This window comes from Myotis nattereri, assembly GCF_964212035.1.
Source record: "Myotis nattereri genome assembly, chromosome: X".
NCBI lineage: Eukaryota > Metazoa > Chordata > Mammalia > Chiroptera > Vespertilionidae > Myotis > Myotis nattereri.
In genome coordinates this window covers 147908335-147979233 of record NC_138078.1, presented here as the reverse complement: position 1 = coordinate 147979233, position 70899 = coordinate 147908335, and the positions used below count along the sequence as shown (strand labels likewise).

General features: G+C 49.1%; 4 protein-coding genes across 5 annotated transcripts; 3 read left to right on the top strand and 1 right to left on the bottom strand.

Moving 5' to 3' along the window:
- Nucleotides 1–23259: 23259 nt before the first annotated feature.
- On the top strand, nt 23260–26382 carry LOC308511248 (histone deacetylase 6-like; the record flags this gene model as incomplete). Its single annotated transcript, XM_081081257.1, has 5 exons — nt 23260–23757; nt 23842–23970; nt 24105–24193; nt 26157–26241; nt 26338–26382. The coding sequence occupies exons 1-5, from the start codon at nt 23665–23667 to the stop codon at nt 26380–26382; spliced, it is 441 nt and encodes a 146-aa protein (XP_080937383.1). The 5' UTR covers nt 23260–23664.
- Nucleotides 26383–34492: 8110 nt separating this feature from the next.
- LOC308511980 (histone deacetylase 6-like) lies at nt 34493–42000 on the top strand (the record flags this gene model as incomplete). The annotated part of the gene is given in 15 exon segments (XM_081081790.1): nt 34493–34524; nt 34614–34681; nt 34928–35120; nt 35426–35460; nt 35463–35641; nt 35932–36065; nt 36537–36605; nt 36717–36909; nt 38357–38506; nt 39875–40049; nt 40161–40636; nt 40724–40831; nt 40983–41129; nt 41226–41354; nt 41567–42000. Coding segments are annotated over 15 exon segments (2157 nt in total). The 3' UTR covers nt 41636–42000.
- Nucleotides 42001–46008: 4008 nt separating this feature from the next.
- Nucleotides 46009–46698, top strand: ERAS (ES cell expressed Ras; the record flags this gene model as incomplete). Its single annotated transcript, XM_081081226.1, has 1 exon — nt 46009–46698. The coding sequence occupies one exon, from the start codon at nt 46009–46011 to the stop codon at nt 46696–46698; it is 690 nt and encodes a 229-aa protein (XP_080937352.1).
- A 977-nt stretch (nt 46699–47675) lies between these two features.
- Nucleotides 47676–52825, bottom strand: PCSK1N (proprotein convertase subtilisin/kexin type 1 inhibitor). Of its 2 annotated transcripts, none has more exons than XM_081080985.1 (3): nt 52620–52825; nt 48463–48935; nt 47676–48197 (listed from the first exon to the last, which is right to left on the bottom strand). In XM_081080985.1, the coding sequence occupies exons 1-3, from the start codon at nt 52725–52727 to the stop codon at nt 48002–48004; spliced, it is 777 nt and encodes a 258-aa protein (XP_080937111.1). In that variant the 5' UTR covers nt 52728–52825; the 3' UTR covers nt 47676–48001. The 2 variants fall into 2 exon arrangements, with proteins under 2 accessions (XP_080937111.1, XP_080937110.1); XM_081080984.1 differs by having other exon boundaries at nt 52614–52824.
- Nucleotides 52826–70899: the final 18074 nt, after the last annotated feature.

Below are 70899 nucleotides of genomic sequence, written 5' to 3'. Positions count from 1 at the left end.
CGTGAGGCCGTGTGAGACAGCACGTGTCACCCTTCATGATAGTGGGTTATGATGTGCAAGTATAAGAGTGTACTAGTATGTGAGACCACGTGTGACAGCAACCAGGGTGTATGATATGGCGTGTACATGCACACATCATGGGCAGAGACTGTGTAGTGGCCGACTGCTCTGTGAGGTGGTGACCATGGGGGTGAGGTTCTGAGAGATGGTGTGCACGACATGAGGCAACTGTGAGAAACGGGGCACCAGTGACTGTATGAGAGGACGTGGGGGTATGTGTGCAACGGGGTGTGCTGAGGCAACATGTGAGGCTATGCTCATGTGATTGTGCACCATGCAGGGTGGTTCTGAGGCGGTGCGACAGCATGTGTACCAGGCACAGCATTTGCTCAATAAACATTTCCAGGATGCTCACCAAGGGCTGTGTAGGACGGAATGTGGAGACCTAGCAGTGTGACCTGAGGTACTGCGTGTCAGGAGGTCTTTGTGGGTCTGGCAAGGGCAGCACTTGTGTGCAAGCACGTGTATGTGAGCGTATCGCACATCCTGTGCCCTGTCACAGTGCCTCCGAGTGGCTGACAGCGTGAGCAGCTCTGTACACTTGTTTGTGGAGGTATCAATATATACAATTTCAGTCTGTAAGTTAGGGACCCACCTCCAGGGGACAGAAGACATGTTCAGGACAGGAACGGGAGGCCAAGATTGGGGCTGGAAAGACAGCCAGCAAGAAGGGCAGAAGGCCAGTCTGGGACCGTGGGGTTGTCCATGGGCCCTCCTGACACTCATCTCTTATCTCTCTCAGCCCAGCTCGGCCTGCAGCCCTGTGGGAAATGGTAGAGAAGGAGGGGGAGATTAGGAGAACAGAATAACCTCTAAGGGGAATATTTAGACCCCGGGGGGGGATCTCCCCACAGTGCCAACTCCCTCCCCAACATACCCCTTCACCTGGGTGAACTGCTCCCCCTAAAGTGGAATCTGTTCTTCCATGGAACAAACCCTCACATCGGAGCATGCGTGGAGTCAGGTGACATCCTAACCCAGACAGGTTAAGCGTCTCTCCCAAGGCCACACAGCTGGTGGCACAGGGCTGAGCCAGGCTCCGTGGTGTAGCCTCCACCCTGCAACCAGCACCGTTTCCTGAGTGCTCACTGTGGTCAACAACAGCTGGAAGGCTCAGGTGCTTTCCTTCATGAACACCTGAAAAAATACTCTAGTCCGGCTGGTGTGGCTCAGTGGTTGAGCATCAACCCATGAACCATGAGGACATGGTTGGATTCTTGATCATGGCACATGCCCCGGTTGCAGGCTCGAACCCCAGTGAGGTGCATGTAGGAGGCAGCCGATCCATGAATCTCTCTCATCACTGATGTTTCTATCTCTCTCTCCCTCTCCTTTCCTCTTTGAAATCAATAAAAATATGTGTGTGTGTTTGTTTTTGTTTTTTTTTAAAGAAAGCCCCATCTTTAAACTCTTTGGGAATCCTGATTAAGTTCAGGAGCCTTGCTTACATTGTTGACAATGGCCCCGGATGTCACTTTGCACAACAATCCCTACCTCATGCCCCACCCCGCAGAGTCCACAGGAACCTGTGATCCAACTCTCAACATGAACCACAGTCTTGAACTTACATGGAAAATCCTTTCCTGAACCTGTGGTGAGGCGCCTGTCCTGACCCCCTGCTTTAAGTCCAGACCTCATCCTATACAGGCATCTACAGCCTCACCTGGCACAGGACCCCCTGCCCAAACACTGTACAGCAAGTATGTCAAACTTGTGGCCCGCAGGCCGCATGCACCCACAACAAATATTGTTGCAGCCCAGCCAATATAACGGTATGTAAGAAACGTTTTAATAAAAATTTCATAACCTACCAATGGCATATTTCACAGACCTAGAACGAACTCTCCAAAAATTCATCTGGAATAAAAAAAGACCCCGTCGCCGAAACCGGTTTGGCTCAGTGGATAGAGCGTCAACCTGCGGACTGAGAGGTCCCGGGTTCGATTCCGGTCAAGGGCATGTACCTGGGTTGGGGGCACATCCCCGGTGGGGGATGTGCAGGAGGCAGCTGATTGATGTTTCTCTCTCATCGATGTTTCTAACTCTCTCTATCTCTCTCCCTTCCTCTCTGTGAAAAATCAATAAAATATATTTTTTAACAACAACAACAAAAAAAGACCCCGAATAGCTGCAGCGATCCTGAGAAAGAACAAAGCAGGTGGGATCTCAATACCTGATATCAAGCTGTATTACAAAGCCACTGTTCTCAAAACTGCCTGGTACTGGCACAAGAACAGACATACAGATCAATGGAATAGAATAGAGAGCCCAGAAATCAACCTGAACCAATGTGCTCAATTAATATTTGACAAACGAGGCGAGAACATACAATGGAGTCAAGACAGTCTCTTCAATAAATGGTGTTGGGACAATTGGACAGATACATGCAAGAAAATGAGACTAGACCACCAACTTACACCATACACAAAAATAAACTCAAAATGGATAAAGGACTTAAATGTAAGACAGGAAACCATAAAAATACTAGAGGAATCCAAAGGCAACAAAATCTCAGACATATGCCAAAGCAATTTCTTCACCGATACAGCGCCTAGGGCACTTGAAACTAAAGAGAAAATGAACAAATGGGACTACATCAAATTAAAAGCTTCTGCACAGCAAAAGAAACCATCAACAAAACAAGAAAGCCCACTGCATGGGAGAACATATTTGCCAATGTTATCACCGATAAGGGTTTAATCTCCAACATTTATAAGGAACTCATACAACTTAACAAAAGGAAGATAAACAATCCAATCAAAAAATGGGCAAAGGACCTAAGTGGACACTTTTCAAAAGAGGACATTCAGAAAGCCAAGAGACATATGAAAACATGCTCAAAGTCACTAATCATCCGAGAGATGCAAATCAAAACAACAGTGAGGTACCATCTCACACCTGTCAGACTGGCAATCATCAACAAATCAACAAACGACAAGTGCTGGAGAGGATGTGGAGAAAAAGGAACCCTCGTGCACTGCTGGTGGGAATGCAGACTGGTGCAGCCACTATGGAAGACAGTATGGAGTTTCCTCAAAAAGGTAAAAATGGAATTCCCATTTGACCCCGTGATCCCACTTCTAGGAGTATATCCCAAGAAACCAGAAACACCAGTCAGAAAGGATATATGCACCCCTATGTTCATAGCAGCACAATTCACCATAGCTAAGATCTGGAAACAGCTTAAGTGCCCACCAGTAGATGAATGGATTAGAAAACAGTGGTACATCTACATGATGGAATACTATGCTGCTCTAAAAAGGAAGGAACTCTTACCATTTGCAACAGCATGGATGGAACTGGAGAGCATTATGCTAAGTGAAATAAGCCAGTCAATGAAGGAAAAATACCACATGATCTCACTCATTTATGGATAATAAAGACCATTATAAACTTATGAACAAAAATAGATACAAAGGCAGAGCAGCCTCGAACAGACTGGCAAACTACAGCGAGAAGGCCGGGGAGGGTTGGGGGGCAGGAGGCAGGGGGGTAAGAGATCAACCGAAGGACTTGTATGCATGCATATAAGCATAACCAATGGACATAAGACACTGGGGGGTAGGGGAGGCCAGGGGATTGTCAAGGGCGGGGGGAAAAAAATGGACACATATGTAATACCCTTTGTAATACTTTAAGCAATAAAACAATTAAGAAAAAAATTTTCATAACTTAATTTTTAGAATATCCTGTTATACATAACTAGAGGCCGGGTGCACAGGATTTGAGCACTGTTGGGGGGGTGTGGCCTGTGGGAATCAGCCTGCTCATCCCAGTCTGCAGAGTGGCTGTGGACCCACCCTCTGAGTGGCTGCTCCCTGGTCTGGCATCTTCCGTGGCGCTGGAGCACTAGCTTCTCCAGGGGACCCGGTCAGGGCCAGGCTCAGGGACAATAGCACTGAGGCGGCCGAGTAGGCCTCAGTCCCACGGTGGCCATGAACCTACCTCCCAGCCTCCAGTCAGCCAAGCAGCACTCCCACTGTGGTAGTGCACGGACTCCCCAGGGGGCAGCTCCTGCGTTGAGCGTCTGCCCCCTGGGGGTCAGTGCATGTCATAGCCACTGGTCGATTGGTCGTTCCACCATTCGGTCTCTGGGCTTTTATTACACAGGATTATGAATACCGAACTACAACATTCACTAATGACTGATTACTATAATTGTGTTGCATTCATTTTCCTTACGTACCTTATGTGCAGGTGCACCATTTCTCTCCACTGATACTAGCAGCACATATTTTAGCGGCCGGGGGCCACATCATTAGTCTTGTACTGACTTGTTTGGTGTGCATAACAGGAAATATTTTGCTTTCAGAGAAGAAGAAAAATAGATTTGCATTACGCTTATAAATTTGTGCAGTTATTCAGTGTCTGGTAAGTTAATGTTCAAGAAAAAACATTACTTTTTCTTAAAATGTTCTATTATTTTATGTTAACAATGACTCATTTATTTCAACCCTTTGTAATCAGCATGTCTCTATCGAAATAATCCTATGTTCCTACGAAAATTGAAGGTTTTGTGTGTTTTTTTTTTGCGGCCCACATAAACTTAAACCTTGTTTATTTGGCCCGTGATAGCCTTTGAGTTTGACATACTTGCTGTACAGGGCTTACTGACCTAATCCTATCCTTACTCCATGGCCTACAGGAAGCCTAGCCTATAACAGTGCTGGAGCCTATAACCGAATTCTGCAGAAACCTTTCCCTGACTTCCAACAGAAATCCGTAACTTGACCCGTTTCAGGAATCTCTGATCTGATCGTTCATAGGAACCCCTAAACTTGCCCTCTGGAAACACCCTCCTGACCCTGTATAGGAAGCCCTGATGTGACTCCCTCTGACAGCCTTGGTCTGGAAGCCTTGCCCTCCCCTTGTACAGGAGCCACTGTCTTGACTGTGGCTAGTGGCCACCACATGAAACAGCGTAGCTCTGGGGAGTCTACAGAATCCTGTAGCAGGCACTGCTATAGGCCTTTCAACCCTGCTCCCCTTTCTTCCTGACTCACTCACTTTCCCAGCCTCCCTTGCAATGACAGGTGGACATGCGACAGTTCTGATCAATCGAGTGAGCAGAGTGGCATATGCAACTTCCAGGCCTGGCCCATAGGATCCTCTAATGGGCCCTCTTATGAGCACTGGCTGGTGTTTTCAGTGGTTAGAGCATGGGCTTGTGCACCGAAGGGTCTCAGGTTTGATTCCCAGACAAGGGCATGCACCTGGGTTTAGGTTGGATCCCCAGCCCCAGTTGGAGCATATGCAGGCAGCGGCTGCACTGGCTATCCTGGCAGGGTTCCATGTTGCTGGGGTTGCCATGGAGACCCATAGCTAGGGTAGAATCTCACAAAGAAGCCATCTTAGAAATGGCCAGAAGCCTTCACGAGGCTATGTGGGTCACGTTCCCTGTGTATGTGCAGACCTGGGAACGTACATCCCCAGACTGCCTCATTGGGAATGAATACGGTAAGGAGGTGAGGGTGACCCTAGTTGAGTGGCCCATGGGGCTCCACAAAGTTATGCTAAAAGCCCATTGGGAAAAGGCTGCTGGTGACTGCAGCTGCCAGAGTGACCAGTGGGGCTCAGACCCAGGAGTCACCCAATGGCCAGCAGCTGCTCTGGCAACCTATGGGAAGGAAGGTGGGAAGGCTGGCCACCATGTGGGGCTGTTGGGAATCACTGCATCTTGAAAGCAGGATGGCTTCAGACCTTCTGTTCCCTTCTTTCTTCCTTCCCATACCCACCCACACCCCAAACAGTCTTCCAGGTTAATGCATGCCTCTGCTGTCTGGAGGGGACCCCAGGAGGCTCAGCATACACCAGCTGGGCCTATGGCAGCACGGGGCTGTACCCTCCCGCAACTGTGAGCCCCACCTGGGAGTACACCGATCCCCAGGCCTTAGAAGATTCCTATGCAAGAGGCACCTTCCTAGAGAACATCAGGACACCGCCACTGCGTCCGGACCTGTTGGCGCTGGGGCCTGCGGTGCCTTCCTCCATCCCTGTCCCCAGCAGTGCCTACGGGCCCCCCGACTTTCCCAGGAGCTTCTTTCCTCCAACCAGAAGCACCCCCAATCCAGCGGTCTATTCCTCCCCCAACCTCCAAGGAACCCTACCCCTGTCCACCTGTGGTGAGGCTCCCCCAAAGGGACAGGGAGGTTGAGGAGGGGGATGGGGTCCAAGGCAAAGTTGGGCTGAGCCTGGTCCCTCTTGCCCCCTGTCCACCTCACCAGAGCCCTGGGATTGTGCGCCATGCAGGGTGGTTCTGAGAAGGTGTGACAGCATGTGTACCAGGCACAGCGAAAGTCCGGCAGAGCGAAAGTCCGGCAGAGCGAAAGCCGCTCCACAGTGCCACCTGTGCAATGCCGGTGGTCAGACGATGACTAGGCAGAACAAGCCCCAAAGGCGCCGGGTAAGAGCCCAGGCCGGCCTCCCCTCACCCAGGTACCCTGTTCTCACTCCGGGCAGGGATCTCTGCCCTCACACTCTATGAGAACCCACATCCCCCCTCCCTGCCCCATCCACTCAGGGACCCAGCTCTGTACTGGAGTGTCTACCCTCAGCCCACCCTCGGGCTGCAAGCAGGCACGCTGTCCACTCCCTGCACAGCAGTTTTCATCCTTGGCTACACACTGGGATCACCGTGGGGCCCTCCCGAGATGGGTTGATTTACTTGGTCTGGGGCGCTGCCTGGGCATCAGGATTGTTTTCGACTCCCCAAGTGAGTCCAATGTCCGCCAACGCTGAGAACCACTGATGAAGCACCCCACGCCATTTGGAAAGCCCCGGGACAGGAGGCCATGTCCTCGCCCCTCAGAGCACCCTCAGTCTATGCCTTGTCCAGGAAGCCCTGCCTGCACCCTGACCCTCACCTCCTGGGTCCTCCACCCACCAGTGCACTGACCCTCATTTTCTTGCTGCCCCCAGAAGGTCAGCAAGCGGGCAGGTGCCCAGTGCACCAACTGCCAGACAACCATCGCGGCAGTGTGGCGGCTGAATGCCAATAGAGACCCCGTGTGCAATGCCTGCGGCCTTTATTACAAGCGACACCAGGTGTGCCCTGCCTCTTGGAGCCTGCCCCCTGCACCCCCATCCCGCTAACCTGGCCTTCCTTCTCCTTTTCCTTTCCTGTATTCTTCCTATCTCCCTTTCTCTCTTCTCCCTGTTATTCTACTCCCTCCTCCTTCCCTATCACCCTTCTCTTCTCTACACCTTCATCTCCTCCCTGCCTGTCTTTTCCCTCCTGCTCCCTTCTCTCTCCTCCATTTCTCATTTCCTTCCCCCTCCCCTCCAGCCATCAGCTAGTCCTATGGCTAGAGGCTCCCTCAGCCTTTCCATTGCTTAGGGCCTCACAAGCTCATGACTCCTTAGGGCATTATCTGGGCCACAGCTGGGGCCTGCTCCCCTAGTCCTTGACCCAGTTCCTGACTCTTAAGGAGTGGGGTGGAAAGGGTGTCCCTGGTGGAGACACAGAGGCAGATGTCTGAGGTCGGGGAACACTCATGGCCTCTCTTTCATCAGGTGAACCAACCACGGACCGTGCAGAAGGGTGGTATAAAGTCTAGAAAACCCAGGCCATCACAGAAAGAAAAGAAGCCAGTGTCAAGCCTGGGAGGCACTGGACCAGGTGATGCTCCGGCTGGTGGCTTCATGGTGGTGGCTGGGGGCAGCGATGGTGGGAATTGTGGGGAAGTGGCCTCAGGCTTGACATTGGGCCCACCTGGTACTGCCCATCTCTACCAAGGCCTGGGCCCCGGGGTGCTGTCAGAACCTGTCAGTCACCTCATGCCTTTCCCCGGGCCCCTGTTGGGTTCACCCACAGGCTCCTTCCCCACAGGCCCCATGCCTCCCACCACCACCAGCGCTGTGGAGGCACCACTCAGCCCATGAGGACACAGAGCATGACTCAGAGCAGAGGAAGGGTCCCTCTCCGCGTGGAGCCAGCAGTCTCTCTACAACCCAACCTCTGGGCCCCCCACAGCTCTTGGTCTGGGCCATCAATGATTTGTAAAATAAATCATCAGAGTCCTGAAGTTGGAGGTGTGAGTCTGAGTGGGACTGAATAAAGAGCCGTGGTAGGAGGGGTGTGCAACGGTGCCTGTGGTTCTCTGGTGATGGCGTGAGGCCGTGTGAGACAGCACGTGTCACCCTTCATGATAGTGGGTTATGATGTGCAAGTATAAGAGTGTACTAGTATGTGAGACCACGTGTGACAGCAACCAGGGTGTATGATATGGCGTGTACATGCACACATCATGGGCAGAGACTGTGTAGTGGCCGACTGCTCTGTGAGGTGGTGACCATGGGGGTGAGGTTCTGAGAGATGGTGTGCACGACATGAGGCAACTGTGAGAAACGGGGCACCAGTGACTGTATGAGAGGACGTGGGGGTATGTGTGCAACGGGGTGTGCTGGGGCAACATGTGAGGCTATGCTCATGTGATTGTGCACCGTGCAGGGTGGTTCTGAGGCGGTGCGACAGCATGTGTACCAGGCACAGCATTTGCTCAATAAACATTTCCGGGATGCTCACCAAGGGCTGTGTAGGACGGAATGTGGAGACCTAGCAGTGTGACCTGAGGTACTGCGTGTCAGGAGGTCTTTGTGGGTCTGGCAAGGGCAGCACTTGTGTGCAAGCACGTGTATGTGAGCGTATCGCACATCCTGTGCCCTGTCACAGTGCCTCCGAGTGGCTGACAGCGTGAGCAGCTCTGTACACTTGTTTGTGGAGGTATCAATATATACAATTTCAGTCTGTAAGTTAGGGACCCACCTCCAGGGGACAGAAGACATGTTCAGGACAGGAACGGGAGGCCAAGATTGGGGCTGGAAAGACAGCCAGCAAGAAGGGCAGAAGGCCAGTCTGGGACCGTGGGGTTGTCCATGGGCCCTCCTGACACTCATCTCTTATCTCTCTCAGCCCAGCTCGGCCTGCAGCCCTGTGGGAAATGGTAGAGAAGGAGGGGGAGATTAGGAGAACAGAATAACCTCTAGGGGGAATATTTAGACCCCGGGGGGGGGATCTCCCCACAGTGCCAACTCCCTCCCCAACACACCCCTTCACCTGGGTGAACTGCTCCCCCTAAAGTGGAATCTGTTCTTCCATGGAACAAACCCTCACATCGGAGCATGCGTGGAGTCAGGTGACATCCTAACCCAGACAGGTTAAGCGTCTCTCCCAAGGCCACACAGCTGGTGGCACAGGGCTGAGCCAGGCTCCGTGGTGTAGCCTCCACCCTGCAACCAGCACCGTTTCCTGAGTGCTCACTGTGGTCAACAACAGCTGGAAGGCTCAGGTGCTTTCCTTCATGAACACCTGAAAAAATACTCTAGTCCGGCTGGTGTGGCTCAGTGGTTGAGCATCAACCCATGAACCATGAGGACATGGTTGGATTCTTGATCATGGCACATGCCCAGGTTGCAGGCTCGAACCCCAGTGAGGTGCATGTAGGAGGCAGCCGATCCATGAATCTCTCTCATCACTGATGTTTCTATCTCTCTCTCCCTCTCCTTTCCTCTTTGAAATCAATAAAAATATGTGTGTGTGTTTGTTTGGTTTTTTTTTTTAAAGAAAGCCCCATCTTTAAACTCTTTGGGAATCCTGATTAAGTTCAGGAGCCTTGCTTACATTGTTGACAATGGCCCCGGATGTCACTTTGCACAGCAATCCCTACCTCACGCCCCACCCCGCAGAGTCCACAGGAACCTGTGATCCAACTCTCAACATGAACCACAGTCTTGAACTTACATGGAAAATCCTTTCCTGAACCTGTGGTGAGGCGCCTGTCCTGACCCCCTGCTTTAAGTCCAGACCTCATCCTATACAGGCATCTACAGCCTCACCTGGCACAGGACCCCCTGCCCAAACACTGTACAGCAAGTATGTCAAACTTGTGGCCCGCAGGCCGCATGCACCCACAACAAATATTGTTGCAGCCCAGCCAATATAACGGTATGTAAGAAACGTTTTAATAAAAATTTCATAACCTACCAATGGCATATTTCACAGACCTAGAACGAACTCTCCAAAAATTCTTCTGGAATAAAAAAAGACCCCGTCGCCGAAACCGGTTTGGCTCAGTGGATAGAGCGTCAACCTGCGGACTGAGAGGTCCCGGGTTCGATTCCGGTCAAGGGCATGTACCTGGGTTGGGGGCACATCCCCGGTGGGGGATGTGCAGGAGGCAGCTGATTGATGTTTCTCTCTCATCGATGTTTCTAACTCTCTCTATCTCTCTCCCTTCCTCTCTGTGAAAAATCAATAAAATATATTTTTTAACAACAACAACAAAAAAAAAGACCCCGAATAGCTGCAGCGATCCTGAGAAAGAACAAAGCAGGTGGGATCTCAATACCTGATATCAAGCTGTATTACAAAGCCACTGTTCTCAAAACTGCCTGGTACTGGCACAAGAACAGACATACAGATCAATGGAATAGAATAGAGAGCCCAGAAATCGACCTGAACCAATGTGCTCAATTAATATTTGACAAACGAGGCGAGAACATACAATGGAGTCAAGACAGTCTCTTCAATAAATGGTGTTGGGACAATTGGACAGATACATGCAAGAAAATGAGACTAGACCACCAACTTACACCATACACAAAAATAAACTCAAAATGGATAAAGGACTTAAATGTAAGACAGGAAACCCTAAAAATACTAGAGGAATCCAAAGGCAACAAAATCTCAGACATATGCCAAAGCAATTTCTTCACCGATACAGCGCCTAGGGCACTTGAAACTAAAGAGAAAATGAACAAATGGGACTACATCAAATTAAAAGCTTCTGCACAGCAAAAGAAACCATCAACAAAACAAGAAAGCCCACTGCATGGGAGAACATATTTGCCAATGTTATCACCGATAAGGGTTTAATCTCCAACATTTATAAGGAACTCATACAACTTAACAAAAGGAAGATAAACAATCCAATCAAAAAATGGGCAAAGGACCTAAGTGGACACTTTTCAAAAGAGGACATTCAGAAAGCCAAGAGACATATGAAAACATGCTCAAAGTCACTAATCATCCGAGAGATGCAAATCAAAACAACAGTGAGGTACCATCTCACACCTGTCAGACTGGCAATCATCAACAAATCAACAAACGACAAGTGCTGGAGAGGATGTGGAGAAAAAGGAACCCTCGTGCACTGCTGGTGGGAATGCAGACTGGTGCAGCCACTATGGAAGACAGTATGGAGTTTCCTCAAAAAGGTAAAAATGGAATTCCCATTTGACCCCGTGATCCCACTTCTAGGAGTATATCCCAAGAAACCAGAAACACCAGTCAGAAAGGATATATGCACCCCTATGTTCATAGCAGCACAATTCACCATAGCTAAGATCTGGAAACAGCTTAAGTGCCCACCAGTAGATGAATGGATTAGAAAACAGTGGTACATCTACATGATGGAATACTATGCTGCTCTAAAAAGGAAGGAACTCTTACCATTTGCAACAGCATGGATGGAACTGGAGAGCATTATGCTAAGTGAAATAAGCCAGTCAATGAAGGAAAAATACCACATGATCTCACTCATTTATGGATAATAAAGACCATTATAAACTTATGAACAAAAATAGATACAAAGGCAGAGCAGCCTCGAACAGACTGGCAAACTACAGCGAGAAGGCCGGGGAGGGTTGGGGGGCAGGAGGCAGGGGGGTAAGAGATCAACCGAAGGACTTGTATGCATGCATATAAGCATAACCAATGGACATAAGACACTGGGGGGTAGGGGAGGCCAGGGGATTGTCAAGGGCGGGGGGAAAAAATGGACACATATGTAATACCCTTTGTAATACTTTAAGCAATAAAACAATTAAGAAAAAAATTTTCATAACTTAATTTTTAGAATATCCTGTTATACATAACTAGAGGCCGGGTGCACAGGATTTGAGCACTGTTGGGGGGTGTGGCCTGTGGGGATCAGCCTGCTCATCCCAGTCTGCAGAGTGGCTGTGGACCCACCCTCTGAGTGGCTGCTCCCTGGTCTGGCATCTTCCGTGGCGCTGGAGCACTAGCTTCTCCAGGGGACCCGGTCAGGGCCAGGCTCAGGGACAATAGCACTGAGGCGGCCGAGTAGGCCTCAGTCCCACGGTGGCCATGAACCTACCTCCCAGCCTCCAGTCAGCCAAGCAGCACTCCCACTGTGGTAGTGCACGGACTCCCCAGGGGGCAGCTCCTGCGTTGAGCGTCTGCCCCCTGGGGGTCAGTGCATGTCATAGCCACTGGTCGATTGGTCGTTCCACCATTCGGTCTCTGGGCTTTTATTATACAGGATTATGAATACCGAACTACAACATTCACTAATGACTGATTACTATAATTGTGTGGCATTCATTTTCCTTACGTACCTTATGTGCAGGTGCACCATTTCTCTCCACTGATACTAGCAGCACATATTTTAGCGGCCGGTTGCCACATCATTAGTCTTGTACTGACTTGTTTGGTGTGCATAACAGGAAATATTTTGCTTTCAGAGAAGAAGAAAAATAGATTTGCATTACGCTTATAAATTTGTGCAGTTATTCAGTGTCTGGTAAGTTAATGTTCAAGAAAAAACATTACTTTTTCTTAAAATGTTCTATTATTTTATGTTAACAATGACTCATTTATTTCAACCCTTTGTAATCAGCATGTCTCTATCGAAATAATCCTATGTTCCTACGAAAATTGAAGGTTTTGTGTGTTTTTTTTTGCGGCCCACATAAACTTAAACCTTGTTTATTTGGCCCGTGATAGCCTTTGAGTTTGACATACTTGCTGTACAGGGCTTACTGACCTAATCCTGTCCTTACTCCATGGCCTACAGGAAGCCTAGCCTATAACAGTGCTGGAGCCTATAACCGAATTCTGCAGAAACCTTTCCCTGACTTCCAACAGAAATCCGTAACTTGACCCGTTTCAGGAATCTCTGATCTGATCGTTCATAGGAACCCCTAAACTTGCCCTCTGGAAACACCCTCCTGACCCTGTATAGGAAGCCCTGATGTGACTCCCTCTGACAGCCTTGGTCTGGAAGCCTTGCCCTCCCCTTGTACAGGAGCCACTGTCTTGACTGTGGCTAGTGGCCACCACATGAAACAGCGTAGCTCTGGGGAGTCTACAGAATCCTGTAGCAGGCACTGCTATAGGCCTTTCAACCCTGCTCCCCTTTCTTCCTGACTCACTCACTTTCCCAGCCTCCCTTGCAATGACAGGTGGACATGTGACAGTTCTGATCAATCGAGTGAGCAGAGTGGCATATGCAACTTCCAGGCCTGGCCCACAGGAACCTCTCATGGGCCCTCTTATGAGCACTGGCTGGTGTTCTCAGTGGTTAGAGCATGGGCTTGTGCACCGAAGGGTCTCGGGTTTGATTCCCAGACAAGGGCATGCACCTGGGTTTAGGTTGGATCCCCAGCCCCAGTTGGAGCACATGCAGGCAGCGGCTGCACTGGCTATCCTGGCAGGGTTCCATGTTGCTGGGGTTGCCATGGAGACCCATAGCTAGGGTAGAATCTCACAAAGAAGCCATCTTAGAAATGGCCAGAAGCCTTCACGAGGCTATGTGGGTCACGTTCCCTGTGTATGTGCAGACCTGGGAACGTACATCCCCAGACTGCCTCATTGGGAATGAATACGGTAAGGAGGTGGGGGTGACCCTAGTTGAGTGGCCCATGGGGCTCCACAAAGTTATGCTAAAAGCCCATTGGGAAAAGGCTGCTGGTGACTGCAGCTGCCAGAGTGACCAGTGGGGCTCAGACCCAGGAGTCACCCAATGGCCAGCAGCTGCTCTGGCAACCTATGGGAAGGAAGGTGGGAAGGCTGGCCACCATGTGGGGCTGTTGGGAATCACTGCATCTTGAAAGCAGGATGGCTTCAGACCTTCTGTTCCCTTCTTTCTTCCTTCCCATACCCACCCACACCCCAAACAGTCTTCCAGGTTAATGCATGCCTCTGCTGTCTGGAGGGGACCCCAGGAGGCTCAGCATACACCAGCTGGGCCTATGGCAGCACGGGGCTGTACCCTCCCGCAACTGTGAGCCCCACCTGGGAGTACACCGATCCCCAGGCCTTAGAAGATTCCTATGCAAGAGGCACCTTCCTAGAGAACATCAGGACACCGCCACTGCGTCCGGACCTGTTGGCGCTGGGGCCTGCGGTGCCTTCCTCCATCCCTGTCCCCAGCAGTGCCTACGGGCCCCCCGACTTTCCCAGGAGCTTCTTTCCTCCAACCAGAAGCACCCCCAATCCAGCGGTCTATTCCTCCCCCAACCTCCAAGGAACCCTACCCCTGTCCACCTGTGGTGAGGCTCCCCCAAAGGGACAGGGAGGTTGAGGAGGGGGATGGGGTCCAAGGCAAAGTTGGGCTGAGCCTGGTCCCTCTTGCCCCCTGTCCACCTCACCAGAGCCCTGGGATTGTGCGCCATGCAGGGTGGTTCTGAGAAGGTGTGACAGCATGTGTACCAGGCACAGCGAAAGTCCGGCAGAGCGAAAGTCCGGCAGAGCGAAAGCCGCTCCACAGTGCCACCTGTGCAATGCCGGTGGTCAGACGATGACTAGGCAGAACAAGCCCCAAAGGCGCCGGGTAAGAGCCCAGGCCGGCCTCCCCTCACCCAGGTACCCTGTTCTCACTCCGGGCAGGGATCTCTGCCCTCACACTCTATGAGAACCCACATCCCCCCTCCCTGCCCCATCCACTCAGGGACCCAGCTCTGTACTGGAGTGTCTACCCTCAGCCCACCCTCGGGCTGCAAGCAGGCACGCCGTCCACTCCCTGCACAGCAGTTTTCATCCTTGGCTACACACTGGGATCACCGTGGGGCCCTCCCGAGATGGGTTGATTTACTTGGTCTGGGGCGCTGCCTGGGCATCAGGATTGTTTTCGACTCCCCAAGTGAGTCCAATGTCCGCCAACGCTGAGAACCACTGATGAAGCACCCCACGCCATTTGGAAAGCCCCGGGACAGGAGGCCATGTCCTCGCCCCTCAGAGCACCCTCAGTCTATGCCTTGTCCAGGAAGCCCTGCCTGCACCCTGACCCTCACCTCCTGGGTCCTCCACCCACCAGTGCACTGACCCTCATTTTCTTGCTGCCCCCAGAAGGTCAGCAAGCGGGCAGGTGCCCAGTGCACCAACTGCCAGACAACCATCGCGGCAGTGTGGCGGCTGAATGCCAATAGAGACCCCGTGTGCAACGCCTGCGGCCTTTATTACAAGCGACACCAGGTGCGCCCTGCCTCTTGGAGCCTGCCCCCTGCACCCCCATCCCGCTAACCTGGCCTTCCTTCTCCTTTTCCTTTCCTGTATTCTTCCTATCTCCCTTTCTCTCTTCTCCCTGTTATTCTACTCCCTCCTCCTTCCCTATCACCCTTCTCTTCTCTACACCTTCATCTCCTCCCTGCCTGTCTTCTCCCTCCTGCTCCCTTCTCTCTCCTCCATTTCTCATTTCCTTCCCCCTCCCCTCCAGCCATCAGCTAGTCCTATGGCTAGAGGCTCCCTCAGCCTTTCCATTGCTTAGGGCCTCACAAGCTCATGACTCCTTAGGGCATTATCTGGGCCACAGCTGGGGCCTGCTCCCCTAGTCCTTGACCCAGTTCCTGACTCTTAAGGAGTGGGGTGGAAAGGGTGTCCCTGGTGGAGACACAGAGGCAGATGTCTGAGGTCGGGGAACACTCATGGCCTCTCTTTCATCAGGTGAACCGACCACGGACCGTGCAGAAGGGTGGTATAAAGTCTAGAAAACCCAGGCCATCACAGAAAGAAAAGAAGCCAGTGTCAAGCCTGGGAGGCACTGGACCAGCGGATGCACCGGCTGGTGGCTTCATGGTGGTGGCTGGGGGCAGCGATGGTGGGAATTGTGGGGAAGTGGCCTCAGGCTTGACATTGGGCCCACCTGGTACTGCCCATCTCTACCAAGGCCTGGGCCCCGGGGTGCTGTCAGAACCTGTCAGTCACCTCATGCCTTTCCCCGGGCCCCTGTTGGGTTCACCCACAGGCTCCTTCCCCACAGGCCCCATGCCTCCCACCACCACCAGCGCTGTGGAGGCACCACTCAGCCCATGAGGACACAGAGCATGACTCAGAGCAGAGGAAGGGTCCCTCTCCGCGTGGAGCCAGCAGTCTCTCTACAACCCAACCTCTGGGCCCCCCACAGCTCTTGGTCTGGGCCATCAATGATTTGTAAAATAAATCATCAGAGTCCTGAAGTTGGAGGTGTGAGTCTGAGTGGGACTGAATAAAGAGCCGTGGTAGGAGGGGTGTGCAACGGTGCCTGTGGTTCTCTGGTGATGGCGTGAGGCCGTGTGAGACAGCACGTGTCACCCTTCATGATAGTGGGTTATGATGTGCAAGTATAAGAGTGTACTAGTATGTGAGACCACGTGTGACAGCAACCAGGGTGTATGATATGGCGTGTACATGCACACATCATGGGCAGAGACTGTGTAGTGGCCGACTGCTCTGTGAGGTGGTGACCATGGGGGTGAGGTTCTGAGAGATGGTGTGCACGACATGAGGCAACTGTGAGAAACGGGGCACCAGTGACTGTATGAGAGGACGTGGGGGTATGTGTGCAACGGGGTGTGCTGGGGCAACATGTGAGGCTATGCTCATGTGATTGTGCACCATGCAGGGTGGTTCTGAGGCGGTGCGACAGCATGTGTACCAGGCACAGCATTTGCTCAATAAACATTTCCGGGATGCTCACCAAGGGCTGTGTAGGACGGAATGTGGAGACCTAGCAGTGTGACCTGAGGTACTGCGTGTCAGGAGGTCTTTGTGGGTCTGGCAAGGGCAGCACTTGTGTGCAAGCACGTGTATGTGAGCGTATCGCACATCCTGTGCCCTGTCACAGTGCCTCCGAGTGGCTGACAGCGTGAGCAGCTCTGTACACTTGTTTGTGGAGGTATCAGTATATACAATTTCAGTCTGTAAGTTAGGGACCCACCTCCAGGGGACAGAAGACATGTTCAGGACAGGAACGGGAGGCCAAGATTGGGGCTGGAAAGACAGCCAGCAAGAAGGGCAGAAGGCCAGTCTGGGACCCTGGGGTTGTCCATGGGCCCTCCTGACACTCATCTCTTATCTCTCTCAGCCCAGCTCAGCCTGCAGCCCTGTGGGAAATGGCAGAGAAGGAGGGGGAGGTTAGGAGGACAAAATAATCTCTAGGGAGGAATATTTAGACCCCATAGGTGGTGAGCTCCCCACAGTGTCAACTCCCTCCCCAATGCACCCACTCACCTGGGATGTGTTCTTCCATGGAACAAACCCTCACACTGGAGCATGCACGGAGTCAGGTGACATCCTAACCCAGACAGGTTAAGCGTCTCTCCCAAGGCCACACAGCTGGTGGCACAGGGCTGAGCCAGGCTCCGTGGCATAGCCTCCACACTGCCCAGAGGCTCCTAACCGCAAGCAGCCCTGTTTCCTGAGCGCTCACTGTGGTCAACAACAGCTGGAAGGCTCAGGTGCTTTCCTTCATGAACAGCTGAAAAAATACTCTAGTCCGGCTGGTGTTGCTGAGTGGTTGAGCATCAACAGAACAGCATCCCTTCAGCTCGTCAGCACACTGGCCCACTGAAGAACCACAGTAGTCCCTGTTCACGACAGGGATTGTCCAGAACTTCCCTGGCCGCTCCACAGAACCCCAGCCTCCTCATCCTGTGGAAGTCCCTGTCCTTGTCTTGAACAGAAACCTCTTGCAGAACCTGTGCTGGACAGGCCCCTGGACCCGCCGTGTTTAGGAGCCCCGGATCCCCAACTCCTATCAAAACGGCAGCCCAGCCTGGTTCAGGAGCCTCTCTGATACTGGAGCTCTAAGGGAACCCTTTCTCTAATCCACAGGAAACCCATCCTGACCCTGAGCAGGATCACCAGTCCTCACCTTCTACAGGAGGCAGCCTGTCCTGCCACCACAGCACAGGAACCTCTGCCTTCCCTGGGTGGCAGGACAGAGCCTGCCCCACCCACCCTTATAGAAATGCCTGGCCTGACCCTCTTCATGGGACTCCATCTCTATAGGAATCCTGCCTGGACCTTGGACGGGACAGCTCTGTCCTCACACTGCACTGCAGCCCTGCCGTCCAGGTAGCATTTTACAACCACTTTGCTCATCTTAAAATCTAGTTCTGAAACCACCTCCCTGACTCTGTCTGCAGAAATTCTCTCTTACCACTGATGTTTCTATCCCTCTCCCTTCCTCTCTGAAATCTTTAAAAATATATTTTAAACAAAGAAATCCCCATCTGTAAACTCTTTGGGAACCCTGATTAAGTTCAGGAGCCTTGCTTACATCGTTGACAATGACCCCTGACGTCACCCTGCACAACAATCCCTACCTCACACCCTACCCCACCGAGTCCACATGAACCTGCGATCCAACTCTCAATGTGAACTTCAATCTTGAACTTACATGGAAAACCTTTCCTGAATCTGTGGGAGGCACCTGTCCTGACCCCCTAACTTTAAGTCCAGACCTCATCCTATATAGGCACTGACAGCCTCACCTGGCACAGGACCCCCTGCCCAGACACTGTGCAGGGCTTGCTGACCTAACCCTGTTCTCGCTCCATGGCTGTGACCCTCTACAGGAAGCCTTGCCTATAACAGTGCTGGATTCTGCAGAAACCTATCCCTGACTTCCAACAGAAATCCGTAACTTGACCCATTTCAGGAATCTCTGATCTGATCGTTCATAGGAACCCCTAAACTTGCCCTCTGGAAACACCCTCCTGACCCTGTATAGGAAGCCCTGATGTGACTCTCTCTGACAGCCTTGGTGTGGAAGCCTTGCCCTCACCTTGTACAGGAGCCACTGTCTTGACTGTGGCTAGTGGCCACCACATGAAACAGCGTAGCTCTGGGGAGTCTCTAAAATCCTGTAGCAGGCACTGCTATAGGCTTTTCAACCCTGCTCCCCTTTCTTCCTGACTCACTCACTTTCCCAGCCTCCCTTACAATGACGCGTGGACATGTGACAGTTCTGATCAATGGAGTGAGCAGAGTGACATACACAACTTCCAGGCCTGGCCCATAGGAACCTCTCATGGGCCCTGGCTGGTGGTTTAGTAGTTAGAGCATGGGCCTGTGCACTGAAGGGTCTCGGGTTCGATTCCAAGTCAAGGGCATGCCTGGGTTTAGGTTTGATCCCCAGCACCAGTTACAGGAGGCAAGGGATTGATGTGTATCTTTCACACTGATGTTTCCCTCACCTCTCTCTCTCTCTCTCTCTCTCTCTCTCTCTCCCCCTCCCTCCCTCCCTCCCTCCCTCCTACTCTCTCTAAGAATCAATGGAAAAATATCCTCTGGTAAGAATTAACAAAAACAAAAAACCTCTCATGGAATCCTCCCTTTCTCATCTACCAGCTGAATAGTGATAACTCCAAGGACTCAAAGGAGAGCACAGTCACAAAATGGAAGTTGCCTGGGTCCATGAATAACCAGTAGTAAATATTCACATTGGATTTTGTATGAGTGAGAAACAAACATTTACTTGTTAAGCCCCCGAGATTCTGGGTTTGTTTGTTACAAACAGTGATGGCGAACCTTTTGAGCTCGGCGTGTCAGCATTTTGAAAAGCCCTCACTTAACTCTGGTGCCGTGTCACATATAGAAATTTTTTGATATTTGCAACCATAGTAAAACAAAGACTTATATTTTTGATATTTATTTTATATATTTAAATGCCATTTAACAAAGAAAATTCAACCAAAAAAATGAGTTCGCGTGTCACCCTGACACGGGTGTCATAGGTTCGCCATCAATGGTTACATCAGGTAGCCTAATTTAACTCAATTAATAATAACCTTTTGGCCAAAACCGGTTTGGCTCAGTGGATAGAGTGTCGGCCTGCGGACTGAAGGGTCCCGGGTTCGATTCCGGTCAGGGGCATGTACCTGGGTTGCGGGCACATCCCCAGTGGGAGATGTGCAGGAGGCAGCTGATCGATGTTTCTCTCTCATCGATGTTTCTGACTCTCTATCTCTCTCCCTTCCTCTCTGTAAAAAATCAATAAAATATATTTAAAAAAAAATAACCTTTTGACTGAATCTGGACATGAATACCTGATCTTACGTTCTATATGAACACAGCTCTGAAGCTGTACAGAAACACCTGTATTGAGCCTGAGCTGCACCAACCTGTCATAGGAACCTTTCAGAATGCAGTCTAAGAAGCCCCATCCTGAGTGTTTATGGGAACCCATAGTGTGGAGCTTTCTAAAAACATCCATCTTGTCCTGTATAGAAACCCTTGCTTGGCTCAGTGGAAGAACAGTACAGAAACTGTAGGAATCCTTAGCCTCACTCGGTACAGGGACACTTACTTGACCCAGTAGAAAAACACCAGAAGTGACGGGACCCTGTCCATGAATCCATCCTCACACCTCACACAAAAGGAACACCTCTCCTCAGGAAGCATGGAACTTCTGCACTTAGTCCCTAGAAGGAAACCAAAGACTGACACTCTAGTGCAGGGATCAGCAAACTAGAGCCTTCAGGCTAAAGCCAGGCTAAAGCCACTTTTTGTATTTTTAAAGGGAAAGAAAGAATATACCAGAGGCTATATGTGGCCTACACAGACTAAAATATTTACTATCTGGTCCTCCGTAGAAAAAGTTTGCCGACCTCTACTCTCTTCCAACTGTACAGAAAAATGGGCCTTGACCCTTGCAAGACTCCCTACTCTATTACTTTGCAGGCATCACAATCTCAGAGTGTTCTTCAGTGTATATTGCATCATTGTGTTTTCTTTGGTGTATGTGGAGGTTTAAAGGTCTTAGGGCTGTGGCTCTCTTCCACTGGGACAAAAAACTTGTTCAGGCAGTAAGAGAGTGGAAGGGAAAAGAAGGCTGAAACTAGAGTTTTCAAGAGGGTCAGAGGGCCCGGCTAGTGGGTAGTGGGGCTGTCAATCTGTTTGTTAGTCAGCGAAGCTGAACCCCAGACCGCTTATCTTTCCGGCCCCAGCCTACAGCCTGGTAGGAAATGGTGAAGAATGAGAAAGGGAGATTAGGAGGACAAACCCGCCTCCTGCGGGGCTATTTAGACCCGGGGTGGGAGGGAATTGTCCCTCCCCGCCGCCGCCCCCATCCCTCAAAGGGGCAACTAACTCCCCCTTCCCCTAGGCACACACTTGGAAGCAGAGGTTACCGGGTGGAGGCTGACAGGGAGAGCTACTGTTCAAGAACACACCCCTCCCCGGGTCCATTCTGCCCCTGGGCACTGTTTTATCACAATTTTCCAGATGAGGAAACTGAAGCAAGGAGATGTTCAGTAACTTGCCCAAGGTCACATGGCTAAGTCATGTAACCTCAGTTTCCTTATCTGCAAAGCAGCCTTAATAATGGGAACTACCTCACAGAATTGTGGCTTACAACAATGCCTGACACATAATACTTGCTATCGTTACAGTTATTTGCCCTATTAAGACTCCTTCCGCCCCACCATTTCTGCAGCAGAATATTAGTAACACTTGGTGAGCGCTTCCTGTGCACCACCTTGTGTAGAGCAAGAGCAGAACAGACTTTCTGGACAATGTCTGACAGTCCAATATGGAGTCTCTGTCAGCCATAACGGTTATGTCAAGTGGCAATATGCCCAAGACTGAGGCAGTGAGGTAACGGAATGCCCTTGGGATGGGACTGCAAAACGGAAAGTCTGAACTCTGATAAGGAATCCATCTGGACACCGATATGAGTGGGACCGCCGCCCATTGCGGGCTATAAAAACTCAGAGCTTCAACCCTTCCACGAGTCAGCTTGGCTGTACCTCGTGTCAGCTCGGAGCCGAACAGGACCTCGGTTCCCCCAAACCCTGGAAGCCACTGCCAACGCCTGGCTTGGGACCAGCGTGCGCCTCTCTAACCCCGGAGGCCACGGGTGATTGGGGCTTCGGGGTGATTGGGGCTTCGGGGTGATTGGGGCTTCGTGGGGCTTGCTCTGCTGCTCTACGGCTTAAGCTCCCCCTTTCTGCGTGTCACCTGCGTGTACATCTATTGACTTACTTATGGGGAAAGTCTCCCCTAATAAGCCTAGCATTGTGAAAAGACACAATCAAGTGTGAGTTATTCCTTTCAGGGATGTTCCCTTGCTCACGACACACCTTCGTGACCACTGATTCACCACCTGCCCGATCCGTGTGGTTTCAGTGGTTGAGCATCCGTTTGATTCCCGGTCAGGGCACATCCCCAGTGTGGGGCGTGCAGGAGGCAGCCAATCAATGACTGTCTCTCATCATTGATGTTCCTGTCTCTCTCTCCCTTTCCCTTCCTCCCTGAAATCAATACAAATATATTTTAAAAAAAGAAAATCTTTACATTTAGCATCATCACCACTCCCACTTGACTGCCACCAGCCACCTTCCAGTTTCCACCGGGCCCCAGCCCGCCCGCGCCACGTCATCAGCGCGCGCAGCGCGGGAAAGCCGCGAGAAGCAGAGAAGCTTGCCTTTGCCTAACTCCCTCGTTTGCTTGCTCGTTTGCTCTCTTGAGTCACCTCAAGGCACAGTTGTCGTGGGTCCTGAGGGCTCCTAAGGTGACTGGACGAGGACGGAGGGACAGCGGCCCGGACAGTCGGAACAAAGGCGGCGGCAGCTGGGGGAGGGGTGGGGGGAGCCTAAGCGTTGTGTGGAGCCGCGGGCGACGCGCTCTGCGCATGCGCAGCACGACCCGCGTCGCGTGATGACGTCGCCACCGGCCGTTGGTGAAGGGGAGGGAGGTGTAGCTCTCAGGGAGCGCGGCCCTGAGGCTGTGGGCGGGATCAGGGCGGTCAGTAGAGAGAACCGGCCCAATGGTAACGCGGGCCTCGGCACCCGCAGCCCCTCACAGGTGGCGGGGAATGGAGCAGCGCTAGTCCTGGGCGGGGTTTGATGGAAGGGCCGCGCTGTGCCTTCTGTGTGGAGCTGAAGGGATTGGTTGGCATTGCGGAGGGGGCGGGGGTTGGCGGGCGGTGGCTGGAATCTGGCCGAAGGGGTTTGGGAAAACGTCGGGGGTAGGGTTTGGGCGGGGGGTGGGGTTTGGTGGAGGAAAGGGGCCGTCCCCTGAGGAGCGGTGCTGGTTGAAACGTTAGGGACGGAATCTGGCCTAGTGGAAGGTGCTGGGCGGCGGATAAGGGGTGGAGTTAAGTGGATCGTGCAGGGTGGAGTGGGGTCGGGGCCGCGCTGGGGCTGGCCGAGTGAAAGGGTGGGTGATTTTCCCGGGGGATTGGGTGGAAAGGGCAAGTCTGTGAAGAGGTGGGGTCCGGGCGAGGCTGAGAGGAAGGAAAGAATCTGGGGAATGGCTTGGTAGAGCGGAAGGGGCGTGATTTGTTGGAAAGATCAGGCCCTCGAATAGACTGAATCTAGGGGGATTAATTGCTTTTTGAAAGGGCCAAACTTTGAAAGAAGAAAGAATAGTGTTAAAGGGGTGGAGTCTAGTGGAATGGGCGGGACCAGGTGGAATAGACATCCCAGTGGAGGGAGAGAGCCTTGAGAGAGAGGGAGTTTTGGAAGGCAGTGTGTGATAGGATAGCATAAGAGGCGGGGCCTGGGAGGAGGCTGGGGTGTAGGGTCCTCAGGATACCAAGTCCCTTCAGTCACCTCCACCGCACCCCCCAGAACCGCGTCAGGGGTGAAGTCTCCCCGATCATGACCTCCACCGGCCAGGATTCCACCACAACTAAGCAGCGAAGGAGTATACACAACCCCCAGACGCCCCCCCAGGATTCCAGCATCATCTCGGTGAGGCCCCAGATCCGTCCTGATGAGGGGGAAGGGGAGCAGTGGGCCGTGCAATGGACTCTGACCTTTCTCTCTGTTTGGCAGAAGCCAGGTGTTAAGAAGGGTACTGGACTCCGCTCCAGCCCCAGACTAGCAGAGGTGAAGAAGAAAGGCAGAATGAAGAAGCTCAGCCAAGCAGCAGAGCAAGAAATAATCCAGGGGATGCAAGTGCTGGTGAGAGAGGCCTGGCCATAATTTAGCCTTCTGTGACTATCAAAACCCTGAGGTTCTCCATCTTGGACATTACGGGATGTTACCTCTGACTCAAGCCCTAAATGGATCAGTGTCTCCCATTTTTTTCCCTACAGGATCTGACCACTGAGACCAAGACACTCTCTGGTACTGGCCTGGTATTTGATGAGCAGCTAAATGACTTCCACTGCCTTTGGGATGACAGGTAAGACTTGACTCCTCCAGCTGTCCCCAAACCACACAAATATGCACACTTAGAGCCATTAGCAAGAACAGATCCTTTCTTGCACTAGCCTAGAGACTGGCAGCAGATGACTTAGGGAGGTGAGGCTCAGGTTTGAAGGGGTTCTTTTCATTAGCCAGCAAACATTTATTAAGTGCCTGCTGTGTGCCAGGAGTTGGTGATACAAATGTGTTGGACAAGACAGACAGGGTCCCTTCTCAAGGAGCTGATAGGTGAGTAGGAGAGCAGATCATTAAACAGCCAACAGCAGAATGAAGTGTTTAATATGGGAGGACTTAAGACCAGGGGCTTCAAAAGTGTTTAATAAGGATTTTAGACTAGCATCTGGTGTTCCCAGAAGGTATCCTTGAAAAAGAGATATTTCTGCTGAAACGGAAGAATTACACCTCCCATTTGCTCACACATGTAATCCATCAACAAATTCTTTTGTCTCTGTGTGCAAAATGTATCCCATATCTGACTTCTCCTCACTGCCACCACCATCATCACTCACCTAAACTTGCAAAGGCCCCTTCACTTGTTCCCTGTTTCCACTCTCATCCATGCTGTCTGTTTTCCACACAGCAGCCTAAAAAAATATGTGTAAAATGATGTTCTCTTTCTTAAAATCCTTCAAGGTAAAGGTCAAATTCTTCATTTTGGCCTCTTAGGTTCCACGTGACCTGGCTCCACATCACCTTGGTGACTTCATCAGCCAGTCCTCGTCCTCATTCGTTTCACTTCACTTCACTCACACTGGACCCCTTGCTGCTCTTCCCACATGCCAGGCATTCCCTCAACTCCATCCGGGTCTTTGCCCTGGCCAATCCCTTTTCCAGAGATTTGTTTCTGCCTTCTCTTCTCCCAGTTAACATTCACATCTCAAGGAGACTCTCAGAGAGGGCTATGCCTGGCTACTCCCCCCACACCTCATGCACTGGATCTTTGAGATCTTCCTAGCTCATGTCATTGTTTGCTTATTATACTTATGTGTTTACCAGTTCAGTATCTATCTCCTCTATCCCAATGGAAGACTCAGAGTGGCAAAGGACTTCAGGGACATGGCAGTAGACAAAACAAAGAAACCCTAGTGTTTGTGAAGATTATAATTTTGGGGGAGAAAACAGATAGTAAAAGAAAGTAAATAATACAGTGTGTTCGAAACAAAAGTTCTGTGATGCGCAGAAACACTGAAGCAGGAGGGAAAGTAGCAAAAAGAACAATGGGGGAACTCTTCAGTTGGGAATAGGATGGTCAGGGAAGGCCTTGCTGATATCTGAAGGAGGTGAGGGAGTGAGTCATGAAGATAATGTGGGAGCAGGGGGGAAAGCTAGCTGGACAGTACGTGACTCGATGAGATGGGAGCCATGAGAAAGTTTTGAGTTTAGATGGGACATGATCTGATTTGGATTTTAACCAATGTCTGCCTACTATGGGAAGAAAGAACTGTTGGGGGAGTGAGGGCAGAAGTAGGAAGGCCAGCCCTAACCGGTTTGGCTCAGTGGATAGAGCGTCGGCCTGTGGACTGAAGGGTCCCAGGTTCGATTCCGGTCAAGGGCATGTAGCTTGGTTGTGGGCACATCCCCAGTGGGGGGGGTGCAGGAGGCAGCTGATCGATGTTTCTCTCTCATCGATGTTTCTAACTCTCTATCCCCTCTCCCTTCCTCTCTGTAAAAAATCAATAAAATATATATATTTTTTAAAAAAAGTAGGAAGGCCAATAAGGAGCTGACTGTAGTAACCCAGGTGGGCGATTATGGTAGCAGCAGTCGGGGTGATGAGGAGAGGGGCAGGCTCTGGATATATTGTGAGAACAGAGCCAACAGGTACTTCGAAGTTTCTGGTGTGCAGTGTTGGATGGAGAAGAATGCAGGACCAGCTGTGTTGCTCACCAGTGTCCCTATGTATGTCTATGTGTTCATGTGACTTATCTCTGTCAACCCAGCTTCCCTGAAGGCCCTGAGCGGCTCCTTGCCATCAAGGAACAGCTGATCCAGGAGGGCCTCCTGGACCGCTGTGTGTCCTTTCAGGTGAGTTCCCCGGCCAGCACCTTGGGTGGAGGGTAGGAGCTGGCAGGACCTGGTTTGGGGCCGTACCTTAGCCCTTTGTTCCTTGTGTCTCCTCAGGCCCGGTTTGCTGAAAAGGAGGAGCTGATGTTGGTTCACAGGTGAATTCTTGGTAACCTTGTAGGGACGGGGAGGAAGCTAGCTTGGGCCCACCAGGGCAGATTGGATGCTTTGGGAACGAAGCTCATGGGCTCTGTGGCTTTGGGCAAGTTGCTAAACTTCTCTGAATCTCATTGTCATTGCCAATAACTGAGGGACTGGTAAATACAAGTTCCTCAAGAGGGTTTGATATATGTTGGGTGCTTAGAATGGTGCCTGACATATCATCAGCCTGATGAGCTATTGTTCTTATTACAATCTGGTATGTAAACAGCTTGTAATTTAGGAAGTCTGACTTGTCCAGGGGTCTGGTGCATAAAGGGCTTAGCTGGGGAGGAAACAGGGCCCCAACTCAGGGCCAAGGAGGGAGGCAGGCCCTTGAATCTCATCTACCCTGTCTGTATCCCCAGCCTAGAATATATAGATCTGATGGAGACAACCCAATACATGAATGAGGGAGAACTCCGCGTCCTAGCAGACACCTATGACTCAGTTTATCTGCATCCGGTATGGATGAGAACTGTGACGGCAGAGGGTGGTAGCAATCCTGGGAATGCCCATCCCCACACCTACCCCACCCTAGGGGAAGCAACTGAGTGGACAGGGCTGGTCTCTCCCTCACTCCCTCTCTGGCTCCTCACTGTCTCTCCAGAACTCATACACCTGTGCCTGCCTGGCCTCAGGCTCTGTCCTCAGGCTGGTGGATGCGATCCTGGGGGCTGAAATCCGGAATGGCATGGCTATTGTCAGGTAGGACCTGCCAGCATTTGGGTTTCTACATTAAAAAAAAATTCTTCCCTCAAGTGTAAAATGTATTGATAATGGGTAGTGTATTTGTAATGGGTAGTGTATTTACGTGCTTAAGATACAAATGGGCATACAAGAAAAAGTCTCCCTCCCGCCCCCGTTCCCCAGACACATGCTTCCTGTCCTGGAGGTAGTCACTGTAACCAATAACTCGTGTGCCCCAGAAATAGTCTGCATTTTCATGGAGTAAATACCATATTTCGTTGATTCTGAGATGCATATTTTTCATATTGGTAACATCTTGAAATTCAGATGCATCTTGTAAACAGTGACATCTTAGCATTCAGTTGGCAGCATTTTCTGCTTTGTTGTTGGCATGTAAAAATCACAGTACATCTTATCATTGTTGGCATCCCAGAACTGATGAAAGGCAGAAGATGGAGCCTTTCTCCTGCCTCCCCTATTTTAGGGGAGCGCTCCAGCATTCAAGATGCTCCCTTCCATACCATGCATTTTCCACTTAGACATTTCGAAAAGCTATTCTCTAACTGTACAGCTTAGACCCATGTAGACTCCTCTGTGCAACAATAAGTTAACCAGCTCCCTACTGTTGGGCATTTTGGTTCTCCCCAGTCATTTACTGTTTCCAAAAAATGCTGCAGCAAATTTTGTTGTCCATTTATAAACATGTGATTTTACCTTTTTTGCTGTATAAGCTGTGGGCTAAGTCCTCAGGAGCAAAATGACTGGGTGTGGAGGTGTATACACTGATAATTTTAAGAAACATTATCAAGTTTCCTTCAAAGAGAGAGCAGAAAACTGGGGGTGAGAGTCTAAGGGCCTCAGTTACTCAGATCCTGGCAGATTGGCAGGTATCAGCACTGGGGGAGTTGGTGGTCTAACAGGATTAGAGAGCAAGGGAGAGTCCTCTGCAGAGGAGTAACCCCCAATCTGTGGCTTTCCCTGTCCTGCTTAGGCCTCCTGGACACCACGCCCAGCACAGTCTTATGGATGGATATTGCATGTTCAACCATGTGGCCGTGGCTGCTCGCTATGCTCAACAGAAGCATGGCATTCAGAGGTCAGCAGCAAATAGCAGGGCAAGGGTGATGGGGGTGGCACAGGTGGGGTAGCCTGGTGTGGGCATTTCCCCCAGGTGCACCTGGATTATCTTATACAGTGCTCCCCTCTCTTCCGCTCACAGGGTCCTTATCGTGGATTGGGATGTGCACCATGGTCAAGGAACACAGTTTACCTTTGACCAGGACCCCAGGTATGGCCCCACATGCCACCTCAGATGCTAGATTCCCAGCCATCCTCCACCCTTAAAGGCCCAACCAGAAGGGGTCAGGAGGGAAGGGAAGGCGTTCACATTACATTGGGCCTGCCCTGGGACCAGGTTCTGTGCTGCTCTCTGCATGTCTGCCCTCTTAATTTCACTGAGGCAGGGACTGTTGAGTTCCCCATTTTAGAAATGGGTGAACTGAGACATACAGGTTCGCACAGAAAAGAACGGGAAGAAATGAGATTTGCTTCCACAAACATTTAGAAATCTTGCTTATTAATTTACCCTGGAGCTGGAGTGAACCTCAAATTACTATATCATATTTTGTAATTATGATTACTACAAATTATTTATTTAAAAAGTTAAATAACCCCAGCTGGTATTACTCAGTGGTTTAGTGTCGACCCATGAACCAAGAGGTCACCAGTTTGATCCCCAGTCAGGGCACATGCCTGGGTTGCGGACTCAATCCCCAGTGGCGGGAGGGGGGGGGGGTGTGGGAGGCAGCTGATCAATGTTTCAATCTCTATCTCTCCCTTCCTCTCTCTCTAAAACCAATAAAAACACAACTTAAAAAAAAAATTAAAGAAGCCCTGGCTGGTGTGGCTCAGTTGGTTGGAGCATCATTCCATGCACCAAAGGGGCGTGGGTTTGATTCCTGGCCAGAGCACATAACCCTGGTCAGGGTGCATGTGGTAGGCAGCCAATTGATATTTCTCACATTGGTATTTCTCTCTCTATTTCTTCCTTTCTCTCTCTAAAATCAATTTTAAAATTTTATAAAAAATAATACAGAACTGTCTATAGCAGTGACTCTCCTATAATTCCCATCACCTCAAAAATAATTGTTGATAGTTTATGTTATATCCTTATGGAATTTTTCATATAGATGTATAAATTCATTATCATTATTATTAATACACTGCCTAATGGGGTAATCCTCTACATCAAGCGCATCAGACTTAAAGGCTAGCACGGGCCAAGTAAACAAGGTTTAAGTTTACAAAACAAAAACTTCAATTTTCATAGAAACATAGGTTTATTTTGGTAGAGGCATGCTGAATACAAAGGGCTGAAATAAATGAGTCATCGTTAACATAAAATAATAGAACATTTTAATACAAATTAATATTTTTTCTTGTACATTAACTTACCAGACACTAAATAACTACACAAATTAATAACTGTAACGCAAATAAAACTATTTTTCTTGTTCTCCGAAAGCAAAATATTTCCTGTTGCACACATCACACATGTCAGTACAAGACTAATGATGTGGCAACCGGCTGCTAAAATATTCGCTTGCTAGTATTAGTGGAGAGAAATGGTGCACCTGCGCGTAAAGCGCATAAGGGAAATGAATGCAACACAATTATAGTAATCAGTCATTAGCGAACCTTGTAGTTCATAATTAATAATTATGTATAGCAGGATATTATAAAAATTAAGTTACAAAATTTTTATTAAAATGTTTCTTACATACCGTTATATTGGCTGGGCCGCAAAAATATTTGTTGTAGGCTGCATGCGGGCTGTGGACTGCGAGTTTGACATGCTTGCTCTACATGGTCTGTGGCAATTTGCTTTTCACATTTAACAGCAGGTGGTAGACACTGCTCCATGTTACTACTTCTAAAAAGTACCTTCTTTTTTGTAAGGGCTGTACAGTATTCCATTGTATGGCTATACCTCTGGTCATTTAACTCCGGGACATTTATGATGCTTCCCAGGTATTGCTATTGCAGACAATTCTACAGTGAATAGTATCCTATATAATAAAGCAGTAATATCCAAATTGACCGCCATGCCATTGCACAAGATGGCTGCCCCCATGTGGTCAAAAGATAGCAGCAGGGGAATGCAGTTGTGGGCGATCAGGCCAGTAGGGAAGGGTAGTTAGGGGCAACCAGGCCAGCAGGAGAGGGCAGTTGGGAACAACCAGGCCTGCAGGTGAGGGAGGGCAGTTAGGGGTAACTGGGCCAGCAGGGGAGGGCAATTGGGGGGAACCAGGCCTGCAGGAGAGGGCAGTTGGGGGCAACCAGACCTGCAAGGGAGGGAAGTTCGTGGGAGGACCAGGCCTGAAGGGGAGAGCAGTTGGGGGTGACCAGGCCTGCAGGGGAGGGCAGTTGGAGGGGACCAGGCCTGCAGGGGAGGGCAGTTAGGGGCAACCAGGCCAGCAGGGGAGGGCAGTTGGGGGCAACCAGGCCTGCAGGGGAGGGAGGGAAGTTAGGGGTGACTGGGCCAGCAGGGGAGGGCAATTGGGGGGGCCAGGCCTGCAGGGGAGGACAGTTAGGGGCAACCAGGCCAGCAGGGGAGGGCAGTTGGGGGCAACCGGGCCTGCAGGGGAGGGAGGGAAGTTAGGGGTGACTGGGCCGGCAGGGGAGGGCAATTGGGGGGGCCAGGCCTGCAGGGGAGGGCAGTTGGGGGCGACCAGGCCAGCAGGGGAGGGCAGTTGGGGGTGACCAGGCCGGTAGGGGAGGCCAGTTGGGGGCAATTGGGCTGGCAGGGGAGCAGTTAGGTGTTGATCAGGCTGGCAGGCGAGCGGTTGGGAGCCAGCAGTACTGGATTGTGAGAGGGATGTCCGAGGGGTCCCATATTGGAGAGGGTGCAGGCTGGGCTGAAGGACACCCCCCCCACACACACACACACACACACACACAGTGCATGTAATTTTACACTTCTCTGAGTATATCTATAGGATAAATTTCCAGTCATGGATTACTGGGTCAGAGGGTTGGCATGCTTGAAAGTCTGAGATCTGCCAGATTTTTCTCCAGAAAGCACCAGCTTACCCTTCTAGCAGAAAGTGATTGAACTAGTCCTTCTCAGTAGGAGACACTACTAAGTAATCTTTGTTTATCTAGTCTTCTGTCGAACAGACTGTGTAGAATCCACTTCTCCCCATAGATCCTGAGCTCCCATGGCTCATTATCTAATCTAGATTGGCTGCTCTGTAGACATTGCTTTATTATTTTCTAGCATTTGGTGTTGCTGTCAGATGTCTAATGTCAGTGTGATTTTCATTCCTTTCTGAGTAATCTGGTTTGTATAAATGAAAAAGAATTTATCCATGCCCTTCAATCTCCCTTCTCCCCATCTCTCTGTCTCTTAACTCCAACAGCAGGGTTTTGGGGTGGAGACAAGTTGGACAGTCCTTAAAAGACTATTATGAAGACAATGAAAATTAAAGCAAAGTAGTTAAAAGAAAGAAGTAAACTTAGTGAATGGGCCATTGGGTGAGCTGGTTATTCAGGACTGATTTTGTGTGCAGTGACCTGGAATTGTGCTTGATTTCTCCAGAAGGGAAACCCCAGGTCATCCCCTTGGGCCCCCGGAGCCTCAAAGTACTTTCCAGGGATTTTTTTGAAGTCTCTTATTGTCTGAATCCTTTATCCCATTCTGTCTTTCTGGGTGGATACTTGTTTAACATTCCTTTAATGTCTTTTGACTGGGATAGTAGCAGAGTGGGGAGGTAAACCTGTGCTATCAGTTCATCATTCCTTCATTGGAAGTGAGACATATTTTATTTATTTATTGTAATTTTTATTTATTTGAAGAGAGAGAGGGAGGTGGGGAGGGAAAGAGAGAGAGACATTGATTTGTTGTTCCACTTATTTATGCATTCATTGGTTGATTCCTTTTTATTTATTGAGTTTTAGAGAGAGAGGAAGGAGGGGGGAGAAAGAAATACTGATCTGTTATTCCACTTATATATGCATTCATTAGTTGATTCTTATATGTGCACTGACTGGGAATTGAACCCGCAACCTTGGGATATCAGGATGATGCTCTAAACAACCAAGCTACCCAGCCAGGGCCATTCAAAATTATTTTAGAACTTCATCCTGTTTGCTTTATAAGCTTAGTTTCCTGAGTGTTAGTTCTCTTAATTCTGGTGGCTCTCTTGTGGGGTTGCCTTTCTTCAAATCTTTTCTTTAGTTATTTTCTCCCCCTGATAATAATCTTTATGTTCTATGGGGTATTCCTCTTCCTTTAATGGCTAACTTAGGTAAAAAAAAAAAAAAGTTTAGAACTGGTATTTACCTATCAGAGTAAAAATAAAATAAAACCCAATCATTTCCCCACCTACTCAATACCAGAGTTTTAATATAAATTTCATTCCCTAATCCCAATACATTTTTCTTCATTTCATAAATCTTTTTATGTCAGTTTTATTAAATTGTACAACTACATTGTTAACATTCATTAAAATGGGACTGTCATACATTTCCCTAAAAAAGGGAGAAAGCTGCCTTAAATCCTTCCTGGAACAAGGCAGGGAGCGATGAACCGATGGATGGATGGATAAGAGATTATTCATTTGGATTGCCTCAATCAGGATTAAGCCCTCCCACAGCCTGCTGGAGGGACCATTGTGTCTTTTCAATATCTGTTCTGTGTGTCAATCCCCCTCAATGCTTTCAGTGCTCTGTTTCTCACCTACACAATAAAAGAAGTACTAGAGGTGGCCTGTAAGGTATTGTGAAGGAAGGAATTGTCCCCTCACTGGCCTCATGGAGCCCTAGCCAGCACCCCCACTCTAGCTCTACACACAGAACCAGCTCTTAACTCTAACTTCCCAGTCTCCCACTTTATTTAGAAGAAACATCAAGCTCCCCAGCCCAGCCTGATGCTCTGGGCAGCCTTAGCTGGCTCCCACCATTTTAAAGCCCCACGTTCCCTGTGGGCCTCCCAAAGTCACAGGGTTTGTCCTACTGTTACCACCTTGGACACAGGGACAGGTGGGTGCGTGGGCATGATCTAGTGTCCCCATGGTGTAAGGAGCTCTCGGGGCCTGAGATAGATCCACTAGCTCTCAGGATCTCAGAGTTAGACCTGGGTGGGCATTGAGGGGGCAGCAGTGTTTGCCGAGGGAGGAGTTCCAGTAAGAGATGAAATGAATGAGTGAGTGATGTAATAGGTAAACAAATGAAAAAATGAATGAATGTTTGAATTAAATATTTAATGGGGAAAACAATGAGAAAATGAATGAGTGGTTGAACCAACTGTGGTAGCTGTATTTTGGGAGTGTCTGGTGCATTGACTCCTCAATCCCCCAATCTCTTTTTTCTCTCTGCCCCCAGTGTGCTCTATTTTTCCATCCACCGCTATGAGCAGGGTCGCTTCTGGCCCCACCTGAAGGCCTCTAACTGGTCCACCACAGGTTTTGGCCAAGGCCAGGGATATACCATCAATGTGCCTTGGAACCAGGTCAGTGTCTGCCCACTTGTTGCCCCCAGAGTGAAGCTCACCCCTGCCCTTCAGTCGTTCAAGGCAGAGGGCAGAACGTCCCATCTCACCATCGTGTGCCTCTGTCTGCAGGTTGGGATGCGAGATGCCGACTACATTGCTGCTTTCCTGCAAATCCTGCTGCCGGTCGCCCTTGAGGTCCGGGGGTCTGGGATGATTTGGTGCAGGGTGACAGTGAGGGGTGGGCCATGAGGACAGGTGGCCTCATGTAGTCCTTTCCCCCCCATCAGTTCCAGCCCCAGCTGGTCCTGGTGGCCGCTGGATTTGATGCCCTCCAAGGGGACCCCAAGGTAAGGCGGGCTCTCTGGAATGGCAGGTAGGCAGAAGGGGGCTACTTGGAGCCAGACTGACCCTCCATGTCTCCCCAGGGTGAAATGGCCGCCACTCCAGCAGGGTTTGCCCAGCTCACCCATATGCTCATGGGTCTGGCAGGAGGCAGGCTGATCCTGTCTCTGGAGGTGAGTGACTCACTTCATCTCTGAGCCCGTGAATCCTAGAGGACATAATAACAAAGCTTTCAAGTCCAGCATGAGTTCCTGTCCCAGCATTTCCGCTTCCTAACTGGACAGCCTCGCCTAAGTCACTGGACTTGTATGATAGTAGTAGTAGTCATGTCATAGCGCTGTTTAGTGAGGGAAAGGAAGCACCCTCTAAATTCTTTGTTGCTCAACATGTAGTCAGCACCCTAGTGGTCATGTGTCTACTACTCTTCCCTGGTAACATCTGGGTCTTCCCTAACCCCTCACCCTTTTCTCCTAGGGTGGCTACAACCTTCGCTCCCTGGCTGAGGGAGTCAGCGCCTCACTCCACACCCTTCTGGGTGACCCCTGCCCCATGCTGGAGTCCCCTGGGGCCCCCTGCCGGAGGTAAGCTCAGGTGGTGGAGGGAGAAAGTGCGACCCTCACTGCCCACCTTGGGGCCATTTGGTCACTCTTTCCCTTCCCCTGCCCTCCAGTGCCCAGTCATCACTGTCCTGCACTCTGGAAGCCCTGTCGCCCTTCTGGGAGATCCTTGTGAGATCAGGTAGGAGGCAGGGAGTGGGTTTAATGGGGGTGGGGGTCAGGGATGGAATGAGCCATGGGACAAGACTGTCTTCTAGAACCTACTCTGACTTTCCTGGCCTAACTTGGTGGGAGAGGGTCAGTCCCTCTCTCTCACTGGGTCCTGGTTTCAGGCCTCCCACCCCTTTTCACATTTGAGTTAACTGAATTCCTGAGTATTACATAACCCAGGGCGGGGGAGTAGGGTGAGTGTGGTCTCCCCTTGCAGGTGACTCCCTGGACGAGGACAACGAGGATGGGGACAATGAGGAGGAGGAAGAGGAGGGACCATGGCCACCCCCTGCGCTCCCAATACCAATGTGGCCAATATTTCAGTCTCGCACAGGGCTGGTCTATGACCAGCGGATGATGGATCACTACAACATGTGGGACAAGTATGCGATTGGAGCACTGGGCTCAGTGTAAGTGGGCAGGGGTTTTTCACCTCCTCAAACATTAAGCCCTGCCTCTGTGTCCCCACCTCCCAGCCAACACCCCGAGGTACCCCAGCGTGTCTCACGGATCATGTCCCGTCTGGAGGAGCTGGGCCTTGCTGGGCGCTGTCTCACGCTGCCTGCACGTCCTGCCACAGACGCTGAGCTGCTCACCTGCCATAGGTCAGACCCTCGTGCCTGGGGGTGGGATGGGGCCTCAGTGCATACATGCCACCTGGGAGCTGGAGCCTGGGTATGAATTGCTGCTGCGGGTCGCAAGAGGGGCCTTGGAGGGGACAGAACCACGTGACTATTCCTGATACCCTCTCTGTGCCTCCAGTGCTGAGTACGTGGCTCGTCTACGGGCCACAGAAAAAATGAGAACCCGGGAGCTGTACCGTGAGAGCGCCAGCTTTGACTCCATCTACATCTGCCCCAGCACCTTCGCCAGTGCCCAGCTGGCCACTGGTGCCACATGCTGCCTTGTGGAGGCTGTGCTGGCGGGAGAGGTATGGCTGCTTTGGGGTGGGGCTCTGGCTGGAAGAGGCGGTCCTGGGGGCGGGAGAGAGGCTACTCTGAGAAAGTTGGGCAGGGCCTGAGGAAAAGGGGGGTGAGGAGGAGAACCCTGCTCGCCCGAGGCCTTGCTCACTGGGAAGTGCAGCCATGAGGATGTGGCTACCGGACTGGGCCCCCCTGGCATCTGGTAATGGGAGGGAGGGAAGAGAACAAGCAAGGGGACAAGGAGAAGGAAAGCAGTGAGGGCAGTGGTTTGATCTTGGCTCCCTGCTCCTCCCCCCAGGTTTTGAATGGTGTTGCCCTGGTGCGTCCTCCGGGACACCATGCAGAGCAGGATGCTGCTTGCGGTTTCTGCTTTTTCAACTCTGTGGCTGTGGCTGCTCGTCATGCCCAGGCCATCAGTGGGCATCCACTGCGGTAGGGGCTCCCTGCCCCCCCCGCCCCCCACTCAGTGCTTACTCAGCAGGCCCCATGGTTCAGCCCCCAGGACTTACCCAGAAATATCCAGGGGTCCGGTTGTCCAGTACTTCCCAGAAAAGGACTGAGGATCTAGCCTCTCAGTGCTTACTTGGAAAAGACCCCAACATTGTGGTATCCAGGTGCTATGAAACAGGACCCAGGGTCCCTTCCCCACATTTCTGGCCCCAACAGAACCCAGCGTCCAAGCCCCCAGTGCTAACCCACATAGGGCCTGGGGTCTGACCCTGAGTACTTGTTCAGGAGCCAGCCTCGACTGTCATCCTGACTTTGATAGGACCCACAAACTTTAAGGACTTAGTATCTGGTGACCCACAATATATGCCCCTGCAGACAGGCCCCAGTGGTCTGGCTCCTGCCTTCTCCCAGGGGGCCAGTGTCCTGAGTAACTGACAAGCTCTCGGTCCTCAGGATCCTGATTGTAGACTGGGATGTGCATCATGGCAATGGAACTCAGCACATATTTGAGGACGACCCCAGGTGAGGGGCTGGGGCAGGGAGTAGGTGCAGCCAGGGAAGTGGGTGGGCCATGCTTCAGGGGTGCCAGGCTGCTAACCAAGCATGGACCCCTCCCCACCCTGTCTCTGGCAGTGTGCTCTACATTTCCCTGCACCGCTATGATTATGGCACCTTCTTTCCCATGGGGGATGAGGGCGCCCCCAGCCAGGTGGGCCGGGCCGCAGGCACAGGCTTCACCGTCAACGTGGCCTGGAATGGGCCTCGCATGGGGGACTCTGAGTACCTGGCTGCCTGGCATCGTCTGGTGCTGCCCATTGCCTATGAGGTACGCTTCAGGATGTATGTGACACAGCTGTGTGGGCAGCAGTGAGTGCACATGTGTCTGACTTCTGGGTGACTGATCCTGTGGGACAAACAGCAAAGGGGAGGGGGAGTGGCTGTGATGGCCTTTGCATATGTGACTGCCCTCTCTGTGTGCAACTGTGAGGAACTTCCTGGTGTGCGGGGGTGGTCTTCTTGTTCCTAGCTGTGTGTCTTGTGTGTACACCATCACCAGTGGCTGTCTGTATGTGACGGTGGCCCCAAGTGACTGCCGTCTCAGTAGAACTGCATGTGCAAGCTGGGGAGGGGTTTGAGTATATGTGAGACACTGCACAAGTGGCTGTTTCTACCATTTCTGTGTCATGGGTGCTCTTTCTGTGACAGCCGGTTTGTGACTTTCTGCACATGGGAGGCTGTGTGTGACAGTCATCTTTCTGGCTGTTTGTGTGTGTCTATCTCTGACTGGAGGTGGCCTGTATACATTTGCCTGGTTCTGCATGAGTGGCTGTAGGTAACCACCGTCTACATGTGTAAACTGTAAGTCTGTCTGTGGCAGACTGTATGTGTGTGACTAACTCAGAAGGCTGATACATGCGTCATCTCTGACCTCTGTGCAGACGCACATGTTCAGATGTGTGCATGTGTCTGATGCACAATGGCTGTGACTACCTTCTGTGTGTGTATAACTGAAATCATGTGTGACTGTGTGTGTGTGTGTGTGTGTGTGTGTGTGTGTGTGTGACACTGTTGTTACCATGTAATGATGGCACATGTACGGTTGTATCTGTGCAGGGGTGACTGTGGATTATTGTCCCCTCTGTGAGAAACTGTGTGCATGACTAGTAGGAAGTGCAGTCCCGTCCATATGGGACTGTCTAATTGTGTGCAGGTATGTGACCATCTTCTGTGTGTGGCACTTGATTGTCATTTTCTGTGATGGAAGTATGTGTGCACTTCTCTTTGGCACCATATATAAATCCTTGTAACTTCTGCACATGTATCACATGTTTGACCCAGGGAGAGGAGCATGTATCTCTTTATCTCACCCTTGGGCATGTTTGTGAGGACATATCTCTGTCTCTCTGTGTTTCATGTCACCATCTCTTGATGGCTGAGTCTTCACGTCTCATAGGAGTACCTACTATGGACTCTGCCTCTAGTCCCCATCTGCCCATTTGTAGTGTTTCATGTCTCTAAATCTGTGTCTGATGTGTCCTTAACTGTCCATCTTCTCCATGTCTCTCTGTCTTGTGTCTCTACATCTTCCCTTCCTGGTTTCAGGGCTCTGATCTTTTATCTCCCAGCCTCCAAGTCCCATGTCTCCATCTCTCTGGCTTGCATCTTCATGTCTTCATTTGTCCTTGTCTCGGTGTCTCTGGATCTACCTCACCTAGTATATACCCAAGCCCGCCTTCCCTCATGTCCATGCATTTCTTCTCTCCCTACCTCAGTTTAACCCAGAACTGGTGCTGGTCTCAGCTGGCTTTGATGCGGCATGGGGCGACCCGCTGGGGGGCTGCCATCTGTCACCTGAGGGCTATGCCCACCTCACTCACCTGCTGATGGGCCTTGCCAGTGGCCGAATTATCCTGATCCTAGAGGTAATTCCCTTGGTCCCTCTTTCCACTGTGGGGGGTATTTGGGAAGACTTGGAGTCCTGCCCTTTCTTCTAGCTGACTGCAACACAAGGGGTAATTTCCTAGAATCTCCTTTGAGTGTCCCCACCTGGGATTGCTGGCACATACTGGGCATTAATAATAACACCAGCATTGACCACTTCCATTGAGCACTCACTATGTGCAAGACACTCTTCTGACACTTTACAGGCATTATTAATTCATTGACAAAGCAGCCTTCTGAGGTGAGGTCTGCTGACCTCGTCATTTTCCTCTCTCAAGACCAGGATAACTGAGGCACGGAGAGATATGGTGACTAGCCAGAGGCCACACATTTAATAGTGGCAGAGCCAGGGCTTGAATCCAAGCAGCCTGACCCCAGAGCCTATCCTTTTCGTCACTACTTGAACTATATCAAGTTCCTGAGATAAAATAAATTCACTGACTTTTTGTAAATCATTCAGTGTTCCCACCCCTGGGCCACAGTCTCCTCATCTGTAAGATGGGGCTGGCTAATGATGGAAGAGTGCATGGCATACAGTAAGCACTGCAGAAGTGCTAAAACTTCGCATTATTATGCACTGTTGATACACTAGCAAATCTTATGTGCTTTTTTTAACTACTTCACAGATGAAGACAGTAAGTCCTAGAGAGATTGATCGGTTAGTAAACAGTCTCAGTGTGCCCAGACTGCCTGTGGCACTGCAAAGTGATGGTTAAGAACATGGACTCTTTTATCAGACAGCACAGGTTCTGAGCCCAGCGCTGCCTCTTCCCAGCTGTTAGGACCTCAGACAAGTCATCTAACTACTCTGAACCTCAGTTTCTTTATCTATAATAACAGCAGAGACTGGGTTTCCTATCAAGTGTGAGAAAAGGGGGTTCCCATACCAGGTCAGGACAGGGGTTCATGTGGGGAGACAGACCAGTTGTTCCTGTGCTAGTTTTGGGGCAGGGACGTCTGTGTGGGTTCCTGTACTGTGAAGACACGTTCCTACACAGATTGAGCATGTGTGGTTTGAGGATTGAGTTAATAACATAAGGTACTTAGAATAGGGCCTAGCATACAGCAAGTACTTAATGAACAGTAGCTATTACTGGTGTTACCATCAGCATTATTGTTATTGTGGTTATTATTACCTTGCACTTCACATCGCAGTTTATCCCCCTCAACAACTACCTCACACAATGGGTACTGCCATCTGACAAATGTGGGTTCTATTCACTTGTCTCCAGTTGCCACCTTCTAGGCTTACAGGGCCCTGAGGCAGGATTGGGAAGCAGGATATCTTGCCTCCCAAATTCCCTGAGGACACTGCATCATACCTTTCACTCTCTTTCTCCTTTAAAAAGGGTGGCTATAACCTGGCATCCATCTCTGAGTCCATGGCTGCCTGTACCCGCACCCTCCTTGGGGACCCGCCACCTCTGCTGACCCTGTCTCGGCCCCCACTGTTAGGGGCCCTAGAATCAATCACTGATACCATCCAAGCCCATCGCAGATACTGGCGTAGCTTGCGGACCACGAGTGAGTGGGCATGGGGAATTGGGGACAATGGGGGGCTCAGGGGAGGGCAGGGATTAGAGGCAGGAGAGGGGATAGTGCTCATACTCAAGGATCTCGCTCCCATGGTTTCAGAGATCGAAGACAAGGAAGAATCCTTCAGTTCTAAGTCGATCACCAAGGAGGCACCCCAACCAGCCAATCCTGGGTCGGCTAAGAAGCTGACCATGCTAGAAGAGAGCATTCTGGATGAAAGCCTGGGGAAGGCCACATCAGCAGCATCTGTGCAAGAGTCCACTCCAGCTGTTGTGGAGCTCACTCAGGACCAGCCCTCAGAGGCAGCCACGGGGGAAGCTATGCTGGACCATACCACCTCGGAGGCAGCCACACTGAACCAGACTACCTCAGAGGCAGCCACAGGGGGAGCCACCCTGGACCAGACCACCACAGAGGAGGCTGTGGGAGGAGCCAAGCTGATCCAAACCCCTCAAGCCTCAAGCACTGACAACCAGACTCCTCCTACCTCACCTGTGCAAGGAGCCACATCCCAGATATCCCTCAGTACGCTGATTGGGAATCTCAGGACCTTGGAACTAGACGACAAGGCTCAGGTAAGGCCCACCAGCACACCCAGGTAGGGGGAAAGAAGGGTCAAGAATCAGGACTCTCAGATACGTCTCTTGCCTCTGTGTATCCAGGAGGCCCCAGAGTCTGAGATCCCAGAAGAGGAGAGGCTACCAGAGGCAGCTGGGGGTCAAGACGTGGATGATTCGGTGCCAATGCAGGCCTTTGGGGACATTGACCAGGTGAGCTCAGGGCGTGGATGGAACTGTGGCTTCCTTATTTTTTTACCCATTTGTACCTCCAGGTAGGAGCATATGACACAGGGGCATATAATGGGGAGATAAGTCCCTAGCTTACTCCGTTTTACCCACCTGGTCCATGTCCCCCCCCCAGGCCATGTTTTATGCCGTGACACCACTGCTGTGGTGTCCCCATTTGGTGGCAGTACGCCCCATTCCTGAAGCAGGCTTGGATGTGACCCAACCTTGTCAGGACTGTGGAGCACTTCAGGAGAATTGGGTGTGTCTGTCTTGCTATGAGGTATGCAACAGAGAATGGGGATGGGGCTGAGGTTGGCCCAGGAACAAACCACAGGTGGGTGCTGATCCCTGCCCAACATTCACTTCCTAACCTCAGGTCTACTGCAGCCGTTACATCAATGCCCATATGATGCAGCACCATGAAAGCTCAGGCCACCCACTGGTCCTCAGCTACACTGACCTGTCTACCTGGTGTTACCCATGTCAGGCCTATGTTCACCACCAGGTAAACCCTAGGCAGGAGCCTCTAATGTGTACACATTCACTCCCGCCACACACACACCTTCTGTGATCAGATAAGGGGAGAATGGAGGCCCTTCTGCATGTGGGCTAGTCCAGGAGACAGGGTGGTTGAGGGCTGGAGTGGGGGCAGTCTCCTGGCTGAGGTAGAGGGGGTCCTCACTCGCTCTTACCAACTGTCTCTTGCCTCCTCCTCAGACTCTCCTAGATGTGAAGAACGTCGCCCACCAGAACAAGTTTGGGGAAGACATGCCCCACTCACACTAACTCCCAGAACATGCTCCTCTGCTTCACCTTCTGAGGCCCAAGATAGACCAGCATTAGTTCATTCCAACCTGTACCTTGGACGAGGGGCAGCTTCATCCATCCTTTCTGAAAACCCTTTACAACCCCCCAAGGGTGCTGATTTAAGTTTAAATACCTGTAAGAGGACTATGATGATTAATTGTAGCTCTCCCCCTGCCCACTTCCTGCTCTAGGGACTCCCATCTGCTCTGCCCCAGAAAGAAAGGGATAGCTTAGTTGCCTCAAGAAGGGGCTGATATCAAGAAGATGATCCTTTGGAGGGAGTGGGGAGCAACTGGCAGGTATAGTGGGGTTGCATATGTAATAAAGTACAAGCTGTTACAAAACCTGGAGGAAGTCTTTTTTTAATTAAATATTTTTATTGATTTTTAGAAAACAAGGAAGGGAGAGAGAAAAACATTGATTGGATGCCTCCTGCATGCCCCCTATGGGGGATCAAGCTCACAACCCAATCATATGCCCCAACCAGGAATCGAACCCACAACCTTTCCGTGCACACGACAACACTCAACCGAGCCACACCAACCAGGGCTGGAGAAAGTCTTTTAATCTTGAGTGGAAGGAGAACCCCACACTCCTGGCCAACAGGGCTAATGAGTATAGAAGAAATGAAGGCATGGGTGTTTCAGGTCAACCCCCTGCCCAGCCAGCACTCAAAAAGCTAACTGGAAATAGAGCAGCTTGACTGGCTCTACTATAGATTAAATGGTAGAATCCATGAGAAAAGTGCCTTAGAAATAGGAGCCTCACAGCCAGTCCCAGCTACACCCTGGGCTGAGAAGGCAAAAAAAACTATCAGGAAGTGTCCTCACCAGGCCCCAGTCTCCCCACCTGTCTTTCTGTCCTGATTTGGGTGAGAGGCGTGTCCATGTTTAACATTTAAATTTTGTAACCATGGGTAGTAGCTTCTTGGGGGAAGGAGTACCTACTATGGACCAACGGCAGGGAATTGGAGGATAGTTTGGAGGTTTCATTTCTCTCACATGAGAATTTGGCAACTCAAGTCCAAGGCTGAGGATTTCTGGACTTTTCTTCATGGCCACATTATGGCCCCAAAATGATCACCAGAGCCCCACCCAGTTAAGAAAAAAAGGGAATGGGGGAGGGGAGGGAGAAGGGAGCTGTGGCTAGCTCATTCCTTCCTTTAAGGAACATTTTGGATGCCCCCTCCAGTAATCCCTGCTTACATCTCATTGGTCAGACTGTGACTATGATAGCTGCAAGGGAGTCTGGGGAATGTTTTAGCCTTGGCACATGTCCACCTCATACCAGGTTTTTTTATGCCCTGACAGAATAACCACTCCTCTGCCACTTTTTCCCTCCAGGAACGGACATGACTCGCTCTGGCACCTCTTTCCCTCCAGGAACAGATAACCCTCTCCCAAGCTACCAAAAAAGCCTGCTTGTGGCAGTGCAGGCTCCATGGCCTCAAAGAGGCCTCTCAGAACATTTCCCAAAGGCTAGCCACTCAAGTAAAAAATCCGACACCCCACATTCAGTAAAAACCCAAAACCGCAGCCCTAATCGGGGCAAGGTAAGGGCGAGGTGCAGCCCCACGCAGAGGGCACGCGCGTGGAGGTCTGGCCGCGGGCAGCGCACCCCAATCAGACTTCCTTGGCTGCACCAGCAGGCAGGGGCAAGACCCGCGCTCACCCTTTCACTCCGGGCGGGGGGCGAGGCGAGGCGAGGGGAGGGGAGCTGCCGGTGGAGGGGCCTGAGGGCGGGTCAGGCGCATGCGTATCCCCCGCCCCCAGCTCTCTACTCCGGGGTTAGTGTTGCACCTCTTCCACTTTTGGTCCTGTCAGAGCTGCAGCGAGTTCGGGTCCCAGCGCAAACTCCTCTCCGGACTGAGGTGAGCGGCTGGCCGGGCCCTCAGCCAAGCCAAGCGCCGACCTGGGAGGGCTCTCCACCTCGGGTTGTAGGAGCTCGACTGAGGTGTTTTTTTACGGGGACCTTCCTCTTCTGCCCCTTCTCCTCAGGGGGCCGCCACCACTCCCCAGCCCCTCAGGCCTCCGGCTTTTGGAGGCCGAGCTGGGCCGGGGACCGTGCAGGCGGGAACGGGTTTGCGGGCCCGCAGACCCAGCCTCGGGGTGAGGGGTCCCTTCCCGTGCCCTACCCTGTCCCGCCTAAAGAAAAACTGGCCGAGGTGGTCTAGAAGACTGAGCACAAGGTCAGGGCTTTAGGGTAAAATGTGGGAGTCACTCCTCCCTGCCCCAAACTTTCCACTGCACCTGACTTAGTCATGGGGAAGTGCGGTGGAGGTTGCCCCGGGCTAGCCCTGAAATGGGGGCTTGTAAGGGCTCACTTTGGGGTGGTTCCCCCACCCCCCCACTCTCTCTGAATCTGCCACCCCCCAGCCCACCCCCCACAGGTAGTTAGGCGAGCACAAAGGACACACAAAGGATGCGGTCCTGCCAGCGGGGATGGGGGTGGGGTGCGGTAGGGTGGGGGAGGGGGGTCTCAGGGTCTTAAGAACCCCATAATGACACTCCAGTAGCACTTGGCGCAGCAAGTGGTTCCGTATTACTTGCGAAGGTGAGACCTGGCTTCCGTTGATCTCTGATGGGCTGTGGGACCTCCGGCTTCTCCGAGCCTCCCTTGCTGGCTGCGGTGATGCTAGCCCACACCTCAGGAGGGTGTGAGGAGGACTGAGTGTCGGCACGGCCGGCAGGTAGATGGGTTCTCGGTAAATAATACCTAGTGCTTTTTAGGGTCATAGTCACAGCCATGGCGACTTGCCAAGAGGGAAGAGCCCATCTCAAATGTCCCCACCCTCAAATAATGGAACCCTCAGATTTCCATCTGTCCCGGCCCAAAACCGAGGAGTCATCCTTGACCCCTTCCCCTGCCTCTGAATTTCACCTGCCCGTTAATTCCACCTTCAGAATATACCAGAATCCGACCTCTCCTTTCCACATCCACCGCCCTCACCCCCTCCTCTCAGTTTGTCCTCAGAGCTAAATCTCCTTCTCTCTGTCTCCCCAACTTTGGGGACCCCCAGAACTCTGTCCTGTTTAACTCTTTCCTCATCATGCCCCCTTTCTGGGTGAGCACATCCAATAACTTTTCAGGGATCTCTCTGGGCTGAGGACCACACAGCTAGACCTTACTGACCTCTGGCTCCGAAACAACAGAAACACCATCCCCCCCAATCTACCCCCAAACTGCCACTTCTCCGGGGTTTCCTGGGAGAGCAGCCATTACGATGCATTTCCTGAACTAAGATCAGGATGTGTATTGATGAGTTAACGGTGATTTGCTATTAATAGATAACCCTCATTTTACTGAGCGCCTGCTCTGCCCATGCTCTTCTAATGGCTTGGTAATTTACTTGCTTACCTTGTTTACTGTCTCTTTCTCACTTTTAGAGTCTAATCCTCCCAAGGAGAGGAACTTTATTTTGTTCACTGCCCCATCCCACCCCCACACCTCCCACTACCCCCATTCCCGCGTCCATCATGATACCTGGTATGCCAGGAGCTTCTCGCAGTAATGAATGAAAATTGAATCACAACAAAAATGCTAACATTAACCAAGCACCTCTGCATGCTTATCACTGTTGCTGAAATATGTTTTTTTTTTTTAATATGTTGTTTTTTGTCTTCCCAACTACATCGGCACATTCTTAAGGGCCAAGGTTTGTTATCTATTTTCCCCCACCTTGCCACACAGTAGGTTCCTGGTAGCAGTATGTTGAATAGGTAATAAAGACTGAATTTTAGACAATGGCTAACAGACCTCATAATTTGCTTATTTATTTGGTTCATTGTCCCCACCTTTTAGAACATATACTCCCTGGGAGGGGCAGGAATATTGCTCAGGTCTTACTGTATGACAGGCATTGTGCTGGTCTGGGGTTCAACAGTTAAAAACTCAAAACCAAGCCAATGAAATCCCTGCCATCCCTCTGGAGTGCGGCAGGACAGCTAATGGGCGGGGGGGGGGGAGAATCTCTTTTGGGGTGAAGAAAATTTCTAAAATTAGATTGCTGATGGTTGCACAACTCCGTGAAAATACTGAGTCATTGATTGTACACATTAACTAGGTTAACTTTATAGTATATAAACTATCTCAACAAAGCTGTTTTTAAAATCCCTGCCTTCACAGAGCTTATGTAGTAGAAGGGAATGAAAGAAAATAAACAACATAAATAATGTGTATAGCATAGTAGAAGGTGATCACACACTGGGCACCCAGTAACTGTTGACTCAGTGGCACCAGCTGCCCCTTGCCCCCATGGTCTCCTCACCTAAACTACTGCCCGGCCCCGCTCCCCTATTGTCTTTCTTCTCTTCCCAGTCGCAGGGCCGTCTGTCTGCATCTCTTCCCTGAACATGGCGCGCCCCAAAAAGCCTAACATGCTTGATCTGGGCCTGGGCACCTGGAGCCCTGGCAGCCAGGAGGAGAGTCGCAAGACTCCGGCACCTTCCAAGGGCAAGAAGCTGCCGGAGTACAAGGCGGTGGTGGTGGGCGCGAGTGGGGTGGGCAAGAGTGCACTCACCATCCAGCTGAACCACCAGTGCTTTGTGGAAGACCATGACCCCACGATCCAGGATTCCTACTGGAAGGAGGTGACCCTGGACCACGGCGGCTACATTCTGAATGTGCTGGATACAGCCGGGCAACCCACTCACAAGGCCCTGCGTGACCAGTGCTTGGCTGTTGGGGATGGTGTGCTGGGTGTCTTCGCCCTCGATGACCCGTCATCTCTAACCCAGCTGCAGCAGATGCGGGCCACCTGGGGCCCTCACTATACCCGGCCCCTCGTCCTTGTGGGCAACAAGTGCGACCTTGTGACCACCGCCGGAGATGCTCATGCTGCTGCTATAGATCTAGCCAAGAGCTGGGGGGCCCCTTTCGTGGAGACCTCAGCCAAAACGCGGCAAGGTGTAGAGGAGGCCTTTGCCCTGCTCATCCACGAGATCCAGAAGGTCCAGGAGGTCCAGGAGGCCATGGCAAAGGAGGCTGAGAATAAGACCCGGCACCAGAAGACCATGTGCCACTGTGGCTGCTCTGTGTCCTGAAGGTCTTGATCAAGAAACATGGACCATCCCCCAGGCCAGGGGGGGGATGCTTCCTTGCTATGAGAACCCTGAGAGTAGCTGTGTGGGACACCGGGTGTATTTAGGATAGACCCCTCTTCTGGGGAGGTTTTCGTTCGGTGGTGGGGTTTTTGGTACTGTGGAACATACTGTTGGTTATATTTTGTCAAGTTCAGAGAATTTGTGCAAAACGAAATAAATGTTCTCAGGTTTCAAAGCTGCTTCCATGCCCAACATTATGTGGGTGGGTGTGAGACTGGTTAGAATGGTAGTTGAATTGTGAGAACTCTTTCATTCAAGAAATGTGGGGAAGCCCGCTGTGTGCCAGGCCTGGCTTTGGGTACAAAGGCTGTAGAGGCAGACACACACACACACACACACACACACACACACACACACACAAAATCCCTGCCCTTGTATGACATAAGGCCATGTATTAAAGGCAGATGAAGGGATAAAGCCTTATTGAGTAGGTGACATTTAAGCAAAAACTTGCAGATAACTAGGGGCAGAGGGAATAGCCAATGCAAAGGCTATGACCACAGACCAGCTACCAACACCAACTCCCAGTATCTTCAGAACTAGGCAATACAGATAGGGTGGGTTCTATACGATAGAAATATTTAAACATTACAAATCAAGCTAACAAATGTAAGCTCTGCCCTATCATTCTACCTTAACGACCGTTGGAGGCCCACATGCTCATTTCTGGTACTGCTCAGTTTCATGCCAGTATGTGAATGGGTTGGGAGGGCTGAGCCCTGGCTTTGCAGTCCACTCCCTTTCTCTTATGCTGGTAGCTTGAAAGTGGCACCAAAGCCCAGCCGGAGTGAGGCCTAGAAGTGGGGCACAGACTAAGGAAGGGTCTCTAAGGAGTCAGACAAGGCAAGGGACCATCAAAAAAAGGGGGGGGCGGCCATCACCAGCCCCTAGAAACGGCCACTCAGACAATGCATAGCTGCTTTAGATCTTATTTATTGGGGGACCAGGGGTGGCGATCTTGGGGCGTTCTGAGGGCAGTAACTACGGCTGGTGGGGACCTGCGGGTGTCGGGGGAGGGGCGGCCATGGGTCCTGGCTGGCAGAGGAGCAGCCCAGCCAGCGGCCAGGAAACCATGGGGGGGGGGGGTGTTGGGGGAGGAGTAGGCAGCAGTCGGGGTGTCGGGGGAGGGGCGGCTAAGGGCCCTCGCCGGCGGGGGAGCAGTCATGCCTTTGAGGAGCTGGGGTGTCGGGGGCGGGGTGAGGGGTGGCCCTGGACCCGAGGGCGAGCAAGATCCCGGCGGTGCTCAGGGAGGCAAGAGGCGGCGCGCCTGGGGCGCGGGGGTCTCCAGGCGCTTCACGCGCAGGAGGGCCCCCAGCACCCCATCAGGCGGCACATCAGGGCCCAGGTCCTGGTCGGCCGCAGCGCGGCGGAGGCGGCGGCGTTGGGCCGCCCCAACATCGGAATCCGCGCTTCCCGTGAGGATCCGCCCCAGCAAGTACCTGCAGGGAGGGGAGCAGAACGGATGCAGTAAGGGTGTGTCGGCTCATCAATGCCCCGGCCCTAGGACCCAGACCGCCCTGCAACCCCATACTGTCCCCGCTTCCCCATCCTCCCCCCCCCCCCAAAAAAAAACAGGCTTCGAAGTCCCCCAGCCAGACATCTCCATACCCACACCCTGGGTCCAGGGCCTCCCTCCCTCCTAGGGTCCCAGAATCCACGTGTTCGCCTGGGATGCAGGCGCCCGCCCATCCCCGTGTCCGCAACCTCAGCAGTTCGGGGTCCACATCAGACGTGTCGTCCCCGGCGTCCTCCGCCTCGGGGCCCGCGGGGCCATCATCGTAGATTGGGGGCCGGGGTCGGAGTGCCGCGGCAGGGACAGGGGCGGGGACCAGCTGGGCGGCGAGGGCGGCAGGGTCCAGGCGCGCGCGGAGCAGGGCGCGGGCCAGCTGCGCGGCGGGCGCGTCCGGATCGTCCTCCGGGCCCGGGGCCGGGTCGGTGGTGCGGGGAGCGCCCCAGACGCGCAGCAGCTGCGCCAGGACGCGCGCCTGCTGGTCCTCAGCCTCCTGCGCCTCGGCCCGCGCCCGCTCCTGCCGTTCGGCCTCCAGCAGGTGCGCCAGCGCCCGTGCCAGCTCCTGCACGGCCTCCGCCGCCTCGCCCCGAGCCGCTGCCCGCCTGAAGCGCCTGGGGACCCCGGCCTCACCCAAGGGCGCCGAGGCTGCGCCCAGGCCGCGGGGCTCCTGCGGAAAGACAAAGTGGAGGGAAGAGTGGCGTCCGTCAGGCCAGGGACCCCAGACCCGGGGGTCTCCAAAGGCACCATACCCAGGCACCCCTAAGGCCACTGGAGACCCCCCCAAATATCTCGGACACACTTGAGACCACAAAAGACCCCTAGCTCTCCCCCCCTCCCCCCATAGCAATTTCCCAGTGGTTCAGAACTTGCCTTAGGGCTTCTGGAAATGGCAGATAAGACAGCTATAGACTTTTCTATGTTAATATTGTGGACAATGGGAGCCTATATTTGCATTTTATAGGTTCCTACTGTCCACTTGTTTTACCCAAAAGGTAGCAGACTTCACACCTTGCTTTTGGGAATCTGGATCTACATCTGGTTCTTAAAAACATCCTTTCTTTCTTTTGTGTCTTTCTTCCCTCCCCCCTCCCCCATCTTCTGCATTGAATCCATTTTGTGTGGATGTACAATATTTAACCAGTCTTCAATTGATGAACATTGAGGGTGTTTCCAATCTTTTGCTATCTTATAAATGATGCTGGAATGAATAATGGTGTTCATATACCATTTGGCATGTATGCAAGTCTATCTGTAGAATAAATTACCCGGTGACTAATTTGCAGTTCAGACAGTTTTGATATAATTGCAATCAATTTAAAGAAATAAAAGAGGGTATCAAAAGTCTGAGCCAGGACATAAAACTGACTATGAATGAGGATTTGAGAAATAAACATCTAGAACATCTAGGAATACATTTTAAATCAAATTAAAAACTAAACAGGCAAATTACACAGAAGATTAGACACAGCACAGGAAACAACAGGATTAAAGAGAGCGTAGAAACAGACCCACACATATTGACACTTGCTACAGACTTCTTCAATAAATCATGTAGGAACAACTGACCCAAATTTAAGAAAATGGAAAAGAAATAAATTTGACTACATTAAAACTGAGAATTTCTTTTTGTCTGAAGACACCATAAAAAAAATGAAAAGTAGCCCTGGCCAGGTGGCTCTGTTGGTTGGAGCATCGTCCAGTACACCAAAAGGCAGCGGGTTCGATTCCTGCTCTGGCGTGTGCAGGAGGCAACCCACCCCTGTTTCTCTCTCACGTTGATGTTTCTCTCACTCTAAAATCACTACAATAAAATAAAATTAACTTTAAAAATAAGAACCAAAAGCAAGCCAGAGTGGAAGAAGATGCCTGCAACACAAACCGAATAAAGGATTAGTATCCAATATTCAAAGAATATTTAAAAGCAATAAGAAACAGGTAAAATTCATGATCCAGTATTTCACAAAAAGGAAACAAAAGCAGTTGCTAAACATATGAAACATAGTAAACTTAAGTAGTAACCAGGAAAATGCAAATTAAAATACCAGTGAGATACGATGCATAACACAGCCAAAAGGTTGCTAAAAAGGCAAAAAGTCTAATGGCCAATGTTGGCATGGATGTGCAAAAAATGGAAACTCTCATACTTTGCTGGTTGGCAATCAATTGCCAAAATAACTTTGAAGAACATTTTGGCAATGTCTAAAAAGATGTACATCTCCTGTGACCCACTCCTGGGGTATTTTACCCTTCAGTGTAGCTTTTGTTCATATGCTACTGGACACAAGTTCATTAAAAATTACAGCAGCACTGTAATAGCATAAAAGTGGAAGGAGCAAAAAAAGAAAGAAAAGCCTGGAAACAACCCAAATGTCTAGTGACATTGAGAATGCGTCCATAAACCATGATATACTCATACGTTTTAAAAAAAATTTTTATTGATTGATTTTTCAGAGAGAGAGAGATCTGTTATTCCATTTATTATGCATTCGCTGTTAATTCTCATGTGTGCTCTGAGCAGGGATCGAACCCGAAACCTTGGTGTATCAGGACAACACTTTAACCAACTGAAATACCTGGCCAAGGCACTCATATACTAATGATATACTCATGGGATAGAATATTATGCAGCAATAAAAAATGAATTATAGCCAAAACCGGTTTAGCTCGGTGGATAGAGCGTCGGCCTGCGGACTGAAGGGTCCCAGGTTCGATTCCGGTCAAGGGCATGTACCTTGGTTGCGGGCACATCCCCAGTAGGAGGTGTGCAGGAGGCAGCTGGTCGATGTTTCTCTCTCATCGATGTTTCTAACTCTCTATCCCTCTCCCTTCCTCTCTGTAAAAAATCAATAAAATATATTAAAAAAAAATGAATTATAGACCCTGGTTAGAGCATCATCCCAATATGCCAAGGTTTTGGGTTAGGACAAATCTCTCTCTCTCTCTCTCTTTCTCTCTCTCTCTCTCTCTCTCCCTCTCCCTCCCTCCCTCTCTCTAAAATCAATAAATAAAAATGTTTAAAAATGAATTATAGCCACACACTTCAATGTGAAGGTGTCTCACAACCAGTGTAGAGAGAGAAAAACGAATTCCACTGCAGATACCTGAGACTAAGTCACCTAATGACTTCCTAGTGATGACCAGAGAGCAGAACCGGTGTGATTCCATTTCCATGAGGAAAAACTAAACAAGATATTGCATATGTCATAAGGTACAAACAAAACAAAAGTAAGGGATCAAAGAACAGGAAATGTAGGATAATTATTATGGAAGAGAAGGACTTCTTTGGTCACGGTCTGTTTCTTAAACTGAGTGGTAGGACCCATGGGGGTTATTTTATCATTATTCCTTACATTGAACATATATGTTAATGATATTATGTCATATATACAATATTTAATAATTTTTGAAATCCTCCAGCTCTGAAGAGTTAGAGGAGGATGGGCCCCAAGTGCCCTTGGCATCCACCACCCCTCAGCCTCCAAGGAATCACAGTCACCAGCAATCAGAGCCTCACACACACAGGCCTTGAGATGGCACATATGCAACCCAGCCTTACCCCAGGCACGCAAAAGGAACTGCACGCGTGCACGCATGGCTGCTCATGCAGTTACAATGGCCAAGCTATCCAGATGCAAGGACACGCAGCACCCCCTTAAAGACACAATGCAGCAGAGACAGGGCCTCTCTTCCCACAATGACATAGCTGCACAAAGACTCAGGGAGAAGCAGCCTCACGAACACACGTCCAAAATCTTAGTCGCTCAGTCTAACAGGACCGAAATATACACGGGGACGCAAAGACCACGCCCTCCCAGGCAAAGCCAAAATCACAGAGGCGTGCGCGCGCGCTCACACGCGCGTGCACACACACAAACACAGACACGCCCAAAGGTCACGTCATTGCTGTAGGATTCACAAACATACACAGGGTGTTATTAAGAAAAGACACACAGAAGCACCCCCGGCATTCACGCGCATTGCACCCATTAACGACACCTTTGTGGGGACCCTCGGAAGCGCTCACAGCAAAGGACGCACACAAGGACACCACACCTCACCCCCTGTCGTCACATCACACGCGCACACAAATTGATGCGCGCATCCCCTTCCTTAATACGTGCTGGTCCCATGAACAGCGCCACGGGCGCCAGGCGGAGAGGGATGGGCAGGGCGCGGCTGCGGGCTGAGCCCAAGCTACTGCCACCCGCACCCCCAGAGACCCAGCCTGGCCCTGGCGGTGGGACCCCGGGCCACCCTAACAGACGTCTCCGCACGTCCGGGGAGCCAGGGCCAGCGAGGCTGGAGTAGCATCCTCCCCACCCCCATTGCCCGCCCGGGGTCGCACCTTTACCGGCCGTGCGCAGAGAGCGGCGGGCGGCCGAAGTAAGCCCAGCAGCAGCAGGACCAGAAGACCGGCGCCCCCGGCCCGCGGCCCGCCGAGCAGTGGCGACCCCGCCATGCTGCCCCAGCGAGCCGGGCTCCGGACGGGCGGACTGGCTGGCAAATGCGCAGCGCCTGGGCTAGCTGTCCAGGCTGCGGTGCTCTGCGACTGCGCACGCCGGGGGTGTGTGGGGGGGCCCCTGTCATCCCCTGCACACCCCCTCCCGCCACTAGACGCAGGCGCATCCTCCAGAGCTCCCCCTGCAGCCTCTCCATCCAGCCGGTCTCCATGGAGATGCCCAAGGGGCAAAGTGGAGAGCTGGAGACTGTGATGGCGGTTGCCATGGCACTTGGAGGGCAGTTGCCCAGGCAACAGACCTTGCTGTCGCCTTAGCAAACAGGCTGGAAAAATTGACTGAGTGGAATGGGGGCCTGGTCCCCACCTCTTCTGCCTTGAGGAGCAGATATATGACCTTGTTCACTGGATGAACAGTTACAGAACACCTTTATGGACCAGGCCCTTTACAGAGCCATGGGTTCAATTCGAGTGATGTGACCATGGACAAGTCAGTTCACCATTCTAAAGCTCGCCTCATCACCTGCATAAAGGGGTTACTAGTAATTGCCTCTCATAATGACTTCGAAGTTTTAATAAGAATGACATTCAGTAAGAGCTCAATAAATGCTCCTTTCCATCCTGTCCTTATCTCTTTGCTAGTATCTTCATCTCTCTATGGCTCTCCGCGGTTCTCTTTGTCCTTCTGTGCCCATAACTCTGTCTTCCTCTCCCATCTGTCTCCCTGCCTCTGACTCTTTCTATCTCTACAACCCTCCTACTGTCTCTGTCTTTATTTTATTTACTTGTTTTTACGTAATTACATAGATAGGTAGGTTTTACCCATTCATTGTTCCAGAGAGTATTTCAACCACTTAAAGTGGCACATCAAAGGGAAAAAATCTTTGGTAAAACTTGGGTAGCCATGGGAAGGAAATGTTAGTGGTGATGTATGGGTGGGGAGATAACTAATGATTTGTCACTTTCTCCTTTACACTTTTCTCTGTTGTCTGAAAAAAAATGTTGCAATAAGTATGTATTACTATTATAATCAGATAAAGATATTTGCATTTTGGAGTTAAAATGAAGTATGGTAACATGGCATAAATTAAAAGTGCAGAAAAGAAAGATCCATTTATGTTCCTATGAGTATATCTAATCCATTGATTTTAACTGCCTCCAGCTCCTCAGTATTACAAACAACTTTACAATGAAAATCCTTATATGCATCTCCTTATGGAGCTGAAGATCAAATACCCAAGGCTGGTATAATGGACACATGCTTAAGGTGGCTCCCATGATCCTTGCCTCCTGGCATTCACATTTTTGTGTAAACCCCTCCCCTTGACTGTGTGCATGACTAAGGTGACCAGAAGTATATGCTTACATGTATTTATGTTAAAAACTAGAGGCCCAGTGCATGAATTCGTGCACTGATGGGGTCCCTTGGCCTGGCCTGTGGCTCTCTGACATCCCCCAAGGGTCCTGGATTGTGAGAGGGCACAGGCCAGGCCAAGGGACCCCTATCAGGCCGGCTGGCTGGGGAGGGACCACGGGAGGGCTCCAGGGCATGTCTGGCCTGTCTCACCCAGTCTCAATTGGCCGTACTCCAGGAAAAATTAACCTACCAACTGGAGCATCTGCCCCCTGGTGGACAGTGCCCATCATAGCTACTGGTGGAATGGTCAAAGAGTCACTTAGGCTTTTATATATGTAGATAAGTTTGAGACAACCATCTTGTCATTTCAAGGGAGGAGACTTTCACTCCCTTGCTGGCTCTGATGAAGCAAGTGGCCACTTTGGGGAACTTCGTGCAGTAAGGAGCTGATGGTGGCCTCCAGGGGATAGCCAGCAAAAAATTAAAGCCCTCAGTCCTTTGGCCCTGGCCAGGTAGCTCAGTTGGTTACAGCATTATCCTGATGCACCAAGGTTGTGGGTTTGATCCCCTGTCAGGGCACAACAAGAATCAACCAATCAATGTATCTCTCTCACATTGATGTTTCTCTCTCTCTTCTCTCTCTCTCTCTCTCTCTCTCTCTCTCTCTCTCTCTCTCTCTTTCTCTCTCTCTCTGCCTTCTCCTCCTTTTCTTCCTCCTCCTCCTTCTTCCACTCTCTCTAAAAAAAAAATCAATGGAAAGAATATCCACTGGTAAGGATTAACAACAACAAAAATAAAGGTCTGTGAATAGCTACATCAGTTCTGCAAAAGGGGAAATATCACCTGACACCTGTCAGAATGGCTATCATCAATAAGTCAACAAACAGTCCTGGCCAGTGTAGCTCAGTTGGTTGGAGTGTTGTCTCACATACATGCCTGGGTTGCCGATTCGGTCCCCAGTTGGGATAGGTGCAACCAATCGATATGTGCCCTGACCAGGAATCGAACCCGCTACCTTTTGGTGTATGGGACCACCCTCCAACCAATTTAGCCACCTGGTCGAGCAATGGGGTAACTTTAAGGGTCTTACTGGGAAAGTCCCCTGGAATGCCATACCTCCAATATATAATCACTAGCGGCCTGGTTCATGAAATTTCATGCACTGGGCGGGGGGCGGTCCCTCAGCCTGGCCTGTGCCCTCTTGCAGTCCGGGACCCCTTGCTCCTTACCAACAGCCTTCAGCGGAGGCGGGAGAGGATCCCGCCACCACCGTTGTGCTCTCCAGCCATGAGCCTGACTTCTGGCTGAGCTAAGCTCTCCCTGTGGGAGCACACTGACCACCAGGGGGTAGCTCCTGCATTGAGTGGCTGCTCCCTGGTGGTCAGTGCATGTCATAACGACTGGTCATTTCCCTGTTTGGTCTATTTGCATATTAAGGTTTTATTATATAGGATGGCAAAGACTATAAAGGCAGGGCGTGGGTAGGAACCAAAGACTCAAGGCCCTTTTAAACACTTCCAAAGGGGCCATGAGCGTGTTCTTGTGGTTTTCTTTCCGGGTGAATTGAGCTTCTCCTGAAATGAGAGGGGGAATTGCTCCCTTTTGTATTCCTGATGGAGTATCTCAACTTATCTTTCCAATAACAGGGACATGCATTGCATGTATTTAAATAACTCTGTAATTGCTCAGCTGGCATGTTTCAGTGGTTGAGTGTTGACCTATGAACCAGGAGGATATGGTTCAATTCCAGGTCAGGGCACATGCCTGGGTTGTGAGCTTAATCCCCAGTGTATGGCATGCAGGAAGCAGCCGACCAATGATCCTCTCTCATCATTGATGTTTCTGTCTCTCTCTCCCTCTCCTTTCCTCTATAAAATAAAAAATATCTTTAAAAAAACAACTCTGTTGTTTAAAAACCCTGTATAGTTTTTTATGCTTTATAGTAGTTTTATTTTTTTACAATTTACAAAATAAATCTATTACCAGATTGTAGATACAAAGTAATTACATGCCATTTACATGTAATAACCATTAATATTTCAAACAGATTTTAAATATAATAATATTACCAAAACTGTACTAACATAGTATAATATCACAAAAGTTGTAGGAAATATTAAAAATCTGCAAGTAGCAGGATTACTTCTGTTATATTCTAAATTTTTTTCCTCTGGCTCTATTTTTGTTCATCAGTATATGTTGTTCATTATATTCCACAATGAGTGAGATCATGTGATATTTACCTTTCTCCCACTGGCTTATTTCACTTAGCATAATGCTCCCCAGGTCCATCCATGCTGTTGCAAATGGCAAGAATTCCTTCTTTGTCACAACAGCGTAGTATTTCATGTGTAGATGTATCAGTTTTTTAATCCACTCATCTGCTGATGGGCACTTAGGCTGTTTCCAGATCTTAGCTATGGTGAATTGTGCTGCTATGAACATAGGAGTGCATATATCCTTTCTTATTGGTGTTTCTAGTTTATTGGGATATATTCCTAGAAGTGGGATCACTGGGTCAAATGGCAGTTCCATTTTTAACTTTTTGAGGAAACTCCATACTGTTCCCCACAGTGGCTGCACCAGTCTGCATTCCCACCAGCAGTGCACGAGGGTTGCTTTTTCTCCACATCCTCTCCAGCACTTGTCATTTGTTGATTTGTTGATAATAGCCAATCTGACAGGTGTGAGATCATACCTCATTGTCGTTTTGATTTGCATCTCTCAGATGATTAGTGACTTTGAGCATGTTTTTATATGTCTCTTGGCCTTCTGTATGTCAAAAACTCTGTATAGTTTTGCCCTGACCGGTTTGGCTCAGTGGATAGAGCATCAGCCTGCGGATTCAAGGGTCCCAGGTTTGATTCTGGTCAAGGGCATGTACCTTGGTTACGGGCACATCCCCAGTAGGGAGTGTGCAGGAGGCAGCTAATCGATGTTTCTAACTCTCTATCCCTCTCCCTTCCTCTCTGTAAAAAAAATCAATAAAATATATATTTTTTTAAAAAAACAAAACATGCCGAAACCGGTTTGGCTCAGTGGATAGAGCGTTGGCCTGCGGACTGAAAGGTCCCAGGTTCGATTCCGGTCAAGGGCATGTACCTGGGTTGCGGGCATATCCCCAGTAGGAGATGTGCAGGAGGCAGCTGATCGATGTTTCTCTCTCATCGATGTTTCTAACTCTCTATCTCTCTCCCTTCCTCTCTGTGAAAAATCAATAAAATATATTTTAAAAAAATTAAAAAAAAACACACAAAAAAACAGCTGAAGCCGGTTTGGCTCAGTGGATGGAGCATTGGCCTGCGGACTGCAGGGTCCCGGGTTCGATTCCGGTCAAGGGCGTGTACCTGGGTTGGGGGCACATCCCCAGTGGGGGATGTGCAGGAGGCAGCTGATCGATGTTTCTCTCTCATCGATGTTTCTGGCTCTCTGTCTCTCTCCCTTCCTCTCTGTAAAAAAATCAATAAAATATATTTTTAAAAAAACACACACAAAAAACCAACTCTGTATAATTTTAACCCTCAGAAACTTTACAGCCATAAAAAAAAGGAAATGCTACAGCCATTATCATTCTTAATCTTCAGAAAAAGTAGAGAGATGCCTTAAACTTATGAGGAAAACTAGAGAGACCAAACAAAATTCTAAAAACAAAATTAACAAAGTTCCGAGAAAGCCTCAGATTTCCAAGGACTGAAATGTTGCCATTAGCCTTGATGGCAATCAGATCTAATTTCCCTGGGGGACCACCTCTGGTTAGCTACTTCTCAGTTAATAACAGACTACCCACGGTGTTTTATAATTTCACTTCTAACCCCAGTGTCTACTCCTTTACAAACCAATGTGATTTCACACAACTGGGGTCTCAGATGATGCCTCCAGATGTCTGCATTTCCGAAGCACTCACCTAAACAAAGCCTGCATGATCAAAGGGCAAACCACCCTGCAGCAGCAATGGAAAACACATTCATGGGCTTCAAACTGCAGATTCTTAGGAATTCTCCAGAAGCTGATGGCTGCAGAAGTGTTCAGCTTCTGCCCAAGACCACTGAGCCAGATTAATTTTCTGATATAGTCAATATTATTCTGCCCTGGCTGGGTAGCTCAGGTGGTTGGAGCATAGCCCCCACACACCAAGGTTTCGGGTTCAATCCCGGGTCAGGGCATAACCCCAGGTCAGCGCACATCAACCAATGAATGCATAAATACGTCAAACAACTTGATGTTTCTCTTTCTCTGTCTCTGGCTGTCTGTCTCCTTTCCTCTCTTTCTCTAAAATAAAAAAAAAATTTTAAATGTCCTAGCTGGTTTGGCTCAGTGGATAGAGTGTCAGCCTTCGGACTGAAGGGTCCTGGGTTCGATTCCAGTCAAGAGCACATGCTTGGGTTGTGGGCTTGATCCCCAGTCAGGGGCATGCAGGGGGCAGCTGATCAATGGTTCTCTCTCATCACTGATGTTTCTCTCTCTCTCTCTTCCTCTCCCTTCCTCTCTGAAATCAATAAAAATAAAAAATAAATAAAAACATACTTTGTTAAAAATATATATGTATTTAAAAAATTAAAAATAATAATATTGTAATAATTGTGTATGTTGTCAGATGGGTACTAGACTTATCTGGGTGATCCTTTTGTAAGGTACATAAATGTCTAATCACTATGTTGTATACCTGAAACTAATATAATATTGTATGCCAAATGTAATTCAAAAATAGATTAATAGCCCTACCTGGTTTGGCTCAGTGGATAGAGAATAGGCCTGCGGACTGAAGGGTCCTGGGTTCGATTCCAACCAAGGGCACATTCTGGTCAAGGGCACGTACCTTAGTTGCATGTTCCCGGCGCTGGTTGGGGTGCATGTGGGAGGCAACCAATCGAAGGGTCTCTCTCACATCAATGTTTCTCTCTCTCTCTCTTTCTCTCCCTCTCCCTCCCACTCTCTCTTTAAAAAAAATCAATGGAAAAATATCCTCAGATGAGGATTTAAAAGAAATAAATAAAAAAATAGATTAATAAACTAATTTTCTGATTCTTCAGTATTTTTTCTTTGTATTCCACTATTCATTTTAACTATTATTGTACTTTGACACCATCTAGTAAGCAAATAAAATATCCCTAGCTCAGTGATGGCGAACCTTTTGAGCTTGGCGTGTCAGCATTTTGAAAAACCCTAACTTAACTCTGACGCCATGTCACATATAGAAATTTTTTGATATGTGCAACCATAGTAAAACAAAGATTTATATTTTTGATACTTATTTTATATATTTAAATGCCATTTAACAAAGAAAAATCAACCAAAAAAATGAGTTCGCGTGTCACCTCTGACACACGTGTCATAGGTTCACCATCACTGCCCTAGCTGGTATGGATCAGTGGATAGAGCTGCAGACTGAAGGGTCCTGGGTTCGATTCTGGTCAGGGGCACATGCCCAGGTTGCAGGCTTGATCCCCAGTGTGGGGTGTGCAGGAGGCAGCCGATCAATGATTTGCTCTCATCAATGATGTTTCTATCTCTCTCTCCCTCTCCCTTCCTCTCTGAAATCAATAAAAAAAATATTTAAAAATATATATCTCTCAGTATGATCTCCCTTATTCTCATCCTGTCACCTTTGATCTCCTCTGCCATTTAAGAAAAAAGAAAACTTTCTTGTTTGTTTTCTCAGACTGGCTGCAACTCTGAATTTTATTGCTAAATCTCTCTCTCTCTCTCTCTCTCTCTCTCTCTCTCTCTCTCTCTCTCACACACACACACACACACACACACACACACACACACCTACCTGAAACTGATAAAAAAAATTTAATAATGCGGTTCTTTTAAATACCTCAGAAGGGAGATTTGTTTCTGTAAGTCCCTTCTGGGACTTAACATTAATCTCAAATCTTGACCTTGTAAAATTTGGACATTGGTCTCACAGACTGTTTCTGCTGAAGTCATTACAACTAAGTCAGCATGACCTAGTCCTTCAGGAATGGGACCTAACATGGGGGCACTTTGTTCTCTTCGGAGACACTCCAACCTGTTTTGCTGCTACTACCGTTGAACTTCACTCAAGAAATATGTCCCTCTTGCCCTAGCCGGTTTGGCTCAGTGAATTGAGCTTCGGCCTGCAGACTGAAGGGTCCCGGATTTGATTCCGATCAGGGACATGTACCTCAGTTGCAGGCTCCTCCCTGGCCCGGGCCCTGGTTGGGGTGCATGCAGGAGGCAACCAATTGATGTGTCTCTCTAACATTGATGTTTCTCTCTGTCTTTCCCTCTCTTTTCCACTGTCTCTAAAAATCAATGGAAAAATATCCTCAGGTGAGGATTAACAAAACACACACACACAAAGAAATATGTCCCTCTTGAGGCATACAAATTGCCTTTTTCATCACTATGTTGTACATCTTAAACTAATATAATATTTTTAACTAATATAATATTGTATATTAACTATTACTGAAAAATAAATTTGAAAAATAAATTTGAAAAATAAATGATATATCTACTCCCAATAGTCTGTGCTCCACAGGGATACATGAGGCTTACACCTGCCCTCTGCACACTAACTTGCTCTGTGTATTCAGGGAAATCATTCCGGACATTCAAATATTTAGATCTACGTTCCTCCTGTGGGCCATTTGCCCTGAGGATTTTCAGAGAGTTCCAAAAATGAGACAAGCACAGGCTTCTCAGAACTTCCAGTAGGGGGAGCTGACTTCCTCTTCATGTGAACTGCAATTCTCACTGTGGGAACAATACAGTGAGAGAGGTGGCTCCCAAATTCTCTCACTTCAGGAGATCTCACAAATGATACAGCTTCTACTCGAGAAGTTCACCAAACCAATTTACATTGGATGGACCTGGAGAGTATCATGCTAAGTGAAATAAATGAAAGACAAGTATCACATGATCTCACTCATAGGTGGAATCTAAAGAACAAAATAAACTGATGAACAAAATAGATCCAGAGACAAAGAAGCAACAAACAGACTGTTGAATCTTAGAGGGAAGGTGGGGGAGGGTGGGTGGGTGGGAAGAGATCAACCAAAGAACTGTATGCATATATGCATAGCCCATGGACACAGACAATAGGGTGGTGAAGGCCTAGGGCTGGGGGGAGGAGGCTGCTAAAAGGTGTTAATGGAGGTAGAAGGGGACATATGTAATACTTTCAACAATAAAGTCTTTTTTTAAAGAAAACAGAAGGAAAATGAATGAAGGGAGATTGAAGGGCATGGATAAATTCTTTTTCATTTATACAAACCAGATTACTCAGAAAGGAATGAAAATCACAGACATCAGACATCTGTCAGCAACACCGAATGCCAGAAAATAATAAAGCAATGTCTACAGAGCAGCCAATCTAGATTAGATAATGAGCCATGGGAGCTCAGGATCTATGGGGAGAAGTGGATTCTACACAGTCTGTTCGACAGAAGACTAGATAAACAAAAATTACTTAGTAGTGTCTCCTACTGAGAAGGAAAATGAATGAATGAATAAATGAATAAATGAATAGATTCATTACCAGAGTTGTCATGAGCAAGCTCATAACCCTTGATTTCCTTTGGCCAGCCAATGGGGCAGCTATGCTTTAACAAACTCTTCTTGCTGTACTTACATAAATATTATCGGTCAAGTAGAATAATTTCTGATGAGGCTAAAAGAAAAAGCCACGTGACTGTCTCCAAGAGACCAATTGGACTTTGGGACGTTGCCATGGCCTGTGCACGTTTGGTCAACTAGGCCCTTGTCTCCAGGGTCTATTATGAGGACCAATCACCATCATTTCTGGAACTGGCTGTGGTGCATACAAATGCGACAGCGCAGCCCTTGTCATATCAGAGGAGTCCATGGTTCAGTATGCAACAGAAGGAGCTGGAGGGACTAACCCTGGTCCTACTACAAACAACTCTGTGAGCCACCTTCAGATTGGCAAAATCTCGGCAATGGTGGAGACCAGAATACACAGATGCGTATCCTGACTTCATCTGACTATAAGAAAGAGTCTGTCCCCATATTTTTTTGTTTTGTTTGGTGACAGCTTTTAACCTTTATGCCCTCCCTCTCACCCTTTCCCCTGTATCTAGGCAAGCTATAGGAAAGTATGGGTGCTCCTTCCTTTGGCACCAGCAGAAAGTTCAAACCACCCAAAATTTCACCCTGGCTCCACCCCCTAAACACAATAAAATCCCAAACCAGCCCTGCTGGTGTGGTTCAGTGGTTGAGCATTGACCTAGGAACCAGAAGGTCAGAGTTTGATTCCAGGTCAGGGCATATGCCTGGGTTGCTGGCTCCATTCCCAGTGTGGGGTGGGGCATGCAGGAAGTGGCTGATCAAATGATTCTCTCTCATCATTGATGTTTCTTTTTATTTCATATTTTTTATTAATTATAGAGAGGAAGGGAGAAGGAGAGGGAGAGAGAAACATCAATAGTGAGAGAATCATTTGATTGGCTGCTTCCTGCATGCCCCACACTGGAGGTTGAGCCTGCAACCCAGGGAATGTGCCCCAACTGGGACCTCCTGATTCATAGATGGATGCTAAACCATGACGTTTCTCTCTCTCTCTCCCTCTCTGAAATATATATATATTAAACTTTCTTTAAAAAATTTATACATATATATTTAAAATCCCAAACCAGTCTCCTTTTTCTGCTCTCTCCAGAAAGCCTCAGTATATAATAAACTATTTCATACCTTCGTTGTGCCTGTGGGTGTGGCTTAACCTGCGAACTAAATTTTGGGTGTGTGTGTCGGGGCAGGGGGGGGGGTCCATCTGCCTGTGCAGGGCGATCACAACACTGACTTGGACAAAAGGGATCCTGAGAGAGAGAAATGCAGTCCCTGACATCTGGGAGCTGGCCTGATGCTATCACCTAGACCTTGGTGTTTCGAGGGGTTGGCTTGGCACTGGCATGTAGGCCTTGGCATGCTCCTGTTGAACAAGAACGAGCCCACAAGATATCAACATCAGACAAGGTCATTCTGTCACCATGATGGATCAGGACAAAAATCAGGCCACTCTGTAATCAAGTCTGGGTACAGACAAAAACATGAACATTGTCCAAGCCACAAAATGACCAAACACCCTCTGCCCTGTCTGAGTGGCTGCTGCCTCCTTACTGGTTACTGCTTCATTCCTTTTGTCTTCTAGATATGAATGACTGAGATACTCCACCATAGACTTACCTGTACTTTCTGATAGTCGCCAAATCTACAGTGATGTCCTGCTTCTTTTTAAAAACATATCCTGAGGTGAGGATTTTTTATTTTTTAACTATATATTTTCATTGATTTCAGAGAGGAAGGGAGAGGGAGAGAGAGATAGAAATATCAATGATGAGAATCATCTATCAGCTGCCTCCTGCACGGCCCCACACTGGGGATCGAGTTCGCAACCAGGCATGTGCCCTTGACCGGAATCAAACCCAGGACCCTTCAGTCCACAGGCCAATGCTCTAACCATTGAGCAAAACCAGCCAGGGCAAGTCCTGCTTCTTTAACACTCCCTGAAATCATCTAACACAAGCCCACATCCTGTCATGTCTTTTCTGAACCCCCTCTTACTGAGATGCCCGAGTTTTCCATGATGTGCTTTCTCCCTGGTTACGATGAGCTAATAAACCCTACTTTGTTCACGATTTGGCCTTTGGCTGAAGTCCATTGATATTATTTGCTTAGAAAATTTAAGAGAATTATATTAGACCTAATAAGAGAAGCAAGTGAGCAAGGTGACTAGAAATAAGGTTGAACAAGAAATGGAATAGCTTTCCTTTAGTGACACAAAATTAGAAAACATAACAGAAAATGACAGTGTTCATCATGATAACAAAATTCATCAACTTCCTGTGAACACATTGAACAATAAAAGTACAAGCTCTATACACTTTTACAGATAAGAAAAAGTGACCTAAATAAATGTATAGACATATAATGTTCCGGGCATGAAGAATCAACATTGGATAAACGTGTCCCCAAATTAATCTATAAAATAAATTTAACACCAGCAGGATTCTTTTTACTCTTCTAAATTATGGAGTATTTCTTTTTTAATATATACATATTTATTTATTTATTTATTTTAAATATGTTTTTATTGATTTCAGAGAGGAAGGGAGAGGGAGGGAGAGATAGAAACATCAGGGATGAGAATCATTGATTGGCTGCCTCCTGCATGGCCCCTTCTGGGGATCGAGCCTGAAACCCGGGCATGTGCCCTTGACCTGAATCAAACCCAGGACCCGACGTCCTATCCACTGTGCAAAACCAGCCAGGGCTAAATTATGAAATATTTCAAACGCACAATAATCTGTGGAAGATAATAATATAATGAATACCTGTGGACTCTTCTCCCAACAGATCTCAACATTTTGTAATTTGCCTCAAGTCTTTTTCTTTAAGAAACAAAGTGCCCTGCCAATCAGGAGGTCAAGGTTCGATTCCAGGTCATTGATGTTTCTATCCCTCTCTCCCTCTCCCTTCCTCTCTTTGAAATCAATAAAAACATAGAAAAGAAACAAAGTATTTCCGCTCTAGCTGAAACCTAACCAATAGGTTCCCTACCCAATTCTATATCTCGCCCTCCTTCTTCTGAGGTAACTGCATTTTAATTTATTATCTATCATTCCCTTCATGTTTTTATTATTTTATTATGTAATTTGGGATACATAAACAGCATATGTTATTTGCATATTTTAAGAAATTTGTTTAGCCCTAGCTGGTTTGGCTCAGTAGATAGAACATCAGCCCTCGGGTTCAATTCTAGTCAAGAGCATGTACCTTGGTTTCAGGCTTGATCCCCAGCACTGGTTGGGGCTCCTGCGGGAGGCAACCAAAAGATGTGTCTCTCTCACACCGATGTTTTTCTCTCTCTCCCCCCGCTTCCACTCTCTCTAAATATCAATGGAAAAATATCCTCAGGTGAGAATTAACCAAAAAAAAAGTTGTTTCAAACAAGTGTACTGTATACAGCAGTCTTCAACTTTCTTCTGTGTTCACATTGTAGGTTTGAGAATTATCCATGTGGGTACACATGGCTCTAGTACCTAGTTAACTCTTCCGTGAGATATGATATACATTCAGAAAAGTGCCCATCAGAAGGGTACAGCCTGATAAATGTCCACAAACTGAATACACAGACACGTGCAACCGGCAACCAGATCAAGAAACAGGACGTGCCTGGCCAGGTGGCTCAGTTGGTTGAGCATTGTTCTGTGCACCAAAAAGGTGGGATGTTCCATTCTGGTCAGGGTGCATACCTATATATTTTTTAAATATATTTTTATTGATTTCAGAGAGGAAGGGAGAGGGAGAGAGAGATAGAAACATCCATGATGAGAGAGAATCACTGACCGCCTGCCTCCTGCACATCCCCTACTGGGGATCGAGCCCACAATCTGGGCTTGTTCCCTTGATCTGAATCAAACCCGGGACCCTTCAGTCCACAGGCTGATGCTCTATCCACTGAGCAAACCAGCCAGAGCAATAAAAAGATATTTAAAAAATATATCCTCAGGCGAGGATTAAAAAAATTTTTTTTTAAAAGAAATAGATTGTGACCAGTACCTCACCTCATGGGCTCCCTTTTGTCTGCTTCCAGTTAGTAACAGAATGTCTGTCTTCCACATGGTAACAACCACAATCTTTTTTTTCTTTTCAAATATATTTTTACTGATTTCAGAGAGGAAGGGAGAGGAAGAGAGTGATGGCAATACCAATGATGACAGGGAATCATTGATTGGATGCCTCCTGCACGCCCCACGGTGGGGATGGAGCCCAGAACCCAGGCATGTGCCCTTGACCCGAATCGAACCTGGGAACCTTCAGGCAGCTCTGTTCACTGAGCCAAACCGGCTAGGGCAATAACCACAATCTTGACTTATAACGGCATGCTTTAAGTTAGCCTGATTTTTAAACTTTGAATAAAGACAATCATATGGTATGCATTCTTTTATGTCTAACAGCTTCTTTTGCCCAACATTGGGAGATTCATCCATGTTACACATATAGGATTATAATTGTTCATTTTCATGGTTCTATTCTATGCACAAGCTAACAAGTTAGCCTGCCGCAATTTTACACACACACACACACACACACACACACACGCCACAAAACCTGTGTCAGAAAAATAGACCATTTATTATTCACAGCAAAAAGCAGCAGTCAGAGCAGTTCCTCATGCCCCAATTTGCAGGTGGCCAGATGTTTGCCTCCCATGCCATGGGTTACACGGCAGGAGAGCAGCCTGACATTAGGAGACTGAGCTGCTCCCCCCCCCCCCCGGTTTTTAAAAATATTATTTTATTTTATTGTTGACAGTGTTACAGACGTCCCCTATTTTTTCCCTTTTTGCCCCCTTCCACCCAACCCCCACCCCACCCCAGGCCTTCCCCATACCTTTTGTCTGTGTCCCTGGGCTATGCATATATGCATATATGTTCTTTGCTTAATCTCTTCCTGTCCCCTCCGCCTCCCCTGCCCCCGGCTGAGATCTGTTATTCAGTTCCTTGTATTCATGCCTCTGGACCTATTTTGTTTGTCAGTTTATTTTGCTCACTAGATTCCACATATAAGTGAGATCATGTGATGTTTGTCTTTCTCTGACTGGCCTATTTGGCTTAGCATAATGCTCTCCAGGTTCCTCCAGGCTGAGGAGACTGAGCTTTTAAGAAGCTGCTGAAACACCTGGCCATCCTCCCCTCCTTGGATGGAGATTATTAGTTACCCTGGATTATAAACAACTCCTGGTTGGGGATGTGGGAGGGGCATTTCTAGGTTTATTTTCCAAAATTGTCTCTACTAGTAAATTTCTCCAGAGAGATACACTATCTCTAACTCTCAAAACCGCTTTTCAAACATGCCCTTTGCTCAGAAGGCCTGGACCACGCAGGGAATGAGAATCCACAGAGTCTTGTCCCCAGCACATTGCTCTATAAACATTCTTGTACATGTCTTTGGTTAAGCTTTGTACACATTTCTGTTAGGTATCTACCTAGAGATGGTATCACTGGGTAGTAAGTGTGTATATATGCAGCTCTAGTAGATACTGCCAGTTTTCGAAAATAACTGTTGTCCCCATTTATACTCTCAAAGCTGTGAATGAGACACCTTATTTCTAGAATTCCTTAGCAACACTTGGTGTTACCAGATTTATTCTGCCATCTGATTGACATGAAATAATATTTTGTTGTCTTAATACACAGCTCCCTGATTTACTATATTTTCTTTTTTTAAAAATATATTTTATTGATTTTTTACAGAGAAGAAGGGAGAGGGATAGAGAGCTAGAAACATCGATGAGAGAGAAACATCGATCAGCTGCCTCCTGCACGCCCCCTACTGGGGATGTGCCCGCAACCAAGGTACATGCCCTTGACCGGAATCGAACCTGGGACCCCTCAGTCCGCAGGCCGACGCTCTATCCACTGAGCCAAACCGGTTCGGCAATATTTTCATACATTATTGGCCATTTGGGCTTCCTCTTTTATAAAAAGTTTTCTTCATCCTGCCCTAGCCGGTTTTGCTCAGTGGATAGAGCCTCTGCCTGCGGACTGATGGGTCCCAGGTTCAATTCCAGCCAAGGGGGCTCAATCCCTAGTAGGGGGTGTGCAGGAGGCAGGCAATCAATGATTCTCTCTCATCATTGATGTTTCTATCTCTCCCTCACCTTTCCTCTCTGAAATCAATAAAAATATATTTAAAAAATTTTCCCTCATCCTTCTTGCTTTTTTTTATTGGGCTTATTTTTCTTATTGTTTTATAGGAGCTCTTTATATATTGTGGTTTCTCATCCTTTGTCAATTGTATGTTTTGAAGCTGACTATGTCTTTTGGGGGTGGACATGTCCGTATAATGGCAATTTGGCCTCATAAAACCATCAAGCTCCCATTATGGCTCCGGAAAGTGAGCAATATTTTCTTATTTTTTAATCCTCACCTGAGGATATTTTCCCATTGACTTTTAACGAGAGTGGAAGAGAGAGGGAAAGACAGACTGACATATCGATGTGAGAGAAACACATCGATTGATTGCCTCCTGCATGCGCCCCGATCAGGGCCCGGGCCGGGGATAAGCCTGCAACCAAGGTATGTGCCCTTGACCAGAATTGAACCCGGGACCCTTCAGGCTGCAGGCCGATGCTCTATCCACTGAGCCAAACCAGCTAAGGTGAGCAATATTTTATATTGCCCCGGGGGACACAGATATAACTGAGAGTTAGACCTGGAGGTACCCTATAGCCAGTTTGAGCGATAAAGCAGGATCATAGGGTCAACACCTGAGGACCACACAGGACTACCCATTCTACCTCTGTAACTCACCAAATACCTCCCCATGCCTCTCTGAGTCCCCAGAAGTTACACTCCAGCCTGGAGAAAATGAGGGGTGTGCAGAGAGCCTGTTTGGATTGAAATTATTAAGGAAATGGGATTCAGTAGAGCAGGTCCTAATGGAACTGAGATTTCCTTTTGTCGAAGAAAAACACATGTTCATCATTTCACTAAACTTTTAAAAAAATCTTCTTTGACCCTATCCTTTACATTTCACAATAAAAATTTAGCTCTAGCCCTAGCCGGTTTGGCTTAGTCGATAGAGTGTTGGCCTGTGGACTGAAGGGTCCCAGGTTCAATTCCAGCCAAGGGCATATGCCTGGGTTGCGGGCTCGACTTCCAGTAGGGGGCATGCAGGAGGCAGCCGATCAATGATTCTCTCTCATCATTGATGTTTCTCTCTCTCCCTCTCCCTTCCTCTCTGAAATCAACAAAAATGTATTTTTAAAAATTTAGCTTCACAGGCCTGTGTTTTCTAATGCTCACTAAATAAAATTTCAGAGCCCAGTCTTAGACGAGTCTTCATAATTAACTAAAGAAATCTGAGGAAAGGAGATGCCCCCCTCTCTGGGCTGTGAAGGGAGAGCTTACATTCTGTATCATCTAGTTCATACCATCTGATTTGGTGAGGTGTTCAAGTGAGAAACTTTGTCTTGAGTTTGAACACAGAGCCCTGTGTGAATGCCCAGAACTGTTGCTGACTTGACCTCGATTAAGACACATCTATCGGGGGGGAAAAATGGACACATATGTAATACCCGTTGTAATACTTTAAGCAATAAAAAAAATAAAAAATTAAAAAAAGACACATCTATCCAGGTAGCTCAGTTGATTAGAGTATCGTCCCATATGTCAAGGTTGTGTGTTTGATCCCATGTCAGGGCACATGCAGGAATCAACCAACAAATGCATAAATAAGTGGAAGAACAAATTGATGTTCTCTCTCTCCTCTCTCTCTCATAGAGTTTTAAAAAAGATAAATCTGTCCTTGAAGTTATTACTCTAACAAAGGAGGCTCAGAAATTGTGGCGATGGCCTGAGAAAACCTTCCAATGACACTCGTAATCATGACTGATAACGTGTTGTCCTGGAAACTATCCTGTAAATGACGTCTCTGAAACTCTAAGCACAATACATAAGGATATGAAGCCCAGCTCTGTCTCTTTCAGGCAGTATAACTGTGGGTAAGTTGCTTTCTTTGTATGTATGATGAGGGGAACAAAATCAGGTTTCTCTGTCATCTCAGAAGTGATCATTGCACTTGGAGTGGGAAACACAATACAATATATAGATGATGTATCATAGAATTGTACACCTGAAACCTGTATAATTTTATTAACCAGTGTCATCCCAATAACTTCAATTCAAAAAAGAAGTGACCAGTGCACACCCTTCCTCTTCCACATGATCGCAGGTGGTCTGATGAAGCTGTAGGTTCCCCAGAGACGGCCCCCATTGGTCCGCTCCAGAGGTTGACCCTAAATGGACTTCTTGAGATGGCTCCCAGTGCCCAATATCCGGGGCACCAATCTCTAAAGCAGTGATGGCGAACCTATGACACGCGTGTCAGAGGTGATATGTGAACTCATTTTTTTGGTTGATTTTTCTTTGTTAAATGGCATTTAAATATATAAAATAAATATCAAAAATATGTCTTTGTTTTACTATGGTTGCAGATATCAAAAAATTTCTAGATGTGACATGGCACCAGAGTTAAGTTAGGGTTTTTCAAAATGCTGACACGCCGAGCTCAAAAGGTCCGCCATCACTGCTCTAAAGACATATCACCAGGAGAGGCCGCCCCTCCCACTCATCCCCATGAGCTGGGTGGCTGGGGAGGGGACTTCAGAGCTGTTCTGCTCAGTCAGGCTCTGTTCTCCAACTGCGACTAAGAACACTCGGACCAGCAACTCCCAGACTCAGAGTCAGGTATGTGTGCACAACTCTTTTGTCTCTCTTATTTTGACTCTCCCTCTCTCTGCTCAACTCTCTTTCGCTTGTCTTGCTCTGGCACTCTCTGCTCCTCCATTTTTTTTTTGTCTAACTCTTCCAATCTCGATCTCTCTCCTCACTTTCATTCTCTTTTCCCTGTTTAGTTGTTGTACTGCTTTTTCTCTTTCTTGGTGTTTCTTTCTTTGCATCTCTCTTTTATTTTTATTTTTTTTAATTTTTTAAAATATATATTTTATTGATCCTTTACAGAGAGGAAGGGAGAGAGACAGAGAGTCAGAAACATCGATGAGAGAGAAACATCGATCAGCTGCCTCCTGCACATCTCCCTACTGGGGATGTGCCCGCAACCCAGGTACATGCCCTTGACCGGAATCGAACCTGGGACCCTTCAGTCCGCAGGCCGACGCTCTATCCACTGAGCCAAACCGGTTTCGGCTGCATCTCTCTTTTTTGATGCCTCTGTAAACTCAGACTTCTCTTTCTCTTGGTATCTTTGTCTCTGTCTGCCTTTGATTTCCCTGTGTCTCTCTCCTCATCCTCTCAGGGCTTC

What these genes read in the sequence shown, in the direction of transcription:
- PCSK1N (XM_081080984.1), bottom strand. Translation starts at nt 52,727, where the DNA reads ATGGCGGGGTCGCCACTGCTCGGCGGGCCGCGGGCCGGGGGCGCCGGT. An exon ending in TCTGCGCACGGCCGGTAAAG is followed by an intron (nt 48,936 to 52,613) that starts GTGCGACCCCGG and finishes GTCTTTCCGCAG; the next exon opens with GAGCCCCGCGGCCTGGGCGC. An exon ending in GTGGACCCCGAACTGCTGAG is followed by an intron (nt 48,198 to 48,462) that starts GTTGCGGACACG and finishes CCCTCCCTGCAG; the next exon opens with GTACTTGCTGGGGCGGATCC.